The sequence below is a fragment of the Silene latifolia genome, chromosome X, assembly GCF_048544455.1.
Source record: "Silene latifolia isolate original U9 population chromosome X, ASM4854445v1, whole genome shotgun sequence".
NCBI lineage: Eukaryota > Viridiplantae > Streptophyta > Magnoliopsida > Caryophyllales > Caryophyllaceae > Silene > Silene latifolia.
In genome coordinates, this window is record NC_133537.1 from 340,217,232 (window position 1) to 340,289,320 (window position 72,089).

At 39.5% G+C, this 72,089-nt stretch overlaps 3 protein-coding genes and 1 non-coding gene across 5 annotated transcripts; 3 read left to right on the plus strand and 1 right to left on the minus strand.

The window, feature by feature from the left end:
* Positions 1–13,344: 13,344 nt before the first annotated feature.
* On the plus strand, positions 13,345–21,943 carry LOC141619389 (uncharacterized). 2 transcript variants are annotated; one of them, XM_074436407.1, is made up of 13 exons: positions 13,345–13,844; positions 14,838–14,905; positions 15,138–15,221; positions 15,303–15,596; positions 16,330–16,469; positions 18,247–18,334; positions 18,608–18,790; positions 19,387–19,548; positions 20,302–20,495; positions 20,710–20,860; positions 21,503–21,668; positions 21,753–21,841; positions 21,885–21,905. In XM_074436407.1, the coding sequence occupies exons 1-12, from the start codon at positions 13,475–13,477 to the stop codon at positions 21,821–21,823; spliced, it is 1,971 nt and encodes a 656-aa protein (XP_074292508.1). In that variant the 5' UTR covers positions 13,345–13,474; the 3' UTR covers positions 21,824–21,841; positions 21,885–21,905. The 2 variants fall into 2 exon arrangements, with proteins under 2 accessions (XP_074292508.1, XP_074292507.1); XM_074436406.1 differs by having other exon boundaries at positions 21,753–21,943.
* Positions 21,944–22,103: 160 nt separating this feature from the next.
* LOC141619390 ((S)-8-oxocitronellyl enol synthase CYC2-like) lies at positions 22,104–24,499 on the minus strand. Its single transcript, XM_074436408.1, has 2 exons — positions 24,196–24,499; positions 22,104–23,515 (listed from the first exon to the last, which is right to left on the minus strand). The coding sequence occupies exons 1-2, from the start codon at positions 24,232–24,234 to the stop codon at positions 22,349–22,351; spliced, it is 1,206 nt and encodes a 401-aa protein (XP_074292509.1). The 5' UTR covers positions 24,235–24,499; the 3' UTR covers positions 22,104–22,348.
* Positions 24,500–35,389: 10,890 nt separating this feature from the next.
* On the plus strand, positions 35,390–42,829 carry LOC141619393 (origin of replication complex subunit 1B-like). The gene is made up of 16 exons (XM_074436410.1): positions 35,390–36,322; positions 37,049–37,184; positions 38,218–38,370; positions 38,463–38,615; positions 38,840–38,991; positions 39,068–39,167; positions 39,269–39,391; positions 39,499–39,660; positions 39,899–39,956; positions 40,102–40,280; positions 40,387–40,501; positions 40,734–40,804; positions 41,063–41,158; positions 41,348–41,424; positions 42,300–42,383; positions 42,503–42,829. Exons 1-16 carry the CDS (start codon positions 35,523–35,525, stop codon positions 42,564–42,566), a joined length of 2,523 nt encoding a protein of 840 aa, XP_074292511.1. The 5' UTR covers positions 35,390–35,522; the 3' UTR covers positions 42,567–42,829.
* Positions 38,278–38,355, plus strand: LOC141625750 (small nucleolar RNA snoR28). The gene has a single exon (XR_012535514.1). It is a non-coding gene; the product is annotated as a small nucleolar RNA snoR28 (small nucleolar RNA).
* Positions 42,830–72,089: the final 29,260 nt, after the last annotated feature.

Consider the following 72,089-nt stretch of genomic DNA (forward strand, 5'->3'; position numbering starts at 1 on the left):
GCATTGGTAATGCACGCATGATTTTTTCTTGGCCTACGTGGCTTTATCTACTTGACCTTTTAAGGTTACCCTTTTAATACAGTTTTATAGATATTCAAATTGTATATTCAGAGTATTTGTTTAGCTTTCATTTAATTTACTTTTATCACGTATTTTTTTATGCATTTTGTGTTTGTCAATTGTTATTTGTAAGGTATGTACACAAAAGTTTAATACAAACCTATTAAAACACGTATTTAACTCATTTAATAAAAAGTTGGTTTCTAAAAAAGATTTAATTTCAAAAATCTTGGATATACAAGAATTTGTATTTCATTGTTGTCGTATAAATAGCTTATTAGATGACCGCGTTAATATAACATGCCATTATTTTCTTTTGAAAAATACTCGTTTTAACTCCTTATCAATTCCTAAATTAACCTCCTAATTAACCTAACACGAGTATCACATAAGAAATTAAGAATGTTGTGAAATTTGTTTAAATGGTCATCAATAGCATTTGTGATAGGGTGTATCGGAATATAATAGTTAAATAAAAATTTATTTATTCGTTAAGTTCATATTTCCAGTTGTTAGATTAATCCGTATTTTTAATTGACATTGTTAATAAAAGATATTTTTCGATAACATTTTCAATTTTTTTTTCTCTCAGGTTTAAGGGACATTTTATGTCCGATGACGAACAAGGTGATTTGGAAGCCCGTGCTTACCAAAGAGACCGCGTCTTACTCTCGCTTTCTTAGCGAGTTTGAGGAGGGTGTTCTTTTAGGAGTTGGTGGGTTTGGGTGTGTTGTCGTTGTAACAAATAAGTTGGACAATCAAGTAGCTTACGCGATAAAAAAAAGTGAAATTGGAGAAGGTCGTTGAAGTGATTGAAGGTAGTGATGAGTCTAGTGACGGAGCTAGTGTGAGAACTAACAAGGAGCAATCGTCAAGTTTCAAGGATGCAATTAGGTATATTCACATTTTTAAAGTTTTACATGCTTTATATTAAATTAAACGTTAGTATTATATTTAGAAAATACATAAGTTGGACGTCTAATCTAATATTTGCGTATTATTCGAATAGGGAGGTGACCCGATGTCTCAACTATGCCACCCAGGCATAGTGAGATATTATGGAGCTTGGTTGGAGGGGGAGTCGGTTGGCCTAATGGAAGCGCGAAAGGAGGAGCTCGAGGAGGAATCAAGGTCAAGTGAGGAGAAATCCGGGTCAAGGCAGGATGAGTCGCTATTTGGGCCAGGACCAGTTCTGTGCATTCAAATAGAGCTTTGCCATGGGTAAGAAACTACAAACCGATTGTCTAAATAAAATGCAGCAAGTGTTAGATTATTCCTACTGTTGGCCCAAATATAAATAATGCGAAGTAAAGAGATTTGGGCTTTCAACACATGGGAAGTGGTAAATGGAGTAACTTGTGTCAGTGAATTTCCACCAAACAGTACCCTGGCATAGTAATATACTACTATTTGGCCCCACCATTTACCATTTGACCTAGTCATTATTAGTTGAACATGTGGTTTAAACTTTCTGAAAATTCGGTACTGGCCTATTTACTGTATCAGTTTTTGAATTATTTATTTATTTTCCTTGAAACTTGTGCCGTATCTAAAAGCCTTCTAAATGTATGAACTTGGGAAAATAGGAACAGTAGAGCAGTAGTTCCCATGCCATGCATGTGCTGAACAGTGCTTCTAACTTTCCTCTTTCCTCTTTCTCTTTTCTCCATTTGTTTGTGCTGTTTGCCGTTTCATCCACTCATTTTCCCTCTTTCACTCTCCATTGCTCATTCCCCCTTTCCACATTCCCCATTCCCCATTCCTTCTGCCTATTTTGTGTTTCTCAATTTTCCGTTGCTCGAATTCAATTTTTACATTGACTAGGTAAGTTGAAATCGCAATAGCTATTTTGATGTTTAATACTTGATTGATTCAAGTATTGTTGTGGGTATCAAATGTAAGTATTGAATCACATGATAGGTTTTGACTTTGATTGATTGAAGTATTCTGTTGGAGATGGTATTGCATGGTTCAAATTGGCAAATTCATTATGTTCATCGGCATTCTGGCGTGGTATGTCTTCGATCTTATCGTTTATTATTACTACTTTTCGTTTGATTGCTTGATGATTATTTAGGTTTTGATTGCTTTTGACTATTTAGATTTTGATTGATTCCAGTACTACATTGGATTTGATAACGAAGTGGTACGATGATCCGATCGTTGCATAAATCGTTTAGCTTTTTCTATTTCTTATCTATTGTTTAAATTAGGTTTTGATAACTATTCACCTCGCTTTAATTTTTCTTTTAGTTGTTGATTTTTGATAAGATATACTTTGTACATGCTTTAGTGATGAAGATATCGCAGTGTTGTTGGTAGTAAATTAATTGAAGGATACTCCACACGTTTGCTAATCCATTTTCAGTCACCATTTTCCCCAGAGTTTTTTAATGTGACCATGAGATGAGAGGGTATAGGATGAATCAAGAACATCACACGCCTCTTTGGTGGTTGTTAATCGGTTTAGAATGGGGCTGATGGACGAGGCTAGCGGGCTAGCCACAACACCAATGAGTAGTTTATCCTGCCGAAACCAAGTATTGTACATCGGGTTGGGAACATGTGATTTGTCTTTTTCTGCAAGAAATTTGGAGGGTCGAGCCGTAGAGCGGCATTACCATCGATGAAGGAGGATAGAGTGTAACCAAGCACAGACAACTCTAATTGTAGCCGCCATTGTTGGTAGTTCGAGCCATCAAATTTGACGATGGAGTGAATGTTGACAAGCATGAGCGGTTTATTGGGCTCGGCTTGGTTGGGTATGTGTGAGATCCCGCAAAAATCTCATTTTTTAAATAAATAATAGGTAGGAGCCGTCAGTAGGGTTTATAAAAAGGGTTTTTCTATCATGTGCCCAATGGGTACATGTTAAGGAGACATTTAAGGAAAGAATTACAACAATATCTCATGAGATTTTGAATTATGAAGTTATAATTACCACACTTAGAGGATTAATGAAGTAATTATTTTCTTAAATGACTCCTTAACATGTGCCTATTAGGCACTTGATAGAAAAATCCTTATAAAAAAATAGGGTATATGTAAAAAATAAGGTTTTGAAAACAGTAGCGGAAAAGCCTTTTTGATCTCTGGAATGGGGACTGATCCGTCACTCCGGCCTAAACCAAAGATTGCAGATTCAGGGGTAAAAGTACGGTCATGAAAGTTGTTAGGCACCCAAATCGCTCATCAAACAAACGACCTCTACTATTTATTTGTAATATTATATATTTTACGAAATTTAACAATGTGAATTATACAAATTGTTTACATGGGTGGATTAGCCAAGTTAATTTATATACAATTATACAAATGATGAAACTACGTTATTATAATGAAAATAATAAAATAAGAAGTAAATATGACACCCGCAGGCCTACCTAGATACGGCGAATGAATCGACGATTAGTTTACTTGAATTGACTTTAGGGCATCTTGATGCTCAAAATAAGATGAATATATGTAGGTGGAATGCTATTCTAGGAAGGTAGTATTTTATGAGAGGTTGTATAATTTTATTTTTTTTGTCAATTTTTCTATCCCTTGAACAAGGGTGCAAAGAGGAATATTTATACTGGTTATTGATAACACTCCATTTTACGTATTTTTGGGCCACATTTTATCTCTTAGTCGATCGACTTAATAACCCGAGGTAGCTTTATTTACTTATTTTAGAATAAAATAGAATATTTTTTGGTTTTATGTCAATAAGTGTCAAATTATGTTATTTGTCAAGATTTGGTACTCCTCTCGTACTTTTTGTATTTGTAGGTGCAAACGTAACGGAAACCGAAGAAATTAAGCAAATAAAGAACTCAAGCAATTGGGCCGAATTCTTGTTTCCAAGGTCAACTGGGCTCTCTCTTATACAAAGTGTTATAGTGCCTTTGTTGGCCATTTTTTTTGGTCCACCGAGAAGAACAAAAAGAGGGAGAATTATTAGAGTAGAAGAGGGGTCTCTTGATTTTTGGTTCGTGTGCTGGGCACGTGAGGGATAAGCAGGAGCCGTCATTTGTTTTGGTTCGGGGCAGAGATAGGGATGGCAGTCCCACCCTTACCCTGTGGATATCCATCCACCCGAAATTAAATGGGTGGGATATGGATGACGAATTTTTTTTGAATTTAGGGTAGGATATGGATATGGGTGAATTTAGGGTGGGATATGGATTATCGTTTCTCACCCGCTTAACCACCCTGTGGATATCCGAAATTAATATTTATAATTAATTTTTTATTAAGTTAATAATTACTTAGGTCATTAATGATTTCCCTTCAAAAGTATATTTTTTAATCAGAAATTTTACTTAATTTTAATATCATATTGTTATTTAGGAAAAGTAAAACTTGTATTTATGTGGATATTGTTATTTTCACTAATCAAAGTAACTTACTTTTGTTAGTTTAATCAATAATATAATGCGTTGGTGGTTTCTTTGTAGTTGGCGTGGCGTATTTGTATGGTCACTTGCTTTGCAAAGACACTTTGTTGTTGGATATATACTAGGTTGTTATTTGCTAACACATATTGTTACTTGAATTATGTACGCCTTTTAATTTTATCGCCACAATTTTTTTACGATATATTATCTTTAAATTTTATACGCTGTGAAAATATCCAACGGGTACCCGCTCCACCCGCTTCACCCGGTGGATATGGATATGGATGGATGAAAAAATATTAAATGGATGAGGGTGTGATATGGATGACCATAAATTAAATGGATATGGATATGGATATGGCTCCACCCCATCCATATCCCACCCATTGACATCCCTAGGCAGAGAGCACGAAAGAAAGACAGAAGAGCCCCATTTTCAGATTTAGTTTTAGGGTTGTAGTCTTATTTCTCTCCAAAAATACTGTCTTAAATTAGTATAGGAATAGATTAATTAGTGCTAAAATTTGATCTTTTGGGTTTTGTAAGAATAATTCTACCTCATTTATGCACTTTCCTTTCCATTGTTGGTATAAATTTCTTCCCTCTTTCATTATTTGTTCTTGTTTTATCATTTATTGATTTCATAGATCTAATGTTTAATTTAATTAAAGTTTTAATCTTTACTCTCTTGTTATGTTTAGTGTTGTTATTATTTGTTTAATTTGGTCTAGTTTAGTTTAGTTTACTAAAGTTTTAGTCTTTATTGCTCTTACCATGTTTAGTGTTAATTTATTTATGTTTAGTCATTAGATTAGTTAAAGTTTCAATCTTTATCACTTTACTTTGTTTAATTTTATGTTTAGAATAATTATAAATGTGTTTAGTGTTAGTTTAGTAATGATTAGTGAGTAATTTTCTCACTAGGGTTCGATTAGTCCCAAACATGTGTTGTTTACATGACTAAATTCCAATTTTGATTAGTTGTTGGGTAATTAGTTTGGGTTTATTAAAGGATTTGACTTGTAATGTTTTATTTGGGATTGTTGTTGACTTTTGACCCTTGACCGTCAACGGGAGTTGGCTAGGTTGGGAGTCGGCTCACCTCACTTAAACTAGTTGCCAACTCGAGTTGAACCCGGGAGGGAGAACTTGAGGAGGGTGCCTTTAATTTTCGGTTTGAAATCGACCCTTGGGAGAGGGAGTGGGATGACCGGGAATCTATCGTAGTCTTAATGACCTTGACCAATATTTGAGTTGGGGAAATCGAGTCATGAGCCCGGGAGGGAGTTGAGTCGATACTACTAGTGTCCTATTATGAGCCCGGGAGGGAGTTAATAGGCGAATTAGAGGCGTTTTCCCCTTGACTATTACCCTAACGATTAATTAACGGGATTTATGATGGTAGATGAGCATGTTAGTGGATAAATCGGACCCTAGGCTTTCCTTATTGCTTAAATCTTTATTTCATTACTTGTTTATTTAGTTTAGTAGTCTTAGTTAGTTTAATTTAGTTAATTAGTTTAATATCTACCAATCTCATGATCCGCGTAGCTAGCTTGTAATCTAAGACAAAACTAGTACTCAAACTTGATCTCCTTGTGGTTCGACCTCGACTACCCTTACTAGTTGAGTTAAATTGTTTGATCGGGTACGACGACCTCTACCCCGCTACCAGTTATGCACCGGAGTTTGACAATATTTAGAATTTTCGTAAGATAGAGTTTTTACCTGATTGTAATCTTCTACTTTTGGAATTATATCGCATGTGGTATCGTAGAAATTTGTCTATAATACAAATTGTCTGCATTCCAGCACAAATAGGATTATACATTCTGTTGTATAGAAGCATTGTACATCAGGCCCATATAATATATGATTAACAATCTATAGCCCATTAAAAAAAATTAAAAATTTTACTTCAACAACGTAAAACTTTGTACTGTAGTTCTCTCTTTAGCAAAAGTTTCCCTTTCCCCCAAATTTGATCTTATATAATATTTCAATGTCTATAAACTCGTAAATAGTACACACATGAATAATACGAGTTATTATTATATACAAAAAAAACATGAGCTTAAAAATTCAAGTTAAAAAGAATACGAGCTATTATGAGAAGAATACGAGCTACTTTGAAAAGAACACGAGCTTGAACTAAATTGTAATGTATGGAAATGATACGAGTTATTAAAAAAAGAGTATGAGTTATTATAAAAAGAATTCGAGTTAAATTTTATGTAATGTGCTTTCAAAAAAACACGACCAAATAATGTTTCAGATGTTATCGTATTTCATAACTAAATGTCTATGAACTCATAAATTGTACGCACATGAAGAATACGAGCTATTTTTTTTTTTTTTTAAAATGAGTTAATAAGAATACGAGCTATTATGAGAAGAATGTGAGCTATTATAAAAAGAACACGAGCTTGAACTAAATTGTAATGTATGAAAAGAATACGAGTTATTAAGAAAAGAATATGAGTTATTATGAAAATAATTCGAGCTTAAATTTATAGGAAATATAGTTTAAAAAAAACACGACCTAATTCAAACAGATTTGTAAGATGAGATTCCATTATTTATATTATCTAAATCCCGATAAAAACTCTATTGATTATTTCATGCTCCTTCAAATTATTTTTTTCCATTGATGATGATACCTTTTGATGTTTGATCTGCCGTTGAAGCTTCTCTTACCGTGATGGTAAAAATCAATTTAATTCATATTGATTCTGATTGAAAAATGGGAGATATAATAGTTGTTAAAATAATTTAAAAGGAGAAGATTAGTTAACTACATAATGGAGGAAGATGTAGATCAAAATATAGAAGCATTTAGAGAGAGAAGAGGAGTTGAATTGAATTACGTATTCTTGGTTTTAGGATTTAATATATAAAAGTAGTTGAGGAAGACTAAAATAACCTTGGATGTACAATGCTATTGTACATCCAGTTGTATAGTCCATAAACTGGCATTCCAGGCCACCTTCTGTATCATATCCGGAGTATTTGAATTTGTACTCCATTAACTTTATTTGTCGACGATATTTAATAATTTGTTGACGACGTTTAGGCAACATGTGCCTTAATATTCATAATGCTTTGGATATACCCCTTTAATACATGGACTTTCTATCTCAATTGCAAGTGGACCAAGTTATTCGATATAACGGGTGGAATATGTTAAGGTTATATAGGAGGGAGAATAGCATAGAATATTATAAAAGGAATTGTATTATTGAATGATGTAATTCTAACTGAATAGATGGGTGTATATATAATATACCTAGTAGCATAAACCCTAGACGATAGCCGGCCCTAATAGGCCTAATATCCTAATACCCTCCCGCAATCGTAAAGGCAGTACACAGTATGAACTTTACGATTGGAGAAATACAAAAAAAAAGGAACATAAAAAAAAAATTGAAATCTGCAATCTTCATCTTCTTCAATCTTCATTAATTCTCTTCATCTCCGCAAGGTTGGTTTGTAAGATAAACGAGTATAAGACTCGCTAGAAAAAAAATTCGAACAAGAACGTTGATTTTTTCGAACTTGTCGAAAGTATGAGTTAATTTGTAGGAACCCTAATCGAACATGTCAAATCTTATCTATATAAATTCAGAAGACAATACTCATTGTACAACGCGCCACGTCATTAATGCATTTTTTTTTTTAAAATCCAGATTATGGTGGGACCCATAAATGTGCAACGTATTTAATTATTCAGATATCCGTCATTAACGTATTTAATTATTCAACTCCGTATAAAAATTCACAATATAATCTTATCTATATAAATTCAGAAGACAATACTCATTGTACAGCGCACCACGTCATTAATGCATTTTTTTTCGAAAATCCAGGTTATGGTGGGACCCATGAATGTGCAACGTATTTAATTATTCAGATATCCGTCATTAACGTATTTAATTATTCAACTCCGTATAAAAATTCACAATAGAATTTATTCCATTTAAATGTTCAATACACTAATTTTTTCCATCAAGGGTATCAAAAAAATAAAAAATTACAACTTATAAAAATTTAACAACTTTTTTTGACGGTATGAAAAAACACAATCATTCCATCCATTAATTCAGTGTTCATTAAATACCCTTTACTGTCAATAAAAATAATGGAAGATATGGTACAAAAATTTAAATGCAACATTATTACGGCGATTACAAAGTTTTGTTAAATTTTATACTTTTATTGTTTAAATCTTTAATCCATAAAAATAGACAAATTCAAAAAACCACATTTATATTACTAAGAATAAATTACAACGTTTTAGATAGAAAAATAATAATGTTTGGAATAAGGCACATTAATTAAAATCTAAAATTGTAAAAAAAAAAAAGGACAAATTTCTACAAAAACAATTACTGAATTCGAAAAATGGCAAAATAAATAAATAAAGACTCACTTCTTTGTGAAAGGATGTTGGAGAATGATTTTAGGTTCATGCAAAAAAATACACACAATATAGGAGACGAAGAAGCCAATTAGCTATGAAGATATTAGAGAGATAGGATTGGGATAGTGACGCTGCAAATAGTAATATTAAAATGTGAGAGAGCAAGAGAGGCACCATTGAGAGGAAGAAGAGTTGTTTTTTTAGGGTTGCTGTAAATAGAGTAAGAAGTGTAACAAAATGATTTTGTGGAGATTTTGGAGTAATATAGAGCCTTTAGAGCATGTACAACAATAGAGAGGATTTACCCTCCTCTTAGCCTTCTCTCTCATCTAAGAGGAGGTCCTCTCTATTGTGGAACAAGTATGGAGTATCCTCTTAGCAAGAGGATGAAGAGGACTTCCTCTAGTTTTAGAGGAAGGAGTACATTGGCCCTTGTGCCCTTCAACCAATCAATTATATCTAATTTCTTATATTTTTTCTTAATATTGAAGGTTTATGTGTAATGGTTAATTTAAGAGGAAGAATGAGACTTCCTCTCTATTGTAGAAAAATATAGGAGAAGAATAGAGGAAGAGGATGTAAATGTTGAAAAATGAGATGGATAAAAAGTAATTGAGGTGTCAAAAAAATAGAGGGGAAAACAAAAATAAGAGGATAAGAACCTCCTCTCTATAGTACATGCTCTTAGGAATGTCTTAGGTTATTTTGGACGTTTTTATGTTGGCCAAGCAAAATAACGAAATTGGATTGTGCATTTTGGGACTATCGGAGTATCGTTTTTATGTGGACCAAGTAAATATTTTCGGTATGCTTTAGCTAACCGGACTCGGCTAATATAATTAAAATGGATTACTTTAATCAAATCTCATCAAAATTAATTACATAAATTTTACGCAAAGTATTTGACGGGCCAACCTTTTCACTTTGACATTCGACGTGACACTTATACAAATTTTACATGCTTACAAACATGTACCTTGTTCAATATGGTTTATAACAATTTAAAATAGCAAATCCGTGCAATTTTGCACGGGTTAAAACTAGTATAAATAAAACGAAAATTTATCCGTCAATTTCAAGATCTGGAGAACGTTAAGCTTTTCGAACTCCAAATAAATCAATTTAGGTACCACCTTGAACAAATTTTGAAGAATTTTAATTAAGATTTCAAAGAGAAAGAAATTAGATTTCTCCGCTTTAACAAGAGACTTGATTACTCTCATAATCAGAATCAATATATAAAACGTTTAAGTCTCCACCCACATAGAAATTAGAGAAATTGGAAATAGCTTCCTTATGGCTTTGTCCATGATTTCCCACGGCAACAAGCCAACAACTCAAATTCTTTTTATGTTTTTTTTTTTTTGGAAGAAAGATTATTGTGATTTTTCTAAATTATTGGAAATCCTACCGGTGGGCACCATAAATTATTACCCACCGGCAAGAAAGCGGAAGCGTATCTAGAGACCTCAAGAAAGAGGCTCTGATACCATGTTAAGATTATAGAGGAGGGAGAATAACATAGAATATTAATAGAAGGAATTGTATTATTGAATGATGTAATTCTAACTGAATAGATGGGTGTATATATAATATACCTAGTAGCATAAACCCTTGACGATAGCCGACCCTAATGGGCCTAATATCCTAATAGAATATGTGGGCTTATGGCCATATTTATTAATTGGTCCAATTAAATGTGGTAATAAGAACTAGTGTAGATATCGAAGATGTCTTAGTCTAGTGGCTAAGATGGAGATATTGTGGACAATAGGTCCCAGGTTCGAATCCCTCTTCCTCTCTATTGTAATGCGACTATGTGCGCATTTCGTGAGACCAAAAAAAAAATAGTGTAGATCTCGTGCTAAAGCACGATATGAGACGTGCTCGAGTACTTTTAATTGAACGTTAAAATTTACTAAATGTAATAATAGTAAGATGTACAAAAAAGAAAATTTGCTACAATCAAAAGACACTTTAAGTTAAGTTATTTTTGTCTTAATTTATTATTATTATTATTATATTAAAAATAATACTACCTCATTACATGCAATTAATTTATGATATTAATAATACGATTAAGTTAGATATAAAATATACTCCGCAATTAACAAGCGTACCGATCTTATAACGAAAAAAAGGTATAAAACTAAAAACAGTATATCACACATCTACCCCAAATAAGATCATACATCATGTTGTACAGAAAGCATGGTACATCAAGCCCATATATTACATATTAAACTATTTAAGCCCAAAAAAAATTCTACACATCTCCATTTTTCCCTAATTCTGATTTCTCTCCAGTCGACAAACCCTACCCCCTCTTTCTCTTCTCTAAATTTCTCTTAAACGATCCGTAATTCTGATTCTAATATGGTGAAAAGAAATCAATTGACATCATAATCAAGGATGAAAAACGCATCTAATAATATTTTGGTGAACGAGAAGCAATTTACATCATCATCAAGAAGGAAAAATGGATCTAATAATACTTTGAGGTAAATTTCTACACCAATCATACGAACTATTATTAGAAAAATACAAATTCAAAAATTCGAGTAAGAATACGAGCTATTAAGATAAGAATATGAGCTAATGTAAAAAAATTACGAGCTTAAAAGAATCACAAACTTAAAAATACAAGCACATGAGAATACGAGCTATTAAGATAATAATACGAGTTAATGTAAAAAAAATACTACGAGTTTAAAGGATTACGAGTTTAAAAATACTAGCGCATAAGAATATGAGCTATTAATATAAGAATACGAGCTAATTTAAAAAGAATACGAGCTTAAAAGGATCAAGAGTTTTAAAATACGAGCACATAAGAATATAAGCTATAAAGATAAAAATATGAGCTAATGTAAAAAGTATACGAGCTTCAACTATTTTCATGTATTAAAAATTTTGGATAATTTTTTTTTTTCCTCACGAGTCACGTCATATGATTTGTTCCATTATAATAATTTAAAGGAGAATATGATTCATTAAGTGGATGATGGATGAAGATGGAGAGGAGTTAGAAAAATATGGAAACAGTCAGAAAAAAGTAGGAGGATTGAATTCAAAATTGGATTACGTTACAATGCTCATTGTACATCCAGTTGTATAGTCTTGGAACTGTACATCTACAAAGATGATTTACAAACTACTAAAATAATATTTTCACTTTTTCATTCATATAACCGATTGATTCTTTTAATAAACACTTTAAGTGTTACGGTAAAAAAACTATTCATATAAAATACTCCTAATTACTACTCCCACCAAGTGATATGAATCTTCCCCTTTCTCTACAGCAAGTCTTGCTGATGGCAGCCATATTTGGTCTTCAGCTGAAGACGGGCAAAATGTCACCCAACATTGATGAAAATGTAACCATTTTAAGGTAAATAATTTTTAAAGCTATAATAGTTTGTCATTAAAATGGTAACATTTTGTAGTTAAAATGGCGACATTTGGCCCGTCTTCAGCTGAAGACCAAATATGGCTGCCATCAATGAGAATTTGTGCTTTCTCTAATATATGTGGGGAGTATTTTATTGAAAGGGGAAGATTGATAAAACTTGGAGGGAGTATGTCTTTTTATGCTTTTCTATTTTTCAAATTTAGATTCATAATCATAGAATTTGTAACACTTACTCTAATATTAAAAGTAATTCCCCTTTCTTTCTACCTTTTTTTTTTGGGTGACGGAGGAACTCGCAGCTGCTACCTTAGGTGCGCACTGGGTAACCCTCGGGTATACGAGATAGCCTGCAAACCTCGTAAATCAGGTAAGCCACCGGAAAGTGTGACATGCTCGAAGTCTATTAGGTATGGACCCATGCCAATAATGCTCCGCAAGATTTGCTCTTGGGGAGGTTTGAACCCGGGTCTCCTGGGAATTTCACCCAAGTTTTAAGAACTAGACTCCGGTCTTTGTGTATAAAGAATATGTAAAAATTTAATTAGAACTGAATGAATATAATTTATTTGTGATAGTGTTTTATGCATCGAAATTAAATCCGTATTTTAAGTATATATCTTGATCTTGATTTATATAGAGTGTCATGTGCCAAATTAAAATAAGCTAAGGGTGTCATGCCATGTATCAATTCTCATTTATTTCTTTATTAAAATGAATAAAATTGTAATAATTATAAATTCTTTTGTTTCCTTATTAGAATATGTGTGATTTTGGAGGAAAAATATTGGATAGACGTATTCTTTTAGTTTATTGGGGATGACCCGTAAAAATGTATGTTCATCATTTATTATTTACGGTTTTATGCCGTAAATATACCACATGAAAAATATTACTCCCATATAAATGAAGTGGGTTAAAGATGTAGAGGTGTTGAAGTGAATTGGGTTATAAAATAGTTGGTTTTGAGACAATTTGAGAATAAATAAACATCCCGACAGGCAACAAGATAAACCCTACACCGGCTAACCTTTGGTCAAAACCGCCTCACCAACTAAAAAACAACACCATAGACCCATCGAACCTCAGCTTATCGAAACTAATATCTCGATCAAAATTGAAGACATACTAATAGAAGATAAACCCTCCAAAAAACCACCCTGAAAAACCAACGGTCAAAAAAGCTCAACACCGGTAACAATGGCGGTCGCCGGCAACATCGCCACCAATTCTCTCTCCAGAACCATCTCCCTTCTCCCTCCATCATCACCATTTTCGCAATCCTTCAATTTCTCTTTCCTTCTCTCTCCTACTTCTTCTCCTCTCCTTCTCTCCACTAAAACTTTCTCTCTCCCCCGTTTTCGCGCCTCGGTTCTTCGTTCTCCAGGTAATTTTCAGCAAAACGACGACGTCGAAGACGAAGATGAAGACGAAGAATTTGTCGAGTATGAAGGCTATGAGAGCGAAGCTACTGATGAAAACTTCGTAATTGATGAAGATGAGCTTGAAGCTGAAGCTAGGGTTTTGGTTCAAGAGTTTTCGAGGTCTCTTTCTCGTGAATTGACCATTGGTACGCTTGATTTCTAGTTTTAATTTGACCTAATTTTACTCAATTGTGTAGGAAATTATGTGATTAATTGAAAGCGCGAATATTATCGTTTCAATTCTGAAGTTTTCGAGGCCTGTTTTGCTTGAATTCACCATTAATACGTTTAATTTTAGCTTTTTAGTCCTTGATTTTAATCAATTATGTAGAATGTTTATGTGTAATGATGATTAATTGAAATGCGCGAATGTTATCCCTTCAATCTGCGTTCACCATCTAATTCATTTAATTTTAGCTTTTTAGTCCTTTATTTTAATCAATTATGTAGGATGTTTCTCTGTAACAATGATTTAAATTGAAAAGCGCGAATGTTATCGCTTCAATCCAGAAGTTTCTGAGGCCTGTTTATGTTGAGTTGACCGTTTGCTTTAATTTTGTGTGATGACGATTAATTGAATACCGTGAATGTTATGGCTTCAGTTCAGAAGTTATCGAGACCTGTTTCTCTTTAATTATATAGCTATTTAGTCCATTATTTTTAATGATGAGTAATTGAAAACCGCGAATATTAGTGATTGAATCAAAAAGTTTTCGACGCCTGTTTCGCTTGATTTGAGTATTGGTTATGCATTTTACTTTATTATTGTATCTTCTGGTTACAATGTAAAATGTGCATTTAGATTGATTGGTAAGAAGTCGATGTAGTTGAACAAGAGGTATAGGGTTCGATTCCTTGATAATGTACCAATGTTGAAACTCAAGTTGAGAGTTTCAATGGTGCCATGTTGGCAGTGCGACCCAGTGTTGATCGCTAGAGTTTGATAAATTGCTTTCTCTTCTATGGTCGGGTGGTGCAAATTGCTTTCTTAAATGACTGTGTTTAGCTGCTTTAGAGATGCAGTCTCGATTCTAGAGTTTGATAAAACAGAATTTACTTGTAGCTACCCGACTTAGTTGTTTATGTGCCCCTTTGTCATTAAGTACTCACGGTGTTGATTTCTTTGTACACTTCCGCAGAGGATGAGGCGAAGGTTAGCAAAGAAGCAGGAAGAAAGCAGAAAAGCCAGAAGCCTGTGCCTAAAAGTGTGAGTTGCTTTGGCTAGTAGACGACTTAGTTTTTTACTTTGTATCATAATCTGGTCTCGTTTACTCTTACTAAGTCTTGTTGATTTCAGTGTAAAATGTCTGTTTTTTTGGGGATTCTTTGATAGTGAAATGGATCTGTATATGTATACCAGTCAGGCTATCATGAAACTATATAGGTTTGAGGTTAGTTTTTTTTGTTAGTGATATCTTTCTTTTAATTAACTCCCGCAGATACCTGACCATCTTCTCCCAAGGGTTGCTATAGTTGGAAGGCCAAATGTGGGTAAATCTGCATTATTCAACCGCCTTGTTGGGGTACGCTTGTTGCAACTTCTTACCTTTGAGTTCTTACTAGTGTGATTATATCAGTCAATTTTATTCTATTTTTCTCTGTAGGGTAATAGAGCAATTGTGGTAGATGAGCCTGGAGTTACTAGGGATCGATTGTATGGAAGGTCTTATTGGGGGGAGAACGAGTTCATGGTGGTAGACACTGGAGGTGTCGTTACATTATCCAAGTCCCAAGAAGTAGTAGTTGAAGATTTGAATGTATCTACAACTATTGGTATGGAGGGAATCCCATTAGCTGCTAGAGAGGCAGCTGTTGCAAAAATGCCTTCACAAATTGAGAGACAGGCAGCTATAGCTGTTGAGGAATCATCTGTCGTCATATTTTTGGTTGATGGTCAGGTGTGTTCTTTATTAGATTAGCGATTTAGATGTTTCTGGTCTTGCTTTATGTTTCTGTGTTCACATCATTTTATGTAAGAGAGATCTAGCCCGTATGAAATACGAGTATACGACTCATTGCCATCAAAAAGCTGTAAGAAATGATAATTGATACGAGTTTTTCTTTTGGCATCTTTCTTTTTGGTGACAAGTTTTGAGTGAACTATTCTAGGTGATCTTGTAATTTGTTCCTTCAACTTAAGTCTCTTCATGAACTGCACCTCCCTAGTTCCCATTTCTATTAACTAACTGCAAAATTATACGGGTGTTTTATGACCTCCAATATATCTTTGACTAAATTTTTGGTAATCTAGTGCGCTTTTCTAGTGTTCAGCTGCACAAACAGTAATTGTCGTTCAATGTTTCTACTTACCCTGTCTCCTTTTGTAATGATCGATGACCGCCTTCAATTTTTCCTGTGAATATCCTGTCACACTAGGGTCCCGATGACCCGTACGATCAGAATGTTCCTGTCCATAACAATGTTGTATTTTAGTCATCTAGTATTCTTCATCAATGTCGTAAACACGCTGGCAAAATGTTGTATTTTTAAGAGATTTGTTAAGTGATGATGCTAACTCTTCGAAGTTTGAGCATGACAATCTGATTTATAATTTGCATTGAAAAACACAAACATTAAAATGAACAGACCTTTTTTTTTCTCGGGGTTATCTCATTTATAAATTCTGAACAGGCCGGCCTAACTGCAGGTGATGTGGAAATAGCTGACTGGTTACGGAAGAACTATTCAGACAAGAATATTATACTTGCCGTCAACAAGTGTGAGTCTCCAGGTAAAGGGCAAGTCCAAGCTTTGGAATTTTGGTCTTTTGGGTGAGTAATTCATTACCTTCAATCATCTTTGACTTTAGTAGGTCTTTCTGCATCTGTGTTTGCTGAGCTACCTAAACGTGGATGATAAATTTATGTGTGTTAGTGACTCAGACCACTTGGTGAAGCTTACAAAAACAGTTTTGATGATGTTTTGATAAAACTGGAACATGACAGAATTTAACTTGTATCTCTAGTTATATTTGAAGAAGTAAACTGTCAAAGTTAACATTGGTTGATCACAAAACTTCCAAAGTTAATCAGAGACTATAAAAATGGGAGGGAGGTTGTGGAATTTATGACAAGTTTCCGTACTGTACAACCAAGGGTGTCTCAGATGGGAGGGAGGTTGTGGAATTTATGACAAGTTTTCGTACTGTACAACCAAGGGTGTCTCAGATGGGATTATGAAAATAAAGTTTCTGTCTATTTTAAACATAAAAGAGAGTATCATGGTTGACACGAAGGATATTTTACATATATATTACAGGCTTCATTACAAGGACAAATGATTTAAATTTTGTGAGAATTTTCAAAGTTGTTCTATGTTTATGTTTTTTTTAATTGTGTTAGATTCAATGGATTTAATAACTTAATGCTCACATTTTCATGGCTTTAACCATCCTGGCAAATTTGATTCAACTAGTATCTGGGTTAGTCTCTGGCGTTTAATCCTGACCTAGACATTGATGATTTCGCTTGCACAATTGTTCAATCCTTATTCCAGTCTGATTGAAGTACAACAAGTTAGGCAATTCCAGTGTGATTGAAGTACAGCAAGTAATAAAAATATTCGAATTATTGGTAACTATTGAGTGAGATAACTGAAGTTCTCAGATTCTAGCTTAACCATACAAAATATCATCATATATGTTTATCAGACTAAAATTGAGTCATTCTTCGTCATTATTTCGTTTGGTGCTTTGGTCTAGTGTCTACTATCTTAGTCACATATTTATGCGATAATGTGGTCCAAGACCTTGGTAACTGGCTCACTTGTAACGTACTTCCACACGCTTTCTCGAGTCTCCTCTGGAGCGTCAACTACACATTTAGCCGGGAAGGGCTTGTTGGGCATAAGAAAACGCACTATGGATGCTTAATGCGTCCCCCCTAACGATGTGTCAAGGCGTAGACCAGAGGCTAGGATTTAGGGCCATATGAATGAGATTTTTCGTAAAGCGTGGACATGCTATGTTAAGTGCTTTATAAGTTTATATTGCTCCGTCTCGCCCAAGTACTTCATGAGGGTGCAATATAGCTAGGTTTTCTGATATTCTTATTTAAAAACAACAGATTCCGCAAAAAACTTAGGGTGTGTTTGGATTGAGAGATTTGGAGGGAAAGTGAGGGGAGGGAATTGGAAGGATGGGAAATCCATTGTTTGGTTAGCAAAATAAAGGTAGAGTGATTTGGAGGGGAGGGAAAATGGATCCCTCCATTTCCCTCCTACAAGGCAAATTATTTCCCCACCAACATAGACAAGATTTGGAGGGAAAATCATCTCCTCCATTCTCCCTCCCCTCCCCTTCCCTTCCTTTCTCTTCCCTCCTCCTCCCTCCCCTTCTTTTCCCTCCTTTTTTTCTATCCAAACAAGGCCTTAGGGAAGTAAGTTATGCATGTCACAGATTAGTGGATCCTTAAATTTATGAGACAGTTAGATGGCTAAGCATTTATCAGTGTTTTGTTTGAGGCTGATTGTCATATTATGGGTGTCATTCGCTCTATTATTTTATGTGCTCAAACTCAGAATGGCTTTCTTGTTCCATTGGCTTTGTAGGTTTTCACCTCTTCCTATATCTGCTATCTCTGGAACAGGAACTGGAGAGCTTCTTGATCTCGTTTGTTCGGGTCTGACAAAAGTTGAGGTATTCTGTCGATGTCCTTTCCATAGTATCTGGTTTTTAGTTGTGTTGAGGGACTTGGCCAGATTGAATGATTCTTGTGGGGGAGGGGTAAAAGAAAGAAACCAAGAAGGAAAAATAGGAAGAAGAAGATTTGATTAGATGTTTGAGGCTTTGCTGGTTTTTTCCCTACTCTACTAGTCGTCCTGCTTGATGCTTGAGTTATTTGGTTGTACAATTTTTTCGTAACAAACATTTAAGTTATACAATTCACATGTTTCTATTTTGCACATGTAGGAACCAGTTTATCCGGAAGAAGAGGAAAACTATGTTCCCGCTATGGCAATCGTTGGCAGACCAAATGTTGGTAAAAGCAGCATATTAAATGCATTGGTTGGAGAGGACAGGACTATAGTAAGCCCAGTCAGTGGCACCACACGTGATGCTATTGATACCGAATTCACTGGACCAGATGGTCAGGTTTGTTACTTATTATTCTTTTTTGAGTGTTAGGTGGTGTGTTTGTCTGGTGGAGTGGGTTCAATGTTGGTTTAGAATCAGAAAATTTATAGTCAAAAGAATTGTTTTTAACCATTTTCCATAAAAAGTCTGACTACCTGGTTGATTATTGTGAAATTTCATTTTTCAGTTTTCCCTCTCTATTTCTGTTAAGAGACTGAGGCTAGCCAAGGAAACAGTAAAATACATTAGAAATCTCACTTTTCGGTAGTGTTAGGCTATTAGCTCAAGGTGTTCCTTATATCATGCAAAACCTCACACACTTCTCTTTTAGTCTCCAAATCTCCAATGGACAATCTTACAAAAAAATGTGAAACTCTTGTCTTTTTATCGCTCTCTAGTCTCCAGTTTTTGCTTGTACAGCCTAGCATCTGATCACTGGATGTTGCCACTTTTGAGCCTGTCCACTTGTAACTGAGCCCTGTGCCCTCCTGAATCACATCTATGGGAAAGACATCTCAGTGCTCTGTCACCCTCTAAATTACTTACTGCATTTAGTGTTGATGTGGATTGCAGTGATTGATATGCTGAGAAGTCGTAACCTAATATGTTTGCAGAAATTTCGGCTTATTGACACTGCTGGAATCCGGAGAAAATCAACTGTTGCATCTTCTGGGAGCACAACTGAGGCATTGTCTGTTAATCGAGCCTTTCGTGCTATTCGCCGTTCTGATGTTGTAGCTCTTGTAATTGAGGCTATGGCCTGTATTACAGAACAGGTAGTTTTCTACTTTATCATTTTGGATCAGCTAGGTATGTTTATTTACCGTTGACCGTATTAGCGGATTCAAACCTATACGGATTCGGATGATGATTAATGTTAGGCGACCCCAACCTATGTTGGGACTAAGGCTTCTTGTTGTGTATCAGCTAAGTATGTTGGATGTCTTCTCTAATAATGATTATTCTTATGAACGAATGTGAAAACTACAAATATCAATCTTTTGGAATAGCCGAATAGGTTCTTTCTGTATTTCTGTTCTTTATTTATATTTTTTTAAGAGGGCTTTACTTGTATAGTATGGTTGCATTGGTTTGAGACGCTATTCTGTACATTCTTTCCTGGTTGCCAAGCATTGGAGACTACACTATTGTAGCTGGGTATATAAAGGAAGGGATCAATAGTTAGTTTTATTATCTTAGGTCATCTGATCGTAGTTAACCCTTAAACCCTAAATTTCCTCCTGGTCTTGCTACAGCACTGTTTCATCCAGGGGAATACATCTCTTTTATGATCTTGTTGTTAGCTTGCTTGTCAACACTTTTCAAAGAACATGCTAGTAGTAGCTGACGATCATTTTAGAGTTTATACTGTAGAGTGTTGCTCTTTTTCTTTTCTTTTTTTCCCAATGTACTTTGATTCTTCTTGTCATAACCTAAAACTAAAAATGTCAATGTGTAAGTAGGCGAGACAGTTTTTGTATTGCTTTTGTTTGCACCGATGTCAATTGTCGCCTTTCTCTATTTTTCAGGATTACAAGATTGCAGAACGAATTGAGATGGAAGGGAAGGCCTCTTTAATAGTTGTGAACAAATGGGATACTATACCGAATAAGAATCAGGAGACAGCAACAATATATGAGCAAGATGTTCGACGGAAGCTCCGCAATCTTCATTGGGCACCCATTGTTTATGCAACTGCAATAACTGGACAGAGTATAGACAAGTATGAACTAAAAACTGTCCCCTAAGGTCCCTTAATTAGTCTTTTATCATGAGCTTAAGACCATATTCTTAACAGGTGTTACATTACATATACTGTCCTGAAGCTTGTACAATAAGTTTTAAAACTAGGGTAGTAGGCTCGTGTAGGATGTTTATCGAATCAGCTGCTTGTCCCTGGTAAAGTATCTTAATCCTGGCTTCTTTGATGTTTCTAGGATTATTGTTGCCGCTAATATAGTTGAGAAAGAACGGTCAAGAAGGCTTAGCACTGCCACGTTGAATCAAGTGGTTCGAGAGGCTGTAGCTTTTAAAGCTCCACCAAGGACCAGGGGTGGAAAGAGAGGCCGTGTTCTTTATTGTACTCAGGTATTAATTTGATACAAAGCCTATATTTTTTATTTTTAGTAAAACTGTAACTATCACAAAATTATATTATTGCGGCTAATTTTCTGCTTTGGTCATTCTATCATGATGTCTAAACTCCGTAGAAGTGAAAAAACTTGGTAGAGTAGAACATCACTGTGGTTCCATGAGTTAGTAAACAACAGTGCTCTTATTTGTACACCATTTGTCTAATTCTAAGCCCTTGGGCTCTATGTTGATTACTTAAACTCTGTATACATCATATATGTCCGCGTGTCACTAATCACAAGTCACAATGCTGCAGAACGCAGATAGCCGTTTATAACATGAAACAGAGAATTGGTATAGAAGTTTCAAATGAACGATAATCAGTAAACAGTTTTTGCTATCGATCTTAAAGTTAAAACTCATACTGCTGAGCAGTGAGGATGCCTGTTGAATTGCGTTGTATTATTCTTCAGCAGTGTATTCTCGTCTTCTTGTTTAAAATTGGTTCTAATTCCTCTATGAATTTAAAAATGTTGGGTCTTTTGTCAGTCAAAACCCTTTAGTAACATTACTGCAATTCCGCTACACCGATGATATTTGCTATAGATTGGTAATTTACCTTTAGGAAGATTGTCTGATCTCCATCTTTGTTGACAGGCTGCTATTAGACCTCCAACGTTTGTTTTCTTCGTGAATGACGCAAAACTCTTCCCTGACACATATCGGCGTTATATGGAAAAGCAATTGCGTTCTGATGCCGGGTTTTCTGGTACACCAATCAGACTTTTGTGGCGAAGTAGAAGGAAATCAGCAAACGATTCAGGTTATTGTTTGTATTATCATTTGAATGATTCTATGTCCATATCGAGTTCATGAGAAAACTGATACTCCAATGCATACTCTACAGGTAGCAGCAATTCAACGAAGACACGTCCAAAACTTCAGTCAAATCGCAGAAAAGAAACAGTTGCTGCCTGATAGTTTCTCGTTCCCAAGTTTCAGGAGGGCTGTGACTAATTCCAGTCAAGAATTTGGATTCCTGAGAACAGCGATGAAGATTTGGATGAAGATTAGATTTCCCAGAACAGCGATGATGATTTGGATTCCTGAGAATGCGTTCAAGATTTGGATTCCTGAGAACTGTAAACTAGGGTCGAAGATTGTAACTATACTTCCGAGTTCCTACTTCTTAGGTAAGATCTTATGAGCAAAATTACTTCGATTGTATTTACAATTTGATGCACTTGTTCATTCAATCTGTAAATAAACATGCTTGCACTTTTTATTTAAGACAGAGGAATTACATATTACCATAAAAAAACTACAGAAATTTCGACCAAAACCCGACATTAAACGAGACAATCCATTTTCGGAAGCCACAAAGAAATCTTACTGTAATACAAACCAGCAAGCAAAATTAAGGCCAGCATTCTTCCCACCAACAAGAAAGCACAAAATACAATAGCACATAGTACAGTAATACATGATCAACCTGTTTTCGTCTTATGGAACAATCTTATAAGCTTTCATCTTGTCTATCCAAGAAATGAAAGCATTCTTAGTGTTCCGAAACCCTAAGAATCCATGTTCCTTGCTCTTGTTCATACTATCCAATGGGGCCTCCACTCCGAGAATCACATCCACAAACCACCAATTCCCGACTTCCTCCAGCTTTGTCGGAGTCAAACCATTTTCTCTCACAATATCTTCCCACGCTCCTTCCTTCCCTTTCATCCATTCAGCGATGCTAAAATTCCCCTCAGTTTCATCAAACTCCGCAAACTCCACCCCAAATTGCTCGGCTAATACCTTCCACAAATGCTTCCACTTGAATACATCCCCATTGCTACAATTAAACGCCTCATTTTTACCATACGAATCAACTGAAGCCCAAATTTGATGCTCGGCTACCAAATCAGCATCCGATGCCTGAGAGTAACACTCCCAAGCAGCTTTCGACCCTGGAAACTTCAGTGGCACCCCTACATGCTTACACACTGCTGCATACACACACAATGTACCCACAATGTTCATCAAACTATACGGTGAAAACCCAAATATAGTCGTAGGACGGTGGACCGACCAAGTTAACCCATCCTTGTTAGCCACTTCCTCCTCCAATATATCCTCCAACGTATAATAAAAATTCGGCACAGGCAATCTAGGCATGTCCTCGGTAAAAGGCGGCTCAATCTCGACATTAAGCTTCTTCAGTTCCTCGCGTGTTGAACTATCAAATGGTCCAACGTAATGCTTCAGCCCCGTCTGCAAGCAAATATGCTTGAGATTCGTGGCGGTGGGGACCACCGCCTTGAGAACATTCCGAAACATCCGACCATTCACCTCGCAGTTCTCCACCTCAGACTTACAATTGGCCCACGTGACATAAAACACGTGGTTGACATCAGTAAGCGGGGAGAGCTTGGCAACGGTGTCATCTTGATCTGAAATGTCACATTGAATGTATTCAATCGGATGATCCGAATTCCAATTGGGCCTCGGCCTGCGGGCCAACCCGTACACCTTCCATGGGCCCCCTGGCGTGTCGGCCAGGGGTAGGATTTCTGCTAGACTGTTACCGACTATGCCGGTCACCCCTACGATCAGAGCTACGCTTGGGTAGGTTTTCGTCGTCGTCGCCCCCAATTCATCTGTGTCGTCTAATTTCTTCTGTAATTCAGGAATTAAATGCAATACATTCGTATAATTAGTAAAATCAATCTGAATAATTTCTGTAAATCAGAAATTAAATGCAACACATTCTTATAATTTTAATTAGTAAAGTCAATCTGAATTTTTCTTATGTAATTCAGGAATTAAATGCAATACATTCGTATAATTAGTAAAATCAATCTGAATAATTTCTGTAAATCAGAAATTAAATGCAACACATTCTTATAATTAGTAAAGTCAATCTGAATTTTTCTTATGTAATTCAGGAATTAAATGCAATACATTCGTATAATTAGTAAAATCAATCTGAATAACTTCTGTAAATCAGAAATTAAATGCAACACATTCTTGTAATTAGTAAAGTCAATCTGAAGTTTTCTTACGTAATTAGTAAAATCAATCTGAATTAACTATATCTGGGATACTCGTTTCGACTTAATCATTTATTTACCTTCGATTAAAATATTTCTTGAGAAGAATAATGAGAAGTGAATAAATGATCTTGTATTAGTGTACTTCGTACAACATAATTGATGTCTCTCCGTCTCAATCATTTGTTTACCTTTGATTAAAAAACCGTCACAAAGACTAAAAAGGTAAACAAATGATTGAGACGGAGGGAATAATTTTGACATTGTAATTAAGGTAAGTGGAGGAGGGAGAGAGAGAGAGATGACCTTGGCAGCGCCGATAGCACCAGCCCACCACCAGCTCATGGTATGGATGTAGAGATAGATCGATGGAAGATGGTGATGATGATGATAACGATGATTTTGATGATGATGATGAAGGAGAAGATGGAAGGGAGGAAAGGTGGATATGATCGCGGCAAATATAATAATATAAACAAATGTGAATTAATAATGGTGGTAGTAAAATGGGAAGATAGAAGAGACGTGCGGTGCTTGCTGTCAAATTGATGAGAGTGTGTCGTCGTCACTTACGAGCTGGTGACGGTTAAATGATTGAATTGGTCGAGTTGTAATCTATCGCATTTTGTTGTCACAAATATATCTATCTATCTATCTATCTATATTAATAAAGGAAGCTTTTTCCGAGCGATTACAGAGAGTCCAAACTATATAAACTACGTTAATTATAAAATAATAAAAAGCTTGGTAATTAGATAGGGAATACAAGATAATAATATTGACGTATTGAAGGTTGACATAAAGTAAAATTCTACTACCAAAGTACCAATGTCATTGTATTTGTGTATTTATATGTCCCCTTTCCAAATTGTCAGCCAATCTGCCACAATATCGTTACTTTGTCCTGCGTATTTTTACTATTTTCCTATGGCTTTTTCTTAAAACATAGATGAATGTACTACCCGTATTACTTTATTTGTAGTGATAGTTATTATGAATTTGTGTGTGTTATACTTTGATGTGTTTGAATGTGTTTTTCATTTGATTCATCGATACTTGAATTTAATCACCGTATATTATTTGCAGGTTCAATGATAGTTTTATACGGTGATGATAGCTTTGGAATTATGTATCAACTATTAGTCTATGACTCAAGAGGTATTTCTAAACTTTAAGGTTTACATATTTATTTTGTTATTTATTGGCATCATACATCAGTGACCAGTTATTACTCGGTACATGAGATTGTATATATACGCCAATTAATTCAAATGACATTACTCTTTTGATGTGTAGTCGGATCTAGGATTATTAACCGATGCAGAGGTTGAGTCAATCCCTTTTTGGAGTTCAAATCCGGGCTGGTTCGAGTCAACGTGGGGTCAAACTCTCGATAGCCTCGATTGTTTGAGTGTGCAGGATAATTTCCTAGACCTTTCTTCCATCATCTAAGGAATTCTCTTGCTTGGTCGAAGCAGAAGACGGCTGAACAGACTACTATTTTGCATAAAGAGAGTCAGATAGGCTAGGTTCATCTCTAACGACTATAATTGGTGTTCATTATTACCCATGAATATGAGTTACTTAAGATCCGTTTTTTTTTTCTTGAGAACGCAAATTAAGATTGATCTTACGATCTTACTTCAGTTACTTGCTACCCTATGATTCTGATTTGTTTTTTTTTTCTTTTTGTGCTGTGCAGTATAGTCAATACTTTAGAAAATTTGGCATTACAAGAGGTACGCATGTTTTTCGTATTCATAATTTACTAAAGTTTATTTACAAGACTAATTTTTCCACCATCTTAAACGATATGTGGGTCGGAGAATCTCATACATGAAGCCAGGGGAAAAAGGATTATACGATAATGACCATTGGTTACTTTAAAGACGTCTAATATAACTAATATAACGATCTTCTTTTTTTTTTTTTTTGAAAAAAACTAATATAACGATCTTCTAGACGATCTTATTGTATGTACCTATGACTCCAATGTTATATAATAGTATACTTTAATGCACTTGGTTCACCATTCAACTATTCTTCATTGTTTTCACGTAATTTTTTTTTATTAACTCATACACTTGATATTGATTGTTCTTTGTTTTGCTTTTTTTTTTTCAGCACAATTACATACTTTTCTCATTCCTTTTACCTCATTGTGGTATCTCCTTTCTTGGTGTCTCGCATCTTATATTGTACTTTTGTTTATTGTAAGCTTTGTAACATATTTAAAATATCTAATTGACAAGGTTTTGTTTACAGGTGTTTACGACAATTATTCTTTGCTTAGCGCCTTAGCAATCAAAGTTGCAACCATCAATAACAAAGGAAATATATAGTTCTTTTTGACACTAAGAACCAGATGTTTTTTATTTTATTTTGCACTCCGTATTGAATAAATGTTTTTATGGGGTAATTTTATTTTTGCTAAAGGCAACTTTCCAGTATTCAACATGTAACAATCGTGGAATTGTTGTGTTACATTTTCTTCGTTTTGACAAATGAACTTTATTTGACTAACTTCTTATCTGAGACGTTTTTTTATAAGCAAACGTGATAAATAAGTACTCCCTTCGTCCCAGTTAATAGTTTATATTTACTTTATTTTTTCCCAACAAAATATTGTTGTTGTTTGTTTCCATAATTGGAAATAGAATTAGCATCAGAGACAGAGAAAGAAGCAAGTCAGTGTGGATGTTGTTGTTGATGGGAGTTGATTTTCGAAAGAAGCAAACGACTCTTACTAACTCCCATCTCTCTCCATGCCTCACTCTTACAAACAGTTTCATACTAACACAAACTCTAAAAGGATAGTAAAATTCATTACAATTCAATGATAAAGTACTTTTCTTTCTTTATCAAAATAAATAAATAAATTACAATGACAAATTTGTGCAGAGTATGTGTAACGTTTTTATATGAAAATTTTGTGCAGAGTAATAGTTTAGCATATATTTCACCTTATCATATATTACAAGGCATGTTAACAATAAACGTGTTTCTAAAGAAATTATTTTTTTATTTCTTTTTTAGGAGTTGAATTTTCAAGCTATTTAGACAACCCGATTGGAATCTATGAAGTGCTTAATATACAAAAAATATTTTTCATAATATTCAAGTCCTACGATAAGATTTCACTACAATTCACATTAAAGATGGTTTAAAGAATTACTAGACGTAACACGTTACCAACTCTTAATTACAATATTATACCATACACGATAGATCACTACAAATAGGCCCGTGCATCGCACGGGCATTAAATCTAGTATATATAATGATGGGGCATATTCTGCACCGCTGACCAAATCAACATATCGAGCAAGGTCAAGGGTATCCACAGCAAAGTCAACGACTTAGACAGTCTAGCCGATGCAATCCATCGGCCTGTCACCTGGGTCTCGGCCAGACAACTAGCCAGCCGGGACACATATCCGCGTACTCATATCCAAGACCCCTCGGCCAGCCTGCCATAGGTCCATCGGCCGAGGGTAGAACGGTTTTTCCACCTGCTAGCCACTTGGCCACTACGTGACAAAAGGTGAAAGTTTATAAATACTCCTCAACCTTCATTGAGGAAAGGATCCACAACAAATTGACCTAATAACCACTATTCATCTGGTAATATCTTCCTTATCTCTCTACAATACACGTTTAGTCAAGTAACACATACTTAGCCCTTTAAGTTTACTGACTTGAGCGTCGGAGTGAGTACGCTCGGCAAAAGCCGAGCCCTCAGTTTGTTCATCGTTTCAGGAGAGATCAAAGGAGGATTCAAGCAAAGACGTCATTCTACAGCTACGAGTGGTAACAAATATCTGCTCTGGAATTACACTCGGAACAATTGGCGCCGTCTGTGGGGAAAGCTCCCCGATCACTTCCCTAACAGCTTCTTCGGCCATATCCCGGAATTTAGCGCACATGTTGGGAAGCATGACGGTTTGGAGCGTCTCAATGTCCTCCTCCTTTTGCCTGATGATGGCCTCTTTGCTCCGAATCACCTCCGCCTGGGCCTTAAAAAGGTCCCTGGATTCGTTCCTCTGCTGGAGATAGAGGTCGGCATGCCTCTGAACAAGGTTACACTTCCCTGCCAGCGGTAGAAGCTGTCTCCTTCCTCTTACGGACGAGGGGAGAATCTTCCTTGTCAGAGTCCCCCTCATCAAGAATATCAACAATCTCCACCGTCTTTTTCTTAGGGGGGATGGGAGGTGGAACCGGTGTCGACGCCGTCGCCGCCGAAGACTTCGTTTTCCGCGTCCGACGCACTACGCCGCTAACAACCTTCGCCTGGGCCTCCTCCATGCTCAAGCCCTTCAGCCGTTGTTCCATAAGATCATTCGGCGACGTCCTGCGGTCATGAGCTAGAGCCTTGGGATGCAAGTTAGCAACGGTTTTATCTTTGTGCAGCCCCATTCTCCGGAGGATATCCTCAGACAGGTCCGGTCCAAAGTGGTCTGCGAAAGAAACAAAGCAAGAGTTAAGTAGAAGAAATAAATCAAAGTTCGAGAAACAGGAACGTTGAGAATGGTAATGGGCCTCACACCGACCCCACTCACCCTGTGCTAGGGCCGGTATGAGGCCGACATGGCATAGCGGCTCATCCTGAAGAATGATCTGCGTCGGGGGAATCCATCTTTTCGGCACCCCACTCTTGTCCACCTCAAAAAGCCTCATCGCCAGCTTCTCATCCTCCTTAAGAGGGACCCTGCTGGCATCCATTTTGAGCTTCTTCCGGGTGACCCATCTGTCGTGCTCCGCATTAGTCTCACACCGCAAATTAACTCGGTGCTGGAAGGAGCGGGGCAGCGGATAGTCATCCGGCACCTTAACGTACACCCACCGACCTTGCCAGTCCTTGCAAGAAGAAAGTTTGTCAACAGAGACATAACCCGGCTCCATTTGCACACTGTGCCATCCGACGCGGCCAGAGAATGGTTTGAGATGGTGAAGCCGGCGGAATAAGTTCACCGTTGGGGCCTCTCCCTTGAAGAGACAGAGCCAGACGAAGCCGATTATGGTCCTCATAGCCAACGGGTGCAGTTGGGCAACGACAACGTTCATGGCTCTAATGATGGCCATAACGTTCCCATTCAGCGGAAACCGGAGCCCATACTCCAAATGCCGCATGTATACGCCGGTGTGGCCCGGTGGAGGGCAACAGACGGCCTGAACCTCCTCAGGGATAACAATTTTGTATCCCCTACCGAAGAAAAAATGGCCCTCGAAAAATGTCTCGCCGGAACAACTGGCGAGCTTATGAGTCCAAGTGCGGTCAAGACGGACCTTACAGGCGTCGCCGTGATCCATGACGTACTGTCTCCCCACACTAGGACGAGACCTTTCCGCATCATCACCGAAGTCATCACCCAAATCACCAAAGGAATCATCATCCTCCCATTCCTCCAGAATTTGAGGATCAACTTCAGGAGAAGGAGACCTAGGGCCCCCCGACGCAGGTTTACTAGGTCCAGCACCAGCAGAAGACATGTTCGCAACAAATACTAACAAAATAGAAGAAGATTTGTTTGTTTACCTTGAAGAAAAACACTCGCCGGATCGAAGACTGAAGATTGGAAGAAAGGGAAGCCCTTGAAAGTTTAGAAAGATGAAGATTTTGGAGAAAATTTGAGAAAATGAAATTGGTGGCCAAAATCACGGAATAACTGCCCTATTTATAGGGAAAAGCCCATGAAGAAGGACCAATCAGGGCACAGCCCATGAAGCGTCAACCAATCAGCGAACAGACGCGTGTCAGACATGCAACCACGGAATGTCAATCAATGCAACAGTGACCAAGCGTATTCAATACGCCCATTCACATCTCTTCGCCTGTTCATCTTCCTCAACAAATTCCTAGGTACCCGCTCTCCGCCGGCCGCATGATCAACCAAGCTAGGAAGCACCGGCCGGGGGCAATCAAAAACAACCGGCACTCTCGGCCCTAGTCTCGGCCAGCGTCACATTCTTTTCCACATCGGATGCCCTTTACGCATCCATGTGGAGGGGGGATATGGTACGGCCTAACAAGAACCACGCCGATGCATCAGAAGAAGCTGATACCAGAAATTTTGCAAAAATACTTACGCAGAATATACGCTCAACATACATCGGAGCCCATACCACGGCATAGACTACGCTGGGGGCAAATTGATGGGGCATATTCTGCACCGCTGACCAAATCAACATATCGAGCAAGGTCAAGGGTATCCACAGCAAAGTCAACGACTTAGACAGTCTAGCCGATGCAATCCATCGGCCTGTCACCTGGGTCTCGGCCAGACAACTAGCCAGCCGGGACACATATCCGCGTACTCATATCCAAGACCCCTCGGCCAGCCTGCCATAGGTCCATCGGCCGAGGGTAGAACGGTCTTTCCACCTGCTAGCCACTTGGCCACTACGTGACACAAGGTGAAAGTCTATAAATACTCCTCAACCTTCATTGAGGAAAGGATCCACAACAAATTGACCTAATAACCACTATTCATCTGGTAATATCTTCCTTATCTCTCTACAATACACGTTTAGTCAAGTAACACATACTTAGCCCTTTAAGTTTACTGACTTGAGCGTCGGAGTGAGTACGCTCGGCAAAAGCCGAGCCCTCAGTTTGTTCATCGTTTCAGGAGAGATCAAAGGAGGATTCAAGCAAAGACGTCATTCTACAAGCTACGAGTGGTAACAAATATCTGCTCTGGAATTACACCCGGAACATATATATAAAAGAGGCTTTTTTCAGGCAATTCTAGAGACTCCAACTTTATAAAGCCACCTAATTAATTTTTATTTAAAATCTATCTATAAATTGTATGAATTAATTAATACGGAGTAGAGTACTATGCATACTAAACAACTACATTAAACGTTAAAATTTTATCATAATACTTTACCAAACCCCTAAACTTATACAAATACTATAATTAATCACCAACTTTTATCTTCTTAAATTAGAATCCTAAATCAAAGCAATAACAATTTTTCTAATTATATAAGCAACCTTCCACGTACATAACTTTCCAACATTCACGTTTTTTCATTGTTTCTTTGTATATGTTACGTAGCTGGTTGTTTAATTGTTTCTTTGTATATGTTGCGTAGCTTTTATCCAATGATATACAGTTTCTTTTTCTTTTAGAAGTGATAGTAACTATTGTATTTAGAATGTTAGCTCTTCTGCATATTCAATATTAATGTTTTGTTTATTTTTCTATGACAGTAGACCGAAGACGAAAAACAATGGATTTAGGCTAATGGTTTTTGGGTAAGCCGACTTTGTTGGATATAAAAGACAGCAGAATATAATGAATGGCTACTTATGTGAATGTGTGGAGAGATTCATAGCTTTGGCCGGGAGATGTTGTGACCTGTGAGGATAATATAAGCCTGACCAGGTCGTCTATATGTTGGATGTGGTGAGAGTATAACCTGTCAGTACGACATCGATTAGCTACCTCTTCTTCAGCAGACTTATCGGTGACATTGGCTTACCCCCAAACGCCGTCTTATAGATCCGGCAACGTAGCGATTTGATCATTAGGATCACTGTGACAACTGCAACACGGTAGTGTCAGATTTTTTCGAGCGATTATAGAGAGTCCACCTCTCATAAAATTCATTAAAGCGTTATAAATCAACCTTTGATATGCTCAGCTGGGGATGGCGGAGCTTATGAAAGAAAAGCTGCTTTTGGAGATGATGTTGTAATTGTTGCGTAGAAGTTTTATGGAACTTTAGGCAGTGATAGAGAAGACAAACATTAATCCTTCTGAGTTTGGGGATATTGTGGTGGGTACAGTTTTAGCCCCGGATTCAGCTAGAGCAATCGAGTGTAAGATGGCAGCGTTCTATGCTGGTTTCCCAGGTCAGTTTGTTTAATTTTCATTGTTCTTGATAGTCAGAGAAGCTGAAATGATTGAAACAGTATATTAATAACTTTATTTGTACATTAGCTATTTATTGTGCTTTCAATTTATTGTTTTTATAGACCCATTTAAGAGACAGCGTGCTTGGATGTATCTCATCAGATTTTGTGATATTATAGACTTGTTGAGAGGCCTTCATCAAATCAATGTGCAAATGCCTAAGAAGAATGCATCAATGGGTGTGGAAATCGATGGGGAAAGTTCATATATGACAACTGCACAACGTCAAAATTATATTGATAAATAACTAATGGAATTCATTTAATGTGATTTACAGGAGAACGAGTTGCAATTGATTTTAAGGAGAGGATGCATAAGAAAGCGGGTTTCTATTTCGCATAAGTGCAAGTTTAAATATATAATTTCAGACGGTCTACAAATTCATCGCGAAAAAACCGGATGATAGGAGTATCTTATGCTTTGATTTTATCTCCGCACCTATTTAAATAATAGGTAGAGATCATAACCGACAAAAGAATGTAGAGATCAATTTCATAGTAGAGATCACACTCTTATAAAATATAGTAGTAGGAGTTATCTAAAGAACCATATATATTAGTGTTGTCTTATGTAACATGTCTAATATAATAGCTAGATGAGTAAGTTTGAAACGTTTATGATGAACTTTTTTTACCTTATAGAGTCACAAAGGGCTGTACTCAGATCAAGAATGTCCCACGAGATTTTGCTTTTGGGGAGGCTTGACCCTGGGTGGTTGGGTCTCCTGGAAATTTCACCAAAATTTTAACCACTAGACTCCACCTTTGCTAGCCGTAACAATGTTTAGTAGAATAAAATGTTAACGTAATTGGCTTACAAGAGATGAGTTTATTTTACGAAAAAATCTTGCGTCCTCCAGGCCGGAGGTCAGTCGTTACTGAATTTATTCTTTAATATTTCAACGTATAAGCATTAACTACTCATCTCGCACAATAAAAATGCATTAGGACGCGTATTTCACTTAACATGGGTCGAATTGTGTCTTTACATGAGCGGGACTTGAGATTTGTAGTAATTTTCTATAACATGACCTTCATCAGTTGTTTATAAAACATAATATTACAAGCGGAGGAGTTTACAAAGAAGATATTTTTTGCATGCATCTTCATATCAATCAATCAAACCAACATCTTATCCCCTTCGATGCTAAGATTGTTATGACTTACAGAATAACAGTGGCAACTCTAAACTACCCATAAGTTTTCGGAAATTATGGAACAACTAACAAATTAAGAACATAAACCAAAGTTGAACAATCAAATAGTCAGTCTTGCAGTATACCAACAACAATCGACGATGCAACATCACGTTATATAGAACATGGTCGAACACTCAAGGTTAGGGTAATGAACTAGATATAGAGATATTAAAACAAAAGAGCAAATGAATTGATGGTTGTCGTAGAAGACTAAGTCAACAGACTATCCGTATACCCCTTTTCGCTCCCAAAGTAGCCACCACTTTTATCCTTGTTACTTTAGCAAAACATTCGATGAAAGTTTCATTTACTATATAACTATATGGTGTTTTACGTAGAGATAACTATCTTAATTTATAAATTACTAAATTATATTCCATTAGAAAATTTATCTATAAATTTGAAAAGTGAAAATTTAAAGGATAAAACTTTAAAATAATTTGTAATTATCCTCTTATTCTAACAAATAAGGATAATCCTGAACGTAACGTGTCAAAGTCTTCCCTTAACTAATTGCGAGCATTGAGCTGGGGGCGATCGATCTACATCTTTCTCTATAGTCCTGGGGCAATTCAAAAGTTAGTAAAACCCCGTGATTTTCGCCGTTGAGGAAAGACTTTAGTTATCCCCTTAAAAATTCCTATTCCTAGAGTCCTTTCATAAACGTAATAAGATAAATTTACCTTATTTGAGTAATTGAAATACAACTTTTACATATCATTCAAAATGATATTAAAAGATCTAAACAATTAGAGGAAAGACAAATTTGAAACCCGTGCAACGCACGGGCACAAAATCTAGTTCTCATTATAGACGGACACAATCCGTCTATACGTATAGACGGATACCATTTCCTCTCACAAAATACCCATTTGCCATAAAGTGGAAAACATATGGGGGTGTCCCACCTTGTCCCCCCAACCCATTTTATTAGAGGTCTTTACCCGTCTGTTCGCCCCACCCGTCTATACCAAGACCTATTGTTTTGTTGTTAGTAGGAAGTGGGGTCGTGTTTTCATATAAATTGGTCGGGTTAATTCGTGTGGCGTGGTCGTGGAATCCACACGAAGATTAGAGATTTAATTTCAACTCATTTTATTTCAGCTTATCTGTATTCAGTTCAGTTCAACTCTTTACATAAATTAACTTTTACCTCAGCCTCATTCAGTTTAATTTAGTCTCATTCAATTTAGTTTAGCCTCATTCAATTTTGTTCAACTCCTCTTAGCTGAAAAGAACGGAGCTTAAGTCTAGATTTTGATTTCGATTCGTTGAGATAAGCGATTTGAAAAAAAAATCATTCAAATTTGTAAAAAATAATCATTTTACGGGTTTTCAAGTATTATTATACGTTGCCAACTTTTTCCCAAAAAAATATCTTTACCATCTCTAAAGATTATTTATTTCACTAAGTTGTTAATATAAATTATTCCAAGAATTTCTTAATTCTTGAAAATTCTTCTAAGACGACAAAAAATTACTTGACTCCTTAAATTAGGGATGAGTAACTTTAACGGAAAACAAACCGATTCTTTTGGGTCTGCTTTTCGGTCCATATTTTTCAAGTTTTTGTTAAGATAATGCTAAAAAAAATTATCGTTTTGGGTTGGCTAAAAAGTATTTCTCAATTAGGGGTTCATATAGGCTTGGTTTTTTTACGAACCTATTGGGATTAGAACCGCCATCTCGTAAGGCGACTTTAAGTTAAAATCGCCAATCTCAATGACGGTTTTTACCTGTAAGTTAAGGGATGGCGGGTCTCTTGTAAAAAAAAAAAACACAAGCGCAAGTCGCCATAGGAGATGGCGAGTCTCGGGTAAAGTCGCTATGGAGGGGTGGCGGGTCTAAGGACGGCATGAACAAAAAAAACGCTGCTTTCTCTTACGAGGATTCTTTATTTCTAATTTGATTAATAACATCCACTATGTTTCACTTGTCATCCCTAACAAGGACAAGAAAATAATTCACTCAAATTTCACTAATCTTTATGCCAAAATCAAAGGCAAACAAATGACCAGATAAAGGGGCTAATTAATAGTTACAAATCACATTTTAATCTAAAATAAATTAAACTTCAACAAATATTTCGGGTCGGTCCAATTAAGACCAAACTTTTAAGTTCGATCTTCGGTCCATAAAATTAATTTTTCGATCTTCCATTCAGTCCGATTTTCCGGTGTTGGATTGATGCTCACCCGAACCCTAGACCTATATCTAAGTCTTATGTTTATGGACCACACCTCACTCAAGTCAAAGCCCAAGTTAAGCGCCAACCCCCTCCCAACGGCTCTTTTTCTACATGTAAGAACACATTTTCCCGCCAAAATTCTCCCCCCTTTTCTTCACTATATATATCCACACTCTACTATCTTCATCCCCCATTTTTTTTCCGCCCTCTTTCTCTCTCTTCCCAGTTTCTTCTTCTCTCTAAAAATTCACACATTTTATTCATTTTACTTAATATTTATTCTTAATTTATTTCCTTAATTATATAACTTGAAGAAGCTTCAATGGCGGCAACTCCAATTAAACACAAAAATCCATTAGATCTACAAAATTTCAGTAAAAGTTCATCTCCTTCAACCCCGATTTCTCGTACCCCAAATCGTCATTTGTCGCGATTGGGGTACGAAAATGGTGAACCAACTCCCCCTAGGAGATCTTCTCGTCGGTTATCCACTGATTTTACCAAAACCCCGGAAAAACCCATTACTCAAATTCCTCCGAAAACCCCCAAATCGACGAAAAGATCGAAACTTGGAGCGGGTTTGAGTAAGAGAGTTGAAACCTTTGAGCAGTTTCGTCCAAAATCGCCTGATTTGAGTGAAAGGAGGAAAAGGAAGCAAGGTAGGGAGCCGGAAAATGTGCCCACCACGAGGGCGGGGACGAGGATGAGTGCGAGGGTGAAATCGAGTAATGTGGCGAAAAAGAGGGTGTATTATAAGAAAGTGGTGTTTGATGGAGGTGAATTTGCAGTGGGAAATGATGTGTATGTAAAGAGAAGGGAGGATGCGAGTTCCGATGAGGAGGATCCTGAAGTGGAGGAATGTAGGGTTTGTTTTCGGACGGGACGACAAGTTATGATTGAGTGTGATGATTGTCTTGGTGGGTTTCATTTAAAGTGTTTGAAGCCTCCTTTGAATGAGGTTCCTGAAGGGGATTGGATTTGTTGGATTTGTGAGGGTAAAAAGTCGGGGAAAGGCGGCGAGGTTGGGGTGGAGGTTCCGGTGCCACCTCAAGGGAAGAAGAGGGTTAGGACTTTAAGGGAGAAGTTGCTTTCGAGTGATTTGTGGGCTGCTCGCGTTGAGAGGTAGTTAAATTATACGAGTAATTGATTTGTGAATGAATTTGTTGCTTTGATTGATTGGTACTTTAGCCTAATTTACGATTCTATATGGTATATTAGTGAGAGACCGTCTCTTAGGAGACCTACTGTATTAGAGATTGGTGTGTGAATTGATTTTGTTTGCTGTTTTTGGAGACCTAATTTGTAGTTAGTTTAGAATTGATTTGTTAATGAATTTGTTGGTTAGATTGATTAGTACCTTAGTCTTGTTTTGATTCTATATGGTGTGTTAGTCTCGGAAAAACTTGTGAGAAGTGAGAGACCATCTCTAGGAGACCTAATTTGTTAGCTTTGCCTGCTAATTGATTTTGTTTGCTGTTTTTTGGTGACCTAATTTGTCTAGCATGTTCAATTGTGGGACTAAAAGATTATACTTTCCACTTGGTTCCATCGTTTTTATTGGATAATCAATTGCGTGATACTTCATCCGTCTTAATCATCTGTTTGCCTCTTTTGTTCTTTGCGAGAGGTATTTTAATCAAAGGGAAATAGATGATTGAGACGTAGTAATGATTACTGGCATCTTAGTGCAGTTGGTAACAGTGGCGTTCTAAATGGTTTTCGGTGTATCAGTGTAGCAATATGTACTTGATATTGATTTATGGGATTAAACTAGTGGTAGTTTAAGTCTAGAAGCAGTTTATGGTAATGCAGTATGTATATGATGGAAGTTTTCATGATGTCGTGCAGTATATGGAAAGAAGTAAATGGAACATATTGGTTTCGGGCACATTGGTATATGATTCCTGAGGAGACTGCATCAGGAAGACAGCCGCATAACTTGAAAAGAGAGATTTATCGTACCAATGATTTTGCGGATATTGAGGTAACTGGGATTATGATTCAAGATAAGATGTGTATCCAGCGTTATTTGCTTCTGTGCTTATTGACGTCCTAGTTCAGTTCAGTAAGAATCTAAGTAAACGATCAGGTCACATTGAAAAGCTCTACGACTTGCTAAGACAGTTTATTTTCTGTTTCTGGAGAAGGATGATGGGAGACATAACATGTGTTGTTTGCTTTCGAATTACTTCAAAAACAGATTTGATTATCGCATTAGCTTGAAAATTGGACTAATATTTCGAATGATTAGCTGAATTCCTAGACATTTTACAAAGACTTCCCTTTAGAATGCAATCTGGATTGTGAAAGTATGGAACTGATAAACCTTCATTCCTTCGTCGTTGTTCATGAAAATATACTAATGCTCAGGAGGCTGTAGTACTCAATATAATTGCTCATGTGCTCACCCTGTTAACAATCAAGTTAGACTTAGCATAATTTGTTAAAATTCTTCATTTGTTAAGAGACTAGTGTTCTCTTTGATCTCAAAATTTGGATGACCTGCATTCTGAGTATTTTCGCGTTATGTGATCATAACATCATATAAACACATTCACTGAACTAGAGGCGAGACTGTGTTTTACTGGTAAGATGGTATGATATCCACCGGTTTAAATACTTGGTGCTGGTGGTGCATTACTATTACGATAGTTTTATCTGTGAAATTTTATGAACACAATAAAATGAATAGCCAGATTTTCTATGATGACAGTCATGACACGAACATCCTGCCACATTAGTTACAGTATAGATGGTTTTCTTTTTTACAAAGCATTTTCCGGTTTTCTGAGTAATACTGACCCTTTCTGGTAAAAAAATCTATCACTGCGGATGTGTGTTTATTATCTGTCAGACTCCTGCACTGTCCTTTTATGCTAAATTTTGCATCAATGTTTCACTTTAATAAATGCTTCAATAGTTGCTACAACATTTATGAACAATTTTGTTATTAACTCCATTGGTTTAAGTTGTTACTCCGTAAGAAATGCTACTGACTCTGTTACTTGATGCTACAGATGGAATCTGTGCTCCGACACTGCTATGTTATGACTCCAAAAGAATTCACCAAGGCAAACAATGAAGGGGATGATGTCTTTTTATGCGAATATGAATACGACATCCGTTGGCATAGTTTCAAGCGACTTGCAGAGATCAACGATGAAGAAGTTGTGAGTCTTTCAAACTCTAGAAGTTTAAGCCATTAATCTGTAAATGAGACTAAGGTTTGATAAATGATGATGTTATACTATTGGTGTCACAGGATGATGACAATGGAGATGACGATGATGAGGTCAGTGATGAAGATTTTAAAGTGAACAGGGAAATAGACTCTGATTCAGAAGAAGATATCGACTTTGAGGAGGAGAATGAGAAAAGAAGGCCTTCTGGACAATCAACTCATGAACGAGCTGCTGTAGGATGCATATCCTTTGTTTTTTTTTTTTGAAAAAAACTTATATAAGACGGTCTTGCATGTGAGACCCACCCATGAACCGTATAATCTGATGTGAAATACATTAGGATTTTATTTGGTCTTAGATGTGAGACCGTCTCATACAAGATTCCCCGTATCTTGAATTCGTACTCTGGCAGTCTGGCTAACTGAGTTCATTCTTTCTGATGCTCAATAAATATCAGAATTCAAGAAAGGGGCAGTTCTTTGGACTGGAGAAAATCGGGACAAAGAAGATCCCTCAGCATGTAAGATGTCATAAGCAAACAGAACTTGAGAAGGCCAAACAGACACTGCTATTAGCAACACTGCCCAAATCACTTCCTTGCCGCAACAAGTATGCACTACTAGTCAATTGTTACTCTGGGTGACGATTTTTTGTTTTATTTTTTCCTAACCCCTCTTTCACTCAGAGAAATGGAAGAGATCACTTCATGTATAAAAAGCGCTATATGTGATGATCAATGTCTAGGACGGTGCCTCTACATTCATGGTGTTCCCGGGACTGGGAAGGTGAATTTCTTATTTTCTTCTTTAGGTATTGGATGCAAGCAGTAACATACTATGGCTTTCCTTCATACTTATAGCTTTCCTTCATTGATTTCATACTGCAGACTATGAGTGTACTTGCAGTCATGAGGAATCTGAAGTCTGAACTTGAGTCAGGAAGTATTAAGCCATACTGTTTCATCGAGATTAATGGTTTAAAGCTAGCATCCGCTGAGAATATATACAGGGTTAGTATTTGTAAAAACTGATTAAAATCCTTGTCTTCCCGTATACATCTAAATTCTAATTACATTATTTAGTCTCTTGACTTGAATGTAAACTCAAATTCCTGTAGGTTATATATGAGGCACTGAGCGGACACAGAGTTGGCTGGAAAAAGGCTTTGCAGTTCCTAAATGAGCGATTTTCAGAAGGGAAGCGAGTTGGGAAAGGAGAGAACAAGCCTTGCATTTTGCTTATTGACGAGCTTGATCTGCTTGTGACCAGAAACCAATCGGTAAATTTTAAAATCTCTTAATAATGTAACAATTTTGTGTAGTCTATCAAAAGGAGAAGTAGTAGTAGTTGTTGTTCTTGCCCTAAAGGATTTGTGTAGTCTAACAATCTTGTGACCAGTTCTAAAGGATGATTCATGTCAGCCGACCCCAAGTCATTTTGGGATTAAGGCTCTGATGTTGTTGTTGTTGTTGTATCTAAAGGAGAAGTAGCTGAAATGGATTTTCTTTTGTTTTCAGGTTCTTTACAACATTCTTGATTGGCCTACTAGACCCAATTCCAAGTTAATTGTGATCGGTAACTTTCTGTTATGAATGAGGTTTCACATTCACTTGAAGTATCGTTGATTAATTTGGTCGTTCTTCTCAATTAATTAAGATTCTTTGAATAAAACATCAGGCTATCAGTCAATCATGGATCTTCTCTATATCTGTCTGTGCAGGAATAGCTAATACTATGGATCTTCCGGAGAAGTTGCTTCCTCGTATATCAAGCCGGATGGGTATACATAGAATCTGCTTTGGCCCCTATACCTACCAGCAACTTCAGGAAATCATTATGAGTCGGCTCAAAGGAATTGATGCATTTGAGAAGCAAGCAGTAGAATTTGCTTCTAGAAAGGTGCGCTCAAGCTTTTATCTTGTTAATTCACTAGTAAATCCGGCTCTCATTCTTTTGATTTTTTTTGGCATTGATTATATGCTGATGTTTTTATTGCTGTATCCAGGTAGCTGCTATCTCTGGAGATGCACGTAGGGCTCTGGAGATATGTCGTCGTGCAGCAGAGATTGCTGATTTTCGGGTCAAAAGTCAGGCCTCGCTTCCTGATAGTGCTTCTGCTGGTACTTATATTTTAGACAAATTTTAGTATAAGAAAGATGGCAATTCAGTTTTACTACTTGATAGAAAACCGATCCTTGTCAAAAAAAGTCATAAGAACGGTTGGATAGAGATGGTGTTACCCATTGATCCATTCCCCTACCTTATCGCTTACAATGGCATATTTGATTCCTCCTGTTTTTACTGCTGTTGGAGCTAATTTTTGGGAAAATGCATCTGTTTATGAACCTTCAGGAAAAACCCTTGTTGGTATGGCAGAAGTTGAAGCGGCCATACAGGAAATGTTCCAAGCACCTCACATTCAGGTGAGTGTATTGCTACTTGCTAGTAGTTGTGACACTTCCAAATACAGTAATATACGTGTCTCGCTAGTTAAAAGTCGGTGTGCCTCCTAAAATCAACCATTGTTTAACTTTACCTCCCTACATCTCTTTACTAGATTCATATCTTTCCCTGTCCTCATCCTTTGATCACGGTTACCTGTGAATCACACTCTTGTAACACGTTTTGGGTAGCACTGTTCCTCTTACTAAGTGGTACATTAAATGTGATCGGCATTACAGGTGATCAGAAGATCTTCCAAACTAAGCAAGATAGTTTTGGCAGCTATGGTGCATGAACTTTACAAGACAGGAATGGGTGAAACAACCTTTGAAAAGGTTAGCTTCTACACTGCTACACATTCTTGAGTTTTTGACTCGTTATACCGGCCATCCAGTACATCCTGAATTCCTGACTTTCAGAGGATTCACTAGCCTCTTTACTGTCATATCATGAAGATTTCATTGTTCCATTATTGGTGATCATGTTTTATCTGAACCATTTCCTTTTTTCCGACATTGTTGCAGGTGGCTTTAACTGTATCCTGCTTTTGTACAAGTAACGGGGAGACATTACCAGGATGGGATACCCTTTTACGAGTTGGGTAAGTACTAAACTGCTTGCTTTAAGATGCTAGCTAGTCCCCTCGTTAGTCATCACTAGAGCTGGCAAGTTTGACCCGACCCGAACCAGAGCAAGCCCGACCCAGTAGGACCCGAAAATAATGTGACCCAAATCTGACCCGACCTGACCCGATGACGACCCGTTACGTGGCAGTCTGGCACGGCCCAATTATCAGTGACCCTAACCCGATCCAGACCCGACCCAATATTGACCCGATGACGACCCGTCACCCGGCAGGCTGACACGACCCGATTATCAGTGACCCTAACCCGATCCAGACCCGACCCGATATTGACCCGACCCGATTAAATTAATGACCCGACAAATAATAATTTTGATCAAAATGAAAGTGATTGTGTTTTGATTGATACATTTGACTTAATAATGAAGTAATTAAACCAATTAATAGGTTAAAAACTAAATTTAATGGTAAAAAATTGTAGTAATGCGATAAAGTAATTGGACCCGATAATCACCCGACCCAAACCCAACCCGACTTGACCCGAAAGAGTAGGTTGACCTGATATGACCTGAACCCAATATGACCCGACCCGACTTAACCTGACCCAACTGCTACCCCTAGTCATTACAACAAGTCCTAGAATTTCAGTCCACCTCAAAGATGACCATAACCTGCAAACTATTAGAAAATTTCTATGCAAAGTTGCAAACAGTAGACTAGAACAGTAGAACATCTGCACCTAATTTGATCCGCTTGTCTTGAGACGATTCATTGGATACAGGCCGATACACAATGTGTTATTATCCTTCACCAATTACAGTGTAGAAAAATTTCTTTCTAATATCAACATTACTGGGATGACTGAAACCTGACGCTATGATATCGTGTTTCAGGTGTAAGCTTGGTGAAAGCAGAATCGTCCTATGCGAATCAGGATCTAGGCACAGGCTACAGAAGTTGCAATTGAATTTTCCGAGGTAAGTTGCTATCATTTCTCATATTATGTTTCGGGTTCAAGAGACGATTTACTCATTCAGAACGTGAAACAAACTCATTTATTCTCAACTCATTTGCTGTTTTCGGTTTAAATTTGCAGTGATGATGTGACATTTGCTCTAAAAGGATGTGAGGAGCTCCCATGGTTGGCCAAATACTTGTAATTCAAGTAATGCCGTTTCCATATCGTCGTTAGTCGTTACGACTTCTTGATTCATCTGTACCAGACTTGTAGCTTCTTAGAGTTAATCACAATCAGAATACACTTTATTTATTTATTAAATTAGATACAAAATCTGTTATTGTTTTTAGATTTAGATTGTACAAGCTGAGGCACAAATGTAAAATCATTGTATTTTGTATAAAAAAAAAGTTTCATACAAGTATCGCAAATAGCGTTGTACTTTATTACTACTTTTTTGCCCATGTTAGAAAAACCGTTTTGCCAATTGTTTTATAGAGATATTTACAAGTAGAGATTACGAATTTACGAGAGTATCTTGATAATTGAGAACGGAGATGGAGGTAAAAGCCGTTTTTCTGTCGAGTTTTTTTACATGTTGCACACTTCAATTTGAGCCGTTCGGGAGTTCGTACCGGACCCGGTTTCTTTTTCTCCCGGTTTTTCAATCAAACGTCCGAGGTCATTTCAGCAGTTAACCTATTCGATTCAGGCTCAAATAACGAGCATTAATCTATTTTTCACGATTATTCGAGGTTTGACGAATGGTGGTTTATAGCATACCCCACAGGCCCACACCCAAATGTCTTCCGTTGCTACTCAAATTTTGCGTGACCGCTTTATTTGACCCGAGGAACTTTCTATGTGATTTCCGGAGAATTTTGTTCCGGACCCTGGAATCCCGAAAAACCGTGTATTATAACACTTCAATCTGAGCCGTTCGAGAGGTCGTACCGGACCCAGTTTCTTTTTCTCCCGGTTTTCAATCACGCGTCCGAGGTCATTTCAGGAGATAACCTATTCGATTCAGCCTCAAATAACGAGCATTAATCCATTTTTGACGATTATCCGAGGTTCGAGGCATACCGGCACCCCCAAATGTCTTCCTTTGCGACTCAAATTTTGCGTGCCCGCTTTATCTGACCCGAGGAACTTTCTATGTGATTTCCGGAGAATTTTGTTCCGATACCTTGGAATCCCGAAAACCGTGTATTATACACTTCAATTTGAGCCGTTCAGGAGGTCGTACCGGACCCAGTTTCTTTTTCTCCCGGTTTTTCAATCACGCTTCCGAGGTCATTTCAGGAGTTAACTTATTCGATTCAGCCTCAAACAACGAGAATTAAACGAGCATTAATCCATTTTTCACGATTATCCAAGATTTGACGAATGCTGGTTTATGGCATACCGGCACCCCCAAATGTCTTCCATTGCAACTCAAATTTTGCGTAGCCGCTTTATCTAACCCAAGGAACTTTCTATGTGATTTCCGGAAAATTTTGTTCCGGGACCTTGGAATCCCGAAAAACCGAGTATTATACACTTCAATTTGAGCCGTTCGGGAGGTCGTACCGGACCCTGTTTCTTTTTCTCTCTGTTTTTCAATAACGCGTCCGAGGTCATTTCCATATCGTTTAGTAATGCCGTTTCCATATCGTCGTTAGTCGTTACGACTTCTTGATTCATCTGTACCAGACTTGTAGCTTCTTAGAGTTAATCACAATCAGAATACACTTTATTTATTTACTAGTTTTAAACCCGTGAAATTCACGGGTCTGTTTTAAAATTTTAAAATCGAGACATTTGAATCATATTTAAGATATTATAAGGGTTTTTTTTACTTCGTGCATATTTAATTATTTAATAGAACTAATTCGCTATCATAGATTGTGGCCCTTTTATAAATCACTAAAACTTAGGAGAGAGGTCTCTCACTAAGTTATTGAGATTTGAGAGACCAATCTTTCGTACCCTTTTTATTGTTGATCGTGACATAGTAATTTCGTACCTATTTACATAATAAATGTAAAATGTGTAAAGTGTGTATTTATAAATAGAATTCATATTAAATGTAAAGTGTGTATTGAAGTAATGCCTTATAAATATCATTAGCACGAATCCACCCACTTTTAACTATAAAGAAAGAAAATCTTCATATTCATATAAGGAGTTTAGTTTGATTCATGATCGATGTAAAAACTATATACTCCGTATTTAACTCTTATACTTATATTAAAGTTCTAACTTAAACATCTTATTTTAATTTGAAGCTCGAAAAAAAAAAAATTATGAAAGTTGAGTTAAAAACTTCAGATTTATTTCATTTGCTATATGAGATTACATGCATAATGATAAACTTAACTTACCGAGTAATACTAAACTACTAATATTGTAAAACTCGTAACTAATAGAGTACGAAGTAAGTAATAACTACTCTAATAAGAAAAAAAAAGGAAAAAAGAAGTACAATAGCAAATAGTAGCAAAAAAGCTATCACTCACTAAACACAAATTGGTAAATAATAAAAAAAATTGGTACCTTGATTTTCATTTTGCTCTCCGCTATAGTCTCGTAATATAGTGATTATAATATAGTGATTAGGGTAATTTAAATGGTTTTCTACAGGGCATTATTTGGAAACAAATAGGACGTAAATCTCTCTTCTATCTCTATCTTTATCTTTATAATATGGAAAAGGATAATCCGAAAATCACGTTAACTGATTATACATTAGAAGAATAAAACATAAAAATTACGTTTCTATATTGAAGTCAAATATTTAAGATTCTCTACCCACTTACTTGTTTATGGTTAGCTAAAGTTTAGGAATTTTCCATGATTTTGGCAACAATCAAGTCTCAAAATTGCAACATTCTTCACCAATATGTATCCCGTATTCCTTCATAGTGGCTTCATATGCCGTTAAATTTATTTATTTATTTATTTATTTTGTGAAAGTTTGTAGTGTCTCTAATATGCCGCCACATCAGATTGTGAAAAAAAATTGAGATGCCAAGTAAGCAATTTGGCTTTTACATTAGAGAAATATATGATTAAATTAGATACAAAATCTGTTATTGTTTTTAGATTTAGATTGTACAAGCTGAGGCACAAATGTAAAATCATTGTATTTCGTATAAAAAAAAAGTTTCATACAAGTATCGCAAATAGCGTTGTACTTTATTACTACTTTTTTGCCCATGTTAGAAAACCGTTTTGCCAATTGTTTTATAGAGATATTTACAAGTAGAGATTACGAATTTACGAGAGTATCTTGATAATTGAGAACGGAGATGGAGGTAAAGGCCGTTTTTCTGTCGAGTTTTTTTACATGTTGCACACTTCAATTTGAGCCGTTCGGGAGTTCGTACCGGACCCGGTTTCTTTTTCTCCCGGTTTTTCAATCAAACGTCCGAGGTCATTTCAGTAGTTAACCTATTCGATATAGCCTCAAATAACAAGCATTAAACGAGCATTAATCCATTTTTCACGATTATCCGAGGTTTGACGAATGCTGGTTTATAGCATACCCCACCCCCAAATGTCTTTCGTTGCTACTCAAATTTTGCGTGACCGCTTTATTTGATCCGAGGAACTTTCTATGTGATTTCCGGAGAATTTTGTTCCGGACCCTGGAATCCCGAAAAACCGTGTATTATAACACTTCAATCTGAGCCGTTCGGGAGGTCGTACCGGACCCAGTTTCTTTTTCTCCCGGTTTTCAATCACGCGTACGAGGTCATTTGAGGAGTTAACCTATTCGATTCAGCCTCAAATAACGAGCATTAATCCATTTTTGACGATTATCCGAGGTTCGACGAATGCTGGTTTATGGCATACCGGCACTCCCAAATGTCTTCCTTTGCGACTCAAATTTTGCGTGGCCGCTTTATCTGACCCAAGGAACTTTCTATGTGTTTTCCGGAGAATTTTGTTCCGATACCTTGGAATCCCGAAAACCGTGTATTATACACTTCAATTTGAGCCGTTCAGGAGGTCGTACCGGACCCATTTTCTTTTTCTCCCGGTTTTTCAATCACGCCTCCGAGGTCATTTCAGGAGTTAACTTATTCGATTCAGCCTCAAACAACGAGAATTAAACGAGCATTAATCCATTTTTCACGATTATCCAAGATTTGACGAATGCTGGTTTATGGCATACCGGTTACCGGCACCCCCAAATGTCTTCCATTGCAACTCAAATTTTGCGTAGCCGCTTTATCTGACCCAAGGAACTTTCTATGTGATTTCCGGAAAATTTTGTTCCGGGACCTTGGAATCCCGAAAAACCGAGTATTATACACTTCAATTTGAGCCGTTCGAGAGGTCGTACCGGACCCAGTTTCTTTTTCTCCCGGTTTTCAATCACGCGTCCGAGGTCATTTCAGGAGATAACCTATTCGATTCAGCCTCAAATAACGAGCATTAATCCATTTTTGACGATTATCCGAGGTTCGAGGCATACCGGCACCCCCAAATGTCTTCCTTTGCGACTCAAATTTTGCGTGCCCGCTTTATCTGACCCGAGGAACTTTCTATGTGATTTCCGGAGAATTTTGTTCCGATACCTTGGAATCCCGAAAACCGTGTATTATACACTTCAATTTGAGCCGTTCAGGAGGTCGTACCGGACCCAGTTTCTTTTTCTCCCGGTTTTTCAATCACGCTTCCGAGGTCATTTCAGGAGTTAACTTATTCGATTCAGCCTCAAACAACGAGAATTAAACGAGCATTAATCCATTTTTCACGATTATCCAAGATTTGACGAATGCTGGTTTATGGCATACCGGCACCCCCAAATGTCTTCCATTGCAACTCAAATTTTGCGTAGCCGCTTTATCTAACCCAAGGAACTTTCTATGTGATTTCCGGAAAATTTTGTTCCGGGACCTTGGAATCCCGAAAAACCGAGTATTATACACTTCAATTTGAGCCGTTCGGGAGGTCGTACCGGACCCTGTTTCTTTTTCTCCCTGTTTTTCAATAACGCGTCCGAGGTCATTTCAGGAGTTAACCTATTCGATTCAGCCTCAAATAACGAGCATCAAACGAGCATTAATCCATTTTTCACGATTATCCGAGGGTCGACGAATACTGGTTTATGGCATACCGACACCCCCAAATGTCTTCCGTTGCTACTCAAATTTTGGGTGGCCACTTTATCTGACCTGAAGAACTTTCTATGTGATTTCCGGAGAATTTTGTTCCGGGACCCTCGAATCTCGAAAAACCGTGTATTATACACTTCAATTTGAGCCGTTCGGGAGGTCGTACCGAACCTAGTTTTCTTTTTCTCCCGGTTTTTCAATCACGCGTCCGAGGTCATTTCGGGAGTTAACCTATTCGATTCAGCCTCAAATAACGAGCATTAATCTATTTTTCACGATTATCCGAGGTTCGACGAATGCTGGTTTATGGCATACCGGCACCCCAAAATGTATTCCGTTGCTACTCAAATTTTGCGTGGTCGCTTTATCTGACTCGAGGAATTTTATATGTGATTTCCGGAGAATTTTGTTTCGGAACCTTGGAATCTCGAAAAACCGTGTATTACATTTCAATTTGAGCCGTTCGGGAGGTCGTACCGGACCCAGTTTCTTTTTCTCCCGGTTTTTCAATCACGTGTCCGAGGTTGTTTCAGGAGTTAATCTACCGATTCAGCCTCAAATAACGAGCATTAATACATTTTTCGCGATTATCCGAGGTTCGACAAATGCTGGTTTATGGCATACCGGCATCCCCAAATATACACTTCAATTTTAGCCGTTCTGAAGGTCGTACCGGACCCTGTTTCTTTTTCTCCCTGTTTTTCAACCATGCGTCCCAGCTCATTTCAGGAATCAACCTGTTTGATTTCAGCCTCAAATAACGAGCTTTAACACATTTTTCACGATAAATCCGAGTTTCGGCGTATGTTGGTTTGTGGCACACCGGCACCCCCAAATGTCTTCCGTTGGTGCTCAAACTTTGCGTGGCCGCTTTATCTGACCCGAGGAACTTTCTATGTGATTTCCGGAAAATTTTGTTCAGGGACCCCGGAATCCCGAAAAACCGTGTATTATAAACTTCAATTTCAGCCGTTCGGAAGGTCGTACCAGACCCTGTTTCTTTTTCTCCCTGTTTTTCAATCACGCGTCCGAGCTCATTTCAGGAATCAACCTGTTCGATTTCAGCCTCAAATAACGAACTTTAACACATTTTTCACGATAATCCGAGTTTCAGCGAATGCTGGTTTGTGGCACACCGGCACCCCTAAATGTCTTCCGTTGGTGCTCAAACTTTGCGTGGCCGCTTTATCTGACCCGAGAAACTTTCTATGTGATTTCCGGAGTATTTTGTTCCGGGACCTCGTAATCCCGAAAAACCGTGTATTATACACTTCAATTTCAGCCGTTCGGAAGGTCGTACCAGACCCTGTTTCTTTTTCTCCATGTTTTTCAATCACGCGTCCGAGCTCATTTCAGGAATCAACCTGTTCGATTTCAGCCTCAAATAACGAGCTTTAACACATTTTACACGATAGTTCGAGTTTCGGCGAATGCTGGTTTGTGGCTTACCGGCACCCCTAAATGTCTTCCGTTGGTGCTCAAACTTTGTGTGGCCGCTTTATCTGACCCGAGGAACTTTATATGTGATTTCCGGAGAATTTTGTTTCGGGACCCCGGAATCCCGAAAAACTGTTTATTATACACTTCAATTTCAGCCGTTCGGAAGGTCGTACCTGACCCTGTTTCTTTTTCTCCCTGTTTTTCAATCACGCGTCCGAGCTTATTTCAGAAATCAACCTGTTCGATTTCAGCCTCAAATAACGAGCTTTAACACATTTTTCACGATAATCCGAGTTTCGGCGAATGCTGGTTTGTGGCACACCGGCACCCCTAAATGTCTTCCGTTGGTGCTCAAACTTTGCGTGACCGCTTTATCTGACCCGAGGAACTTTCTATGTGATTTCCGGAAAATATTGTTCCGGACCCCGGAATCCCGAAAAACCGTGTATTACACACTTCAATTTCAGCCGTTCGGAAGGTCGTACCGGACCCTGTTTCTTTTTCTCCCTGTTTTTCAATCACGCGTCCGAGCTCATTTCAGGAATCAACCTGTTCGATTTCAGCCTCAAATAACGAGCTTTAACACATTTTTCACGATAATCCGAGTTTCAACGAATGCTGGTTTGTGGCACACCGGCACCCCCAAATATCTTCCGTTGGTGCTCAAACTTTGCGTGGCCGCTTTATCTGACCCGAGGAACTTTATATGTGATTTCCGGAGAATTTTGTTTCGGGACCCCGGAATCCCGAAAAACCATTTATTATACACTTCAATTTCAGCCGTTCGGAAGGTCGTACGACATCTTTGTTTCTTTTTCTCCTGTTTTTCAATCACGCGTCCGAGCTCATTTGAGAAATCAACTTGTTCGATTTCAGCCTCAAATAACGAGCTTTAACACATTTTTCACGATAATCCGAGTTTCGGCGAATCTTTGGTTTGTAGGCACACCAAGCACCCCCAAATGTCTTCCGTTGGTGCTCAAACTTTGTGTGGCCGATTTATCTGACCCGAGGAACTTTCTATGTGATTTCCGGAGAATTTTGTTAGGGACCACGGAATCCCGAAAAACCGTGTATTATATACTTCAATTTCACCGTTCGGAAGGTAAACAGGACCTGTTTCTTTTTCTCCCTGTTTTTCAATCACGCGTCCGAGCTCATTTCAGGAATCAACCTGTTCGATTTCAGCCTAAAATAACGGCTTTAACACATTTTTCACGATAATCCGAGTTTCGGCGAATGCTGGTTTGTGGCACACCGGTACCCCCAAATGTCTTCCGTTGGTGCTCAAACTTTGCATGGCCGCTTTATCCGACCCGAGAAACTTTCTATGTGATTTAGGAGAATATTGTTAGGACCGGAATCTAAAAAAACCGTGTATTATACACTTCAATTTCAGCCGTTCGGAAGGTCGTACCTGACCTTGTTTCTTTTTCTCCCTGTTTTTCAATCACGCGTCCGAGCTCATTTCAGGAATCAAACTGTTTGATTTCAGCCTCAAATAACGAGCTTTAAAACATTTTTCACGATAATCCGAGTTTCGGCGAATGTTGGTTTGTGGCACACCGGCACCCCCAAATGTCTTCCGTTGGTTGTCAAACTTTGCGTGGCCGCTTTATTTGACCCGAGGAACTTTCAATGTGATTTCCGGAGAATTTTGTTCCGGGACCCCGGAATCCCGAAAACCTTGTATTATACACTTCAATTTCAGCCGTTCGGAAGGTCGTACCAGACCCTGTTTCTTTTTCTCCCTGTTTTTCAATCACGCGTCCGAGCTCATTTCAGGAATCAACCTGTTCGATTTCACCTCAAATAACGAGCTTTAACACATTTTTCACGATAATCCGAGTTTCAATGAATCTTTGGTTTGGGCACACGCACCCCCAAATGTCTTCCGTTGGTTGTCAAACTTTGCGTGGCCGCTTTATTTGACCCGAGGAACTTTCAATGTGATTTCCGGAGAATTTTGTTAGGGACCGGAATCCCGAAAACCTTGTATTATACACTTCAATTTCAGCCGTTCGGAAGGTCGTACCAGACCCTGTTTCTTTTTCTCCCTGTTTTTCAATCACGCGTCCGAGCTCATTTCAGGAATCAACCTGTTCGATTTCAGCCTCAAATAACGAGCTTTAACACATTTTTCACGATAATCCGAGTTTCAGCGAATGCTGGTTTGTGGCACACCGACACCCCCAAATGTCTTCTGTTGGTGCTTAAACTTTGCGTGACCGCTTTATCTGACCCGATGAACTTTCTATGTGATTTCCGTAGAACTGTGTTCCGGGACCCAGGAATCCCGAAAAACCGTGTATTATACACTACAATTTCAGCCGTTCGGAAGGTCGTACCGGACCCTGTTTCTTTTTCTCCATGTTTTTCAATCACGCGACCGAGCTCATTTCAGGAATCAACCTGTTCGATTTCAGCCTCAAATAACGAGCTTTAACACATTTTTCCCGATAATCCGAGTTTCGGCGAATGCTGGTTTGTGGTACATCGGCACCCCTAAATGTCTTCCGTTGGTGTTCAAACTTTGCGTGACCGCTTTATCTGACCCGAGGAACTTTCTATGTGATTTCCGGAGAATATTGTTCCGGACCCCGGAATCCCGAAAAACCGTGTATTACACACTTCAATTTCAGCCGTTCGGAAGGTCGTACCGGACCCTGTTTCTTTTTCTCCCTGTTTTTCAATCACGCGTCCGAGCTCATTTCAGAAATCAACCTGTTCGATTTCAGCCTCAAATAACGAGCTTTAACACATTTTTCACGATAATCCGAGTTTCGACGAATGCTGGTTTGTGGCACACCGGCACCCCCAAATATCTTCCGTTGGTGCTCAAACTTTGCGTGGCCGCTTTATCTGACCCAAGGAACTTTCTATGTGATTTCCGGAGAATTTTGTTCGGGACCCCAGAATCCCCAAAAACCGTGTATTTACACACTTCAATTTCAGCCGTCGGAAGGTCGTACCGGACCCTGTTTCTTTTTCTCCCTGTTTTTCAATCACGCGTCCGAGCTCATTTCAGGAATCAACCTGTTCGATTTCAGCCTCAAATAACGAGCTTTAACACATTTTTCACGATAATCCGAGTTTCGGCGAATGCTGGTTTGTGGCACACCGGCACCCTAAATGTCTTCCGTTGGTGCTCAAACTTTGCGTGGCCGCTTTATCTAACCCGAGGAACTTTCTATGTGATTTCCGGAAAATATTGTTCCGGGACCCCGGAATCCCGAAAAACCGTGTATTACACACTTCAATTTCATTTGCCGTTCGGAAGGTCGCAGGACCTGTTTCTTTTTCTCCTGTTTTTCAATAACGCGTCCGAGCTCATTTCAGAATCAACCTGTTCGATTTCACCTCAAATAACGAGCTTTAACACATTTTTCACGATAATCCGAGTTTCAACGAATCTTTGGTTTGTGGCACACCAAGCACCCCAAATATCTTCCGTTGGTGCTCAAACTTTGCGTGGCCGCTTTATCTCACCCGAGGAACTTTATATGTGATTTCCGGAGAATTTTGTTTCGGGACCCGGGAATCCCGAAAAACCATTTATTATACACTTCAATTTCAATTTGTTGGAAGGTCGATCGACCTGTTTCTTTTTCTCCTCGTTTTTCAATCACGCGTCCGAGCTCATTTCAGAAATCAACCTGTTCGATTTGAGCCTCAAATAACGAGCTTTAACACATTTTTCACGATAATCCGAGTTTCGGCGAATCTTTGGTCAGGCACACCCAAGCACCCCAAATGTCTTCCGTTGGTGCTCAAACTTTGTGTGGCCGATTTATCTGACCCGAGAAACTTTCTATGTGATTTTCGGAGAATTTTGTTACGGAATCCCGAAAAACCGTGTATTATATACTTCAATTTCAGCCGTTCGGAAGGTAAATCTAGGACCCTGTTTCTTTTTCTCCTGTTTTTCAATCACGCGTCCGAGCTCATTTCAGGAATCAACTGTTCGATTTCAGCCTAAAATAACGGCTTTAACACATTTTTTACGATAATCCGAGTTTCGCGAATCTTTGGTTTGTGGCACACCGGTACCCCCAAATGTCTTCCGTTGGTGCTCAAACTTTGCATGGCCGCTTTATCCGACCCGAGAAACTTTCTATGTGATTTCCGGAGAATATTGTTAGGACCTAATCCCGAAAAACCGTGTATTATACACTTCAATTTCAGCCGTTCGGAAGGTCGTGCGACCTTGTTTCTTTTTCTCCCCGTTTTTCAATCACGCGTCCGAGCTCATTTCAGAATCAACTCGTTTGATTTTGATTTGACCTCAAATAACGAGCTTTAAAACATTTTTCACGATAATCCGAGTTTCGGCGAATGTTGGTTTGTGGCACACCGGCACCCCCAAATGTCTTCCGTTGGTTGTCAAACTTTGCGTGGCCGCTTTATCTGACCCGAGGAACTTTCAATGTGATTTCCGGAGAATTTTGTTCCGGGACCGGAATCCCAAAACCTTGTATTATACAATTCAATTTCACCGTTCGGAAGGTCGTACTGGACTGTTTCTTTTTCTCCCTGTTTTTCAATCACGCGTCCGAGCTCATTTCGTAAATCAACTGTTCGATTTGACCTCAAATAACGAGCTTTAACACATTTTTCACGATAATCCGAGTTTAGCGAATCTTTGGTTTTGGCACACCGGCACCCCCAAATGTCTTCCGTTGGTGCTCAAACTTTGCGTGGCCGCTTTATCGACCCGAGGAACTTTCTATGTGATTTTCGGAGAATTTTGTTCCGGACCCGGAATCCCGAAAAACCGTGTATTATATACTTCAATTTCAGCCGTTCGGAAGGTCGACGGACTGTTTCTTTTTCTCCTGTTTTTCAATCACGCGTCCGAGCTCATTTCAGGAATCAACCTGTTCGATTTGATCCTCAAATAACGAGCTTTAACACATTTTTCACGATAATCCGAGTTTCAAACGAATCTTTGTTTTGGCACACCGACACCCCCAAATGTCTTCTGTTGGTGCTTAAACTTTGCGTGGCCGCTTTATCTGACCCGATGAACTTTCTATGTGCTTTCCGGAGAACTGTGTCAGGGACCCAGGAATCCCGAAAAACCGTGTATTATACACTACAATTTTAGCCGTTCGGAAGGTCGTACCGGACCCTGTTTCTTTTTCTCCATGTTTTTCAATCACGCGACCGAGCTCATTTCAGGAATCAACCTGTTCGATTTCAGCCTCAAATAACGAGCTTTAACACATTTTTCCCGATAATCCGAGTTTCGGCGAATGCTGGTTTGTGGTACATCGGCACCCCTAAATGTCTTCCGTTGGTGTTCAAACTTTGCGTGACCGCTTTATCTGACCCGAGGAACTTTCTATGTGATTTCCGGAGAATATTGTTCCGGACCCCGGAATCCCGAAAAACCGTGTATTACACACTTCAATTTCAGCCGTTCGGAAGGTCGTACCGGACCTGTTTTTTTTTCTCCCTGTTTTTCAATCACGCGTCCGAGCTCATTTCAGGAATCAACCTGTTCGATTTCAGCCTCAAATAACGAGCTTTAACACATTTTTCACGATAATCCGAGTTTCGACGAATGCTGGTTTGTGGCACACCGGCACACCGGCACCCCCAAATATCTTCCGTTGGTGCTCAAACTTTGCGTGGCCGCTTTATCTGACCCAAGGAACTTTCTATGTGATTTCCGGAGAATTTTGTTCCGGGACCCCGGAATCCCGAAAAACCGTGTATTATTACACTTCACTTCAATTTGCCGTTCGGAAGGTAAACCGGACCTGTTTCTTGTTCTTCCTGTTTTTCAATCACGCGACCGAGCTCATTTCAGGAATCAACCTGTTCGATTTCAGCCTCAAATAACGAGTTTTAACACATTTTTCACGATAATCCGAGTTTCGGCGAATGCTGGTTTGTGGCACACCGGCACCCCCAAATGTCTTCCATTGGTGCTCAAACTTAGCGTGGCCAATTTATTTGACCCGAGGAAATTTCTATGTGATTTCCGGAGAATTTTGTTCCGGGACCCAGGAATTCCGAAAAACCGTGTATTTACGCACTTCAATTTCAGCCGTTCGAAAGGTCGTACCGGACCCTGTTTCTTTTTCTACCTGTTTTTCAATCACGCGTCCGAGCTCATTTTAGGAATCAACCTGTTCGATTTCAGCCTCAAATAACGAGCTTTAACACATTTTTCACGACAATCCGAGTTTCGGCGAATCTTTGGTTTCAGGCACACCAAGCACCCCTAAATGTCTTCCGTTGGTGCTCAAACTTTGCGTGACCGCTTTATCTGACCCGAGGAACTTTCTATGTGATTTCCGGAAAATATTGTTCCGGACCCCGGAATCCCGAAAAACCGTGTAATACACACTTCAATTTCAGCCGTTCGGAAGGTCGACGGACCTGTTTCTTTTTCTCCCTGTTTTTCAATCACGCGTCCGAGCTCATTTCAGGAATCAACCTGTTCGATTTCAGCCTCAAATAACGAGCTTTAACACATTTTTCACGATAATCCGAGTTTCGACGAATGCTGGTTTGTGGCACACCGGCACACCGGCACCCCCAAATATCTTCCGTTGGTGCTCAAACTTTGCGTGGCCGCTTTATCTGACCCGAGGAACTTTATATGTGATTTCCGGAGAATTTTGTTTCGGGACCCCGGAATCCCGAAAAAACGTTTATTATACACTTCAATTTCAGCCGTTCGGAATGTCGTACTCGACCTGTTTCTTTTTCTCCCTGTTTTTCAATCACGCGCCCGAGCTCATTTCAGAAATCAACCTGTTCGATTTCAGCCTCAAATAACGAGCTTTAACACATTTTCCACGATAATCCGAGTTTCGGCGAATGCTGGTTTGTGGCACACCGGCACCCCCAATGTCTTCCGTTGGTGCTCAAACTTTGCGTGGCCAATTTATCTGACCCAAGAAACTTTCTATGTGATTTCCGGAAAATTTTGTTCCGGGACCCCGAAATTCCGAAAAACCGTGTATTATACACTTCAATTTCAGCCGTTCGGAAGGTCGTACCGGACCCTGTTTCTTTTTCTCCCTGTTTTCCAATCACGCGTCCGAGCTAATTTCAGGAATCGACCTGTTCGATTTCAGCCTCAAATAACGAGCTTTAACACATTTTTCACGATAATCCGAGTTTCGGTGAATGCTGGTTTGTGGCACACCGGCACCTCCAAATGTCTTCCGTTGGTGCTCAAACTTTGCGTGGCCGATTTATCGACCGAGGAACTTTCTATGTGAGTTCCGGAGAATGTTGTTCCGGGACTCGGAATCGAAAAATCGTGTATTATACACTTCAATTTCACTGTTCGGAAGGTCGTACGGACCACTGTTTCTTTTTCTCCTGTTTTTCAATCACGCGTCCGAGCTCATTTCGTGAATCAACCTGTTCGATTTCAGCCTCAAATAACGAGTTTTAACACATTTTTAACGATAATCCGAGTTTCGGTGAATCTTTGGTTTGTGGCACACCAAGCACCCCCAAATGTCTTCCGTTGGTGCTCGAACTTTGCGTGGCCGATTTATCTGACCCGAGGAACTTTCTATGTGATTTCCGGAGAATTTTGTTCCGGGACCCCGGAATCCCGAAAAACCGTGTATTATACACTTCAATTTCAGCCGTTCGGAAGGTCGTACTAGACCCTGTTTCTTTTTCTCCCTGTTTTTCAATCACGCGTCCGAGCTAATTTCAGGAATCAACCTGTTCGATTTCAGCCTCAAATAACGAGCTTTAACACATTTTTCACGATAATCCGAGTTTCGGTGAATCTTTGGTTTGTGGCACACCAAGCACCCCAAATGTCTTCCGTTGGTGCTCAAACTTTGCGTGTCCGATTTATCTGACCCGAGGAACTTTCTATGTGAGTTCCGGAGAATGTTGTTCCGGGACTCCGGAATCCAGAAAAATCGTGTATTATACACTTCAATTTCAGCCGTTCGGAAGGTCGTGCAGGACTGCACTGTTTCTTTTTCTCCCGTTTTTCAATCATGCGTCCGAGCTAATTTCGGGAATCAACCTGTTCGATTTCAGGCCTCAAATAACGAGCTTTAACACATTTTTCACGATAATCCGAGTTTCGACGAATGCTGGTTTGTGGCACACCGGCACACCGGCACCCCCAAATATCTTCCGTTGGTGCTCAAACTTTGCGTGGCCGCTTTATCGACCCGAGGAACTTTTTATGTGATTTCCGGAGAATTTTGTTTCGGGACCCCTGAATCCCGAAAAAACGTGTATTATACACTTCAATTTCCGTGCTCGGAATGTCGTACTGACCTGTTTCTTTTTCTCCCCGTTTTTCAATCACGCGCCCGAGCTCATTTCGAAATCAACTTTGTTCGATTTGACCTCAAATAACGAGCTTTAACACATTTTCCACGATAATCCGAGTTTCGGCGAATCTTTGGTTTTCAGGCACACCGGCACCCCCAATGTCTTCCGTTGGTGCTCAAACTTTGCGTGGCCAATTTATCTGACCCAAGAAACTTTCTATGTGATTTCCGGAAAATTTTGTTAAAGGGACCCCGAAATTCGAAAAAACCGTGTATTATACACTTCAATTTCAGCCGTTCGGAAGGTCGTACCGGACCCTGTTTCTTTTTCTCCCTGTTTTCCAATCACGCGTCCGAGCTAATTTCAGGAATCGACCTGTTCGATTTCAGCCTCAAATAACGAGCTTTAACACATTTTTCACGATAATCCGAGTTTCGGTGAATGCTGGTTTGTGGCACACCGGCACCCCCAAATGTCTTCCGTTGGTGCTCAAACTTTGCGTGGCCGATTTATCTGACCCGAGGAACTTTCTATGTGAGTTCCGGAGAATGTTGTTCCGGGACTCCGGAATCCAGAAAAATCGTGTATTATACACTTCAATTTCAGCCGTTCGGAAGGTCGTACCAGACCCTGTTTCTTTTTCTCCCTGTTTTTCAATCACGCGTCCGAGCTAATTTCAGGAATCAACCTGTTCGATTTCAGCCTCAAATAACGAGTTTTAACACATTTTTAACGATAATCCGAGTTTCGGTGAATCTTTGGTTTTGGCACACGGCACCCCAAATGTCTTCCGTTGGTGCTCGAACTTTGCGTGGCCGATTTATCTGACCCGAGGAACTTTCTATGTGATTTCCGGAGAATTTTGTTCCGGGACCCCGGAATCCCAAAAAACCGTGCACTTCAATTTCAGCCGTTCGGAAGGTCGTACTAGACCCTGTTTCTTTTTCTCCCTGTTTTTCAATCACGCGTCCGAGCTAATTTCAGGAATCAACCTGTTCGATTTCAGCCTCAAATAACGAGCTTTAACACATTTTTCACGATAATCCGAGTTTCGGTGAATGCCGGTTCAGTTTGCACACCAAGCACCCCCAAATGTCTTCCGTTGGTGCTCAAACTTTGCGTGTCCGATTTATCTGACCCGAGGAACTTTCTATGTGAGTTCCGGAGAATGTTGTTCCGGGACTCCGGAATCCAGAAAAATCGTGTATTATACACTTCAATTTCAGCCGTTCGGAAGGTCGCACTGACCACTGTTTCTTTTTCTCCTGTTTTTCAATCATGCGTCCGAGCTAATTTCAGGAATCAACCTGTTCGATTTCAGCCTCAAATAACGAGCTTTAACACATTTTTCACGATAATCCGAGTTTCGGCGAATGCTGGTTTGTGGCACACCGGCACCCCCAAATGTGTTCCGTTGGTGCTCAAACTTTGCGTGGCCACTTTATCTGACCCGAGGAACTTTCTATGTGATTTCCGGAGAATTTTGTTCCAGGACCCTGTAATCCCGAAAAACCGTGTATTATACACTTCATTTTCAGCCGTTCGGAAGGTCATACCGGACCCTGTTTCTTTTTCTACCTGTTTTTCAATCACGCGGCCGAGCTCATTTCAGGAATCAACCTGTTCGATTTCAGCCTCAAATAACGAGCTTTAACACATTTTTCACGATAATCCGAGTTTTGGCGAATGCTGGTTTGTGGCACACTGACACCCCCTATTTTCTTCCGTTGGTGCTCAAACATTGCGTGGCCGTTTTATCTGACCCGAGGAAATTTCTATGTGATTTCCGGAGTATTTTGTTCCGGGACCCCGGAATCCCGAAAAACCGTGTATTACACTTCAATTTCAACCGTTCGGAAGGGTCGACCAGGTTTTTTTTTTCTCCCTGTTTTTCAATCACACGTCCGAGCTCATTTCAGGAATCAACCTGTTCGATTTCAGCCTCAAATAACGAGCTTTAACACATTTTTCACGATAATCCGAGTTTCGGCGAATACTGGTTTGTGGCACACCGGCACCCTCAAATGTCTTCCGTTGGTGCTCAAACTTTGTGTGGCCGATTTATCTGACCCGAGGAACTTTCTATGTGATTTCCGGAGAATTTTGTTCCGGGACCCTGGAATCCCGAAAAACCGTGTATTATACACTTCAATTTCAGCCGTTCGGAAGGTCATACCGGACCCTGTTTCTTTTTCTCCCTGTTTTTCAATCACGCGTCCGAGCTCATTTCAGGAATCAACCTGTTCGATTTCAGCCTAAAATAACGGCTTTAACACATTTTTCACGATAATCCGAGTTTCGGCGAATGCTGGTTTATGGCACACCGGTACCCCCAAATGTCTTCCGTTGGTGCTCAAACTTTGCATGGCCGCTTTATCCGACCCGAGAAACTTTCTATGTGATTTCCGGAGAATATTGTTCCGGACCCCGGAATCCCGAAAAAACGTGTATTACACACTTCAATTTCAGCCGTTCGGAAGGTCGTACTGGACCTTGTTTCTTTTTCTCCTCGTTTTTCAATCACGCGTCCGAGCTCATTTCAGAATCAACTTTGTTTGATTTGACCTCAAATAACGAGCTTTAAAACATTTTTCACGATAATCCGAGTTTCGGCGAATGTTGGTTTGTGGCACACCGGCACCCCCAAATGTCTTCCGTTGGTTGTCAAACTTTGCGTGGCCGCTTTATCTGACCCGAGGAACTTTCAATGTGATTTCCGGAGAATTTTGTTCCGGGACCCCGGAATCCCGAAAACCTTGTATTATACACTTCAATTTCAGCCGTTCGGAAGGTCGTACCAGACCCTGTTTCTTTTTCTCCCTATTTTTCAATCACGCGTCCGAGCTCATTTCAGGAATCAACCTGTTCGATTTCAGCCTCAAATAACGAGCTTTAACACATTTTTCACGATAATCCGAGTTTCAAATGAATCTTTGGTTTGTGGCACACCGCAGCACACCCCAAATGTCTTCCGTTGGTGCTCAAACTTTGCGTGGCCGCTTTATCGACCCGAGGAACTTTCTATGTGATTTTCGGAGAATTTTGTTCAGGGACCCGAAAAACCGTGTATTATATACTTCAATTTCAGCCGTTCGGAAGGTAAATCAGGACTGTTTCTTTTTCTCCTCGTTTTTCAATCACGCGTCCGAGCTCATTTCAGGAATCAACCGTTCGATTTCGATTTCACCTCAAATAACGAGCTTTAACACATTTTTCACGATAATCCGAGTTTCAAATTGAATCTTTGGTTTTGGCACACCGACACCCCCAAATGTCTTTCGTTGGTGCTTAAACTTTGCGTGGCCGCTTTATCTGACCCGAGGAACTTTCTATGTGATTTCCGGAGAAGCGTGTTAAAGGGACCGTGAATCCGAAAAACCGTGTATTATACACTACAATTTCGGCCGTTCGGAAGGTCGTCGCAGGACCCTGTTTCTTTTTCTCCATGTTTTTCAATCACGCGACCGAGCTCATTTCAGGAATCAACCTGTTCGATTTCAGCCTCAAATAACGAGCTTTAACACATTTTTCCTGATAATCCGAGTTTCGGCGAATGCTGGTTTGTGGCACATCGGCACCCCTAAATGTCTTCCGTTGGTGTTCAAAATTTGCGTGACCGCTTTAACTGACCCGAGGAACTTTCTATGTGATTTCCGGAGAATATTGTTCCGGACCCCGGAATCCCGAAAAACCGTGTATTACACACTTCAATTTCAGCCGTTCGGAAGGTCGTACCGGACCCTGTTTCTTTTTCTCCCTGTTTTTCAATCACACGTCCGAGCTCATTTCAGGAATCAACCTGTTCGATTTCAGCCTCAAATAACGAGCTTTAACACATTTTTCACGATAATCCGAGTTTCGACGAATGCTGGTTTGTGGCACACCGGCACCCCCAAATATCTTCCGTTGGTGCTCAAACTTTGCGTGGCCGCTTTATCTGACCCAAGGAACTTTCTATGTGATTTCCGGAGAATTTTGTTCCGGGACCCCGTAATCCCGAAAAACCGTGTATTACACACTTCAATTTCAGCCGTTCGGAAGGTCGTACCGGACCCTGTTTCTTGTTCTTCCTGTTTTTCAATCACGCGACCGAGCTCATTTCAGGAATCAGCCTGTTCGATTTCAGCCTCAAATAACGAGTTTTAACACATTTTTCACGATAATCCGAGTTTCGGCGAATGCTGGTTTGTGGCACACCGGCACCCCCAAATGTCTTCCATTGGTGCTCAAACTTAGCGTGGCCAATTTATTTGACCCGAGGAACTTTCTATGTGATTTCCGGAGAATTTTGTTCCGGGACCCCGGAATTCCGAAAAACCGTGTATTTACGCACTTCAATTTCAGCCGTTCGAAAGGTCGTACCGGACCCTGTTTCTTTTTCTACCTGTTTTTCAATCACGCGTCCGAGCTCATTTTAGGAATCAACCTGTTCGATTTCAGCCTCAAATAACGAGCTTTAACACATTTTTCACGACAATCCGAGTTTTGGCGAATCTTTGGTTTGTGGCACACCTAAGCACCCCTAAATGTCTTCCGTTGGTGCTCAAACTTTGCGTGACCGCTTTATCTGACCCGAGGAACTTTCTATGTGATTTCCGGAAAATATTGTTCCGGACCCCGGAATCCCGAAAAACCGTGTATTACACACTTCAATTTCAGCCGTTCGGAAGGTCGACCGGACCTCGTTTCTTTTTCTCCTGTTTTTCAATCACGCGTCCGAGCTCATTTCAGGAATCAACCTGTTCGATTTCAGCCTCAAATAACGAGCTTTAACACATTTTTCACGATAATCCGAGTTTCGACGAATGCTGGTTTGTGGCACACCGGCACACCGGCACCCCCAAATATCTTCCGTTGGTGCTCAAACTTTGCGTGGCCGCTTTATCTGACCCGAGGAACTTTATATGTGATTTCCGGAGAATTTTGTTTCGGGACCCCGGAATCCCGAAAAAACGTTTATTATACACTTCAATTTCAGCCGTTCGGAATGTCGTACCTGACCCTGTTTCTTTTTCTCCCTGTTTTTCAATCACGCGCCCGAGCTCATTTCAGAAATCAACCTGTTCGATTTCAGCCTCAAATAACGAGCTTTAACACATTTTCCACGATAATCCGAGTTTCGGTGAATGCTGGTTTGTGGCACACCGGCACCCCCAAATGTCTTCCGTTGGTGCTCAAACTTTGCGTGGCCGATTTATCTGACCCAAGGAACTTTCTATGTGATTTCCGGAAAATTTTGTTCCGGGACCCCGAAATTCCGAAAAACCGTGTATTATACACTTCAATTTCAGCCGTTCGGAAGGTCGTACCGGCCCCTGTTTCTTTTTCTCCCTGTTTTCCAATCACGCGTCCGAGCTAATTTCAGGAATCAACCTGTTCGATTTCAGCCTCAAATAACGAGCTTTAACACATTTTTCACGATAATCCGAGTTTCGGTGAATGCTGGTTTGTGGCACACCGGCACCTCCAAATGTCTTCCGTTGGTGCTCAAACTTTGCGTGGCCGATTTATCTGACCCGAGGAACTTTCTATGTGAGTTCCGGAGAATGTTGTTCCGGGACTCCGGAATCCAGAAAAATCGTGTATTATACACTTCAATTTCAACTAGTTCGGAAGGTCGTACGGCACTGTTTCTTTTTCTCCCGTTTTTCAATCACGCGTCCGAGCTAATTTCAGGAATCAACCTGTTCGATTTCAGCCTCAAATAACGAGCTTTAACACATTTTTAACGATAATCCGAGTTTCGGTGAATGCTGGTTTGTGGCACACCGCCACCCCCAAATGTCTTCCGTTGGTGCTCAAACTTTGCGTGGCCGATTTATCTGACCCGAGGAACTTTCTATGTGATTTTCGGAGAATTTTGTTCGGGACCGGAATCCCAAAAACCGTGTATTATACACTTCAATTTGAGCCGTTCGGAAGGTCGTACCAGACACCGTTTCTTTTTCTCCCGTTTTTCAATCACGCGTCCGAGCTAATTTGGGAATCAACCTGTTCGATTTGACCTCAAATAACGAGCTTTAACACATTTTTCACGATAATCCGAGTTTCGGTGAATCTTTGGTTTGTCAGGCACACCGGCACCCCCAAATGTCTTCCGTTGGTGCTCAAACTTTGCGTGTCCGATTTATCTGACCCGAGGAACTTTCTATGTGAGTTCCGGAGAATGTTGTTCCGGGACTCCGGAATCCAGAAAAATCGTGTATTATACACTTCAATTTCGGCCCGTTCGGAAGGTCGTACGGCACTGTTTCTTTTTCTCCTGTTTTTCAATCATGCGTCCGAGCTAATTTGGGAATCAACTGTTCGATTTGCCTCAAATAACGAGCTTTAACACATTTTTCACGATAATCCGAGTTTCGGTGAATGCTGGTTTGTGGCACACCGGCACCTCCAAATGTCTTCCGTTGGTGCTCAAACTTTGCGTGGCCGATTTATCTGACCCGAGGAACTTTCTATGTGATTTCCGGAGAATTTTGTTCCGGGACCCTGTAATCCCGAAAAACCGTGTATTATACACTTCATTTTCAGCCGTTCGGAAGGTCATACCGGACCCTGTTTCTTTTTCTACCTGTTTTTCAATCACGCGGCCGAGCTCATTTCAGGAATCAACCTGTTCGATTTCAGCCTCAAATAACGAGCTTTAACACATTTTTCACGATAATCCGAGTTTTGGTGAATGCTGGTTTGTGGCACACTGACACCCCCTATTTTCTTCCGTTGGTGCTCAAACTTTGCGTGGCCGTTTTATCTGACCCGAGGAAATTTCTATGTGATTTCCGGAGAATTTTGTTCCGGGACCCCGGAATCCCGAAAAACTGTGTATTATACACTTCAATTTCAAATAGTTCGGAAGGTCGCAGGACCTGTTTCTTTTTTCTCCTGTTTTTCAATCACACGTCCGAGCTCATTTCGGGAATCAACCTGTTCGATTTCAGCCTCAAATAACGAGCTTTAACACATTTTTCACGATAATCCGAGTTTCGGCGAATCTTGGTTTGTGGCACACCGGCACCCCCAAATGTCTTCCGTTGGTGCTCAAACTTTGCGGGGCCGCTTTATCTGACCCGAGGAACTTTCTATGTGATTTCCGGAGAATTTTTTTCCGGGACCCTGTAATCCCGAAAAACCGTGTACTATACACTTCAATTTCAGCCTTTCGGAAGGTCATACCGGACCATGTTTCTTTTTCAACCTGTTTTTCAATCACACGTCCGAGCTCATTTCAGGAATCAACCTGTTTGATTTCAGCCTCAAATAACGAGCTTTAACACATTTTTCACGATAATCCGAGTTTCGGGGAATACTGGTTTTTGGCACACCGGCGCCCCTAAATGACTTACGTTGTTGCTCAAACTTTGCGTGGCCGCTTTATCTGACCCGAGGAACTTTTTATGTGATTTCCGGAGAAATTTGTTCCGGGAACCCGGAATCCCGAAAAACTGTGTATTATACACTTCAACTTCAGCCGTTCGGAAGGTCGTACCGGACCCTGTTTCTTTTTCTCCCTGTTTTTCAATCTCGCGTTCGAGCTCATTTCAGGAATCAACCTGCTCGATTTCAGCCTCAAATAACGAGCTTTAACACATTTTTCACGATAATCCGAGTTTCGGCGAATGCTCGTTTATGGCACACTGGCACCCCCAAATGTCTTTCGTTGGTGCTCAAGCTTTGCGGGGCCGCTTTATCTGACCCGAGGAACTTTCTATGTGATTTCCGGAGATTTTTGTTCCGGGACCCTGTAATCCCGAAAAACCGTGTATTATACACTTCAATTACAGCCGTTCAGAAGGTCATACCGGACCCTGTTTCTTTTTCTACCTGTTTTTCAATCACACGTCCGAGCTCATTTCAGGAATCAACCTGTTCGATTTCAGCCTCAAATAACGAGCTTTAACACATTTTTCACGATAATCCGAGTTTCGGCGAATGCTGGTTTGTGGCACCCCGACACCCCAAATGTCTTCCGTTGGTGCTCAAACTTTGCGTGGTCGCTTTATCTGACCCGAGTAACTTTCTATGTGAATTCCGGAGAATTTTGTTCTGGGACCCTGTAATCCCGAAAAACCATGTATTATACACTTCAATTTCTGCCGTTCAGAAGGTCATACCGGACCCTGTTTCTTTTTCTAACCTGTTTTTCAATCACACGTCAGAGCTCATTTCAGGAATCAACATGTTCGATTTCAGCCTCAAATAACGAGCTTTAACACATTTTTCACGGTAATCCGAGTTTCGGCGAATGCTGGTTTGTGGCACACCGGCACCCCCAAATGTCTTCCGTTGGTGCTCAAACTTTGCGTGGCCGCTTTATCTGACCCGAGGACCTTTCTTTGTGATTTCCGGAAAATTTTGTTCCGGGACCCCGGAATTCAAAACCGTGTATTATATACAATTCAATTTCAGCCGTTCGGAAGGTCGTACCGGACCCTGTTTCTTTTTCTTCCTGTTTTTCAATCACGCTTGCGAGCTCATTTCGGGTATTAACCTGTTCGATTTCAGCCTCAAATAACGAGCTTTAACACATTTTTCACGATAATCCGAGTTTCGGCGAATGCTGGTTTGTGGCACACTGGCACCCCCAAATGTCTTCTGTTGGTGCTCAAACTTTGCGTGGCCGCTTTATCTGACCCGATGAACTTTCTATGTGATTTCCGAAGAATTTTGTTCCGGGACCCTGTAATCCCGAAAAACCGTGTATTATACACTTCAATTACAGCCGTTCAGAATGTCATACCGGACCGTGTTTCTTTTTCTACCTGTTATTCAATCACACGTCCGAGCTTATTTCAGGAATCAACCTGTTCGATTTCAGCCTCAAATAACGAGCTTTAACACATTTTTCACGATAATCCGAGTTTCGACAAATGCTGGTTTGTGGCACACCGGCATCCCAAATGTCTTCCGTTGGTGCTCAAACTTTGTGTGGTCGCTTTATCTGACCGGAGTAACTTTCTATGTGATTTCCGGAAAATTTTTGTTCCGGGACCCTGTAATCCCGAAAAACCATGTATTATACATTTCAATTTGGTAGTTCGAAGGTCATAGGACCTGTTTCTTTTTCTACATGTTTTTCAATCACACGTCAGAGCTCATTTTAGGAATCAACATGTTCGATTTCAGCCTCAAATAACGAGGTTTAACACATTTTTCACGGTAATCCGAGTTTCGGCGAATGCTGATTTGTGGCACACCGACACCCCCTAATTTATTCCGTTGGTGCTCAAACTTTGCGTAGCCGCTTTATCTGACCCGAGGAACTTTCTATGTAATTTCCATAGAATTTTGTTCCGGAACCCCGGAATCCTGAAAAACCGTGTATTATACACTTCAATTTCAGCCGTTCGGAAGGTCGTACCGGACCGTATTTCTTTTTCTACCCGTTTTTCAATCACGTGTCCGAGCTCATTTCAGGAATCAACCTGTTCGATTTCAGCCTCAAATAGCGAGCTTTAACACAATTTTCACGATAATCCGAGTTTCGGCGAATGCTGGTTTGTGGCACACCCGCACCCCCAAATGTCTTCCGTTGGTGCTCAAACTTTCCGTGGCCACTTTATCTGACCCGAGGAACTTTCTATGTGATTTCCGGAGAATTTTGTTCCGGGACCTTGTAATCCCGAAAAACCGTGTATTATACATTTCAATTTCAGCAGTTCGGAAGGTCATAACGGACCCTGTTTCTTTTTCTACCTGTTTTTCAATCACGCGGCCGAGCTCATTTCAAGAATCAACCTGTTCGATTTCAGCCTCAAATAACGAGCTTTAACACATTTTTCACGATAATCCGAGTTTCGGTGAATCTTTGGTTTGTGGCACACCAAGCACCCCCAAATGTCTTCCGTTGGTGCTCAAACTTTGCGTGGCCGTTTTATCTGACCCAAGGAACTTTCTATGTGATTTAGGAGAATTTTGTTCGGGACCCTGAGAATCCCAAAAACCGTGTATTATATACACTTCAATTTCAAACCGTTCGTAAGGTCGTACCGGATTATGTTTCTTTTTCTCCCTGTTTTTCAATCACGCGTCCGAGCTTATTTCAGGAATCAACCTGTTCGATTTCAGCCTCAAATAACGAGCTTTAACACATTTTTCACGATAATCCGAGTTTCGACAAATCTTTGGTTTTGGCACACCAAGCACCCCAAATGTCTTCCGTTGGTGCTCAAACTTTGTGTGGTCGCTTTATCTGACCGGAGTAACTTTCTATGTGATTTCCGGAAAATTTTTGTTCCGGGACCCTGTAATCCCGAAAAACCATGTATTATACATTTCAATTTCAGCCGTTCAGAAGGTCATACCGGACCCTGTTTCTTTTTCTACATGTTTTTCAATCACACGTCAGAGCTCATTTTAGGAATCAACATGTTCGATTTCAGCCTCAAATAACGAGGTTTAACACATTTTTCACGGTAATCCGAGTTTCGGCGAATGCTGGTTTGTGGCACACCGACACCCCCTAATTTCTTCCGTTGGTGCTCAAACTTTGCGTAGCCGCTTTATCTGACCCGAGGAACGTTTTATGTAATTTCCATAGAATTTTGTTCGGAACCGAATCTGGAAAAACCGTGTATTATACACTTCAATTTCAGCCGTTCGGAAGGTAAATCAGGACCCTATTTCTTTTTCTACCCGTTTTTCAATCACGTGTCCGAGCTCATTTCAGGAATCAACCTGTTCGATTTCAGCCTCAAATAGCGAGCTTTAACACAATTTTCACGATAATCCGAGTTTCGGCGAATGCTGGTTTGTGGCACACCCACACCCCCAAATGTCTTCCGTTGGTGCTCAAACTTTGCGTGGCCATTTTATCTGACCCGAAGAACTTTCTATGTGATTTCCGGAGAATTTTGTTCCGGGACCCCGGAATCCCGAAAAACCGTGTATTATACATTTCAATTTCAGCCGTTCGGAAGGTCATAACGGACCCTGTTTCTTTTTCTACCTGTTTTTCAATCACGCGGCCGAGCTCATTTCAAGAATCAACCTGTTCGATTTCAGCCTCAAATAACGAGCTTTAACACATTTTTCACGATAATCCGAGTTTCGGTGAATGCTGGTTTGTGGCACACCGGCACCCCCAAATGTCTTCCGTTGGTGCTCAAACTTTGCGTGGCCGTTTTATCTGACCCAAGGAACTTTCTATGTGATTTCCGGAGAATTTTGTTCCGGGACTCCAGAATCCCAAAAAACCGTGTATTATATACACTTCAATTTCAGCCGTTCAGAAGGTCGTACCGGATTATGTTTCTTTTTCTCCCTGTTTTTCAATCACGCGTCCGAGCTTATTTCAGGAATCAACCTGTTCGATTTCAGCCTCAAATAACGAGCTTTAACACATTTTTCACGATAATCCGAGTTTCGACAAATGCTGGTTTGTGGCACACCGGCACCCCAAATGTCTTCCGTTGGTGCTCAAACTTTGTGTGGTCGCTTTATCTGACCGGAGTAACTTTCTATGTGATTCCGGAAAATTTTTGTTCCGGGACCCTGTAATCCCGAAAAACCATGTATTATACATTTCAATTTCAGCCGTTCAGAAGGTCATACCGGACCCTGTTTCTTTTTCTACATGTTTTTCAATCACACGTCAGAGTTCATTTTAGGAATCAACATGTTCGATTTCAGCCTCAAATAACGAGGTTTAACACATTTTTCACGGTAATCCGAGTTTCGGCGAATGCTGGTTTGTGGCACACCGACACCCCCTAATTTATTCCGTTGGTGCTCAAACTTTGCGTAGCCGCTTTATCTGACCCGAGGAACGTTTTATGTAATTTCCATAGAATTTTGTTCCGGAACCCCGGAATCCTGAAAAACCGTGTATTATACACTTCAATTTCAGCCGTTCGGAAGGTCGTACCGGACCCTATTTCTTTTTCTACCCGTTTTTCAATCACGTGTCCGAGCTCATTTCAGGAATCAACCTGTTCGATTTCAGCCTCAAATAGCGAGCTTTAACACAATTTTCACGATAATCCGAGTTTCGGCGAATGCTGGTTTGTGGCACACCCGCACCCCCAAATGTCTTCCGTTGGTGCTCAAACTTTGCGTGGCCATTTTATCTGACCCGAGGAACTTTCTATGTGATTTCCGGAGAATTTTGTTCCGGGACCCCGGAATCCCGAAAAACCGTGTATTATACATTTCAATTTCAGCCGTTCGGAAGGTCATAACGGACCCTGTTTCTTTTTATACCTATTTTTCAATCACGCGGCCGAGCTCATTTCAAGAATCAACCTGTTCGATTTCAGCCTCAAATAACGAGCTTTAACACATTTTTCACGATAATCCGAGTTTCGGTGAATGCTGGTTTGTGGCACACCGGCACCCCCAAATGTCTTCCGTTGGTGCTCAAACTTTGCGTGGCCGTTTTATCTGACCCAAGGAACTTTCTATGTGATTTCCGGAGAATTTTGTTCCGGGACCCCAGAATCCCAAAAAACCGTGTATTATATACACTTCAATTTCAGCCGTTCAGAAGGTCGTACCGGATTATGTTTCTTTTTCTCCCTGTTTTTCAATCACGCGTCCGAGCTTATTTCAGGAATCAGCCTGTTCGATTTCAGCCTCAAATAACGAGCTTTAACACATTTTTCACGATAATCCGAGTTTTGGCGAATGCTGGTTTGTGGCACACCGACACCCCCTATTTTCTTTCGTTGGTGCTCAAACATTGCGTGGCCGTTTTATCTGACCCGAGGAAATTTCTATGTGATTTCCGGAGAATTTTGTTCCGGGACCCCGGAATCCCGAAAAACCGTGTATTATACACTTCAATTTTAGCCGTTCGGAAGGTCGTACCGGACCCTGTTTATTTTTCTACCTGTTTTTCAATCACACGTCAGAGCTCATTTCAGGAATCAACATGTTCGATTTCAGCCTCAAATAACGAGCTTTAACACATTTTTCACGGTAATCCGAGTTTCGGCGAATCTTGGTTTGTGGCACACGGCATCCCCAAATGTCTTCCGTTGGTGCTCAAACTTTGCGTGGCCGCTTTATCCGACCCGAGGAACTTTCTTTGTGATTTACGGAAAATTTTGTTCGGGACCGACTCAGAAAAACCGTGTATTATATACACTTCAATTTCAGCCTTTCGGAAGGTCGTACCGGACCCTGTTTCTTTTTCTTCCTGTTTTTCAATCACGCTTGCGAGCTCATTTCGGGAATTAACCTGTTCGATTTCAGCCTCAAATAACGAGCTTTAACACATTTTTCACGATAATCTGAGTTTCGGCGAATGCGGGTTTGTGGCACACTGGCACCCCCAAATGTCTTCCGTTGGTGCTCAAACTTTGCGGGGCCGCTTTATCTGACCCGAGGAACTTTCTATGTGATTTCCGGAAAATTTTGTTCCGGGACCCTGTAATCCCGAAAAACCGTGTATTATATACTTCAATTACAGCCGTTCAGAAGGTCATACGGGACCCTGTTTCTTTTTCTAACTGTTTTTCAATCACACGTCCGAGCTCATTTCAGGAATAAACCTGTTCAATTTCAGCCTCAAATAACGAGCTTTAACACATTTTTCACGATAATCCGAGTTTCGGCGAATGATGGTTTATGGCACACCGGCACCCCAAATGTCTTCCGTTGGTGCTCAAACTTTGCGTGGTCGCTTTATCTGACCCGAGTAACTTTCTATGTGATTTTCGGAGAATTTTGTTCCGGGACCCTGTAATCCCGAAAAACCATGTATTACACTTCAATTTCAGCCGTTCAGAAGGTGATACCGGACCCTGTTTCTTTTTCTACCTGTTTTTCAATCACACGTCAGAGCTCATTTTAGGAATCAACATGTTTGAGTTCAGCCTCAAATAACGAGGTTTAACACATTTTTCACGGTAATCCGAGTTTCGGCGAATGCTGGTTTGTGGCACACCGTCACCCCCAAATGTCTTCCGTTGGTGCTCAAACTTTGCGTGGCCGCTTTATCTGACCCGAGGAACTTTCTATGTGATTTCCGGAAAATTTTGTTCCGGGACCCCGGAATCCCGAAAAACCGTGTATTATACACTTCAATTTCAGCCGTTCGGAAGGTCGTACCGGACCCAGTTTCTTTTTGTTTTTGTTTTTAAATCACGCTTGCGAGCTCATTTCAGGAATTAACCTGTTCGATTTCAACCTCAAATAACGAGCTTTAACACATTTTTCACGATAATCCGAGTTTCGGCGAATGCTGGTTTGTGGCACACTGGCACCCCCAAATGTCTTCCGTTGGTGCTCAAACTTTGCGGGGCCGCTTTATCTAACCCGAGGAACTTTCTATGTGATTTCCGGAGAATTTTGTTCTGGGACCCCGAAATCCCGAAAAACCGTGTATTATTTTACACTTCAACTTCAGCCGTTCGGAAGGTCGTACCGGACCCTGTTTCTTTTTCTACCTGTTTTTCAATCACGCGTCCGAGCTCATTTCAGGAATCAACCTGTTCGATTTCAGCCTCAAATAACGAGCTTTAACACATTTTTCACGATAATCCGAGTTTCGGCGAATCTTGGTTTGTGGTACACCGCACCCCCAAATGTCTTCCGTTGGTGCTCAAACTTTTCGTGGCAGCTTTATCTGACCCGAGGAACTTTCTATGTGATTTCCGGAGAATTTTGTTCCGGGACCCCGGAATCCCGAAAAACCGTGTATTATACACTTCAATTTCAACCGTTCGGAAGGTCGTACCGGACCCTGTTTCTTTTTCTACCTGTTTTTCAATCACGCGTCCGAGCTCATTTCAGGAATCAACCTGTTCGATTTCAGCCTCAAATAACGAGCTTTAACACATTTTTCACGATAATCCGAGTTTCGGCGAATGCTGGTTTGTGGCACACCGGTACCCCCAAATGTATTCCGTTGTTGCTCAAACTTTGCGTGGTCGCTTTATCAAACCCGAGGAACTTTTTATGTG

Bases quoted from the DNA above. Each gene is read 5' to 3' on its own strand.
- LOC141619389 (XM_074436406.1), top strand. From the start codon at position 13,475: ATGGCGGTCGCCGGCAACATCGCCACCAATTCTCTCTCCAGAACCATC. The intron at 16,470-18,246 runs GTGAGTAATTCA...TTGGCTTTGTAG, and splicing joins TTGGAATTTTGGTCTTTTGG to GTTTTCACCTCTTCCTATAT. The intron at 20,496-20,709 runs GTATGAACTAAA...TGATGTTTCTAG, and splicing joins ACTGGACAGAGTATAGACAA to GATTATTGTTGCCGCTAATA.
- LOC141619390 (XM_074436408.1), bottom strand. From the start codon at position 24,234: ATGAGCTGGTGGTGGGCTGGTGCTATCGGCGCTGCCAAG. The intron at 23,516-24,195 runs GTCATCTCTCTC...CCTGAATTACAG, and splicing joins GTGCTATCGGCGCTGCCAAG to AAGAAATTAGACGACACAGA.
- LOC141619393 (XM_074436410.1), top strand. From the start codon at position 35,523: ATGGCGGCAACTCCAATTAAACACAAAAATCCATTAGATCTACAAAAT. The intron at 38,992-39,067 runs GTATGCACTACT...TCTTTCACTCAG, and splicing joins TCACTTCCTTGCCGCAACAA to AGAAATGGAAGAGATCACTT. The intron at 41,159-41,347 runs GTTAGCTTCTAC...ACATTGTTGCAG, and splicing joins GTGAAACAACCTTTGAAAAG to GTGGCTTTAACTGTATCCTG.